General features: G+C 33.8%; 2 protein-coding genes across 3 annotated transcripts; both read right to left on the bottom strand.

Moving 5' to 3' along the window:
• Positions 1-9,042: 9,042 nt before the first annotated feature.
• Positions 9,043-18,387, bottom strand: LOC139898631 (uncharacterized). Of its 2 annotated transcripts, XR_011777082.1 has the most exons (7): positions 18,230-18,387; positions 17,308-17,591; positions 17,004-17,225; positions 13,699-16,452; positions 13,428-13,612; positions 13,215-13,350; positions 9,043-9,290 (listed from the first exon to the last, which is right to left on the bottom strand). XR_011777082.1 is itself a non-coding variant. In XM_071881384.1 (6 exons), the coding sequence occupies exons 2-6, from the start codon at positions 17,512-17,514 to the stop codon at positions 13,296-13,298; spliced, it is 3,423 nt and encodes a 1,140-aa protein (XP_071737485.1). In that variant the 5' UTR covers positions 17,515-17,591; positions 18,230-18,387; the 3' UTR covers positions 13,167-13,295. The 2 variants fall into 2 exon arrangements, 1 of the variants encoding a protein (XP_071737485.1); XM_071881384.1 differs by lacking the exon at positions 9,043-9,290 and having other exon boundaries at positions 13,167-13,350.
• Positions 18,388-47,633: 29,246 nt separating this feature from the next.
• On the bottom strand, positions 47,634-52,154 carry LOC139902096 (uncharacterized). The gene is made up of 6 exons (XM_071884751.1): positions 51,744-52,154; positions 51,569-51,650; positions 51,152-51,508; positions 48,202-48,312; positions 47,971-48,096; positions 47,634-47,893 (listed from the first exon to the last, which is right to left on the bottom strand). Exons 1-6 carry the CDS (start codon positions 52,152-52,154, stop codon positions 47,634-47,636), a joined length of 1,347 nt encoding a protein of 448 aa, XP_071740852.1.
• Positions 52,155-72,089: the final 19,935 nt, after the last annotated feature.

Here is a 72,089-nt window from a genome sequence, read left to right on the forward strand (position 1 = left end):
ATCCAGAATAGGTGATGGATGATTGGTTGATCCATTCCGGTTACACTGTCTTCGGAGTTCAGGTGAATATCCATATCGGAATAGATGTCGGAGTTTAAGGAATTTGAACTAGATACGGGATCCATCTTGTATAATTAGAGAGATGATTTTTGATATGAAATAGATTATAGAATTTAGATTGATATTCTTCAACACATAATTTACATATGTATATATAATACCAAAATCCTATAAATTACGGAGAAATTTTCGGAAGATGTCAGGAAAAGTTTACAGTAACAGATATGCTAAGATATGAATTTTTTCGATACACTATCTATGAAGTAAATGCAGTAAGACGTGTCTAGACTTAAGAATGATAAGCAAGTAACTCTTGACAAGAAATGATAAGCAAAACTCGGTAAAAACACATACGGTCATAGTCCAGACTCACTAATGCATCCTAACAATTTCTAGTTAAACACACTAATGCAAATTCTGGTTCCCTATGACCTCAAGCTCTGATGCCAACTGTGATGATCCGTCCAAATCCATCTGGACGAATACATCATTCATTGATTTCATAGTGAGGTTTTGACCTCTATATGATACGTTTTGTAAACATTGCATTCTTTTGAAAAGGCACACCATAAATGAATATATAAATCCAAGGTTTTTGACATCTGATGATTTCTACGTATAGACAATCACCGTATATAATAGTTTTTACCAATACATCCGTTGACAATACAGTCAAATAAGATACACGGTGATGATTTTGTGAATGCAAAGTTTTCTCGAATAAAGCATGTATGACTCCATGCACATAGCTTGTATAACGTATAAGCAAACAGCAGAAGACTTCTAGGAACCTGAGAATAAACATGCTTAAAAGTGTCAACACAAAGGTTGGTGAGTTCATAGTTTTAATGTTGCGCATAATCTGTATATAAAGGTGAATCACAAGTTTTCAGTTATTTCATCCAGAAACGTTTATCAAAATATTCTACGAAATTGAGCACCCTGGTAACTAAACTTAACGTATATATAATTTATACCCTTTGTATAATCATCTTAATAATACACGCAAACCAACGTGTACGCTTCTCAAATAGCATACGTCCGTTAAAAGGCTAGTGCTCTAGCTCAGACGGGGATATCAAGCCCTATGGATCCATATACTACTACTCGCGCCCACCAATTCTTATAACTGGCAGTTAATAGTTACCAAAGCTAAGGGATTTTCGGTTCAAACTCAGTGTAGAATTAAGTATGTACTTGTATCCATTGCGTTTAAAATAAATTGCATGTATTCTCAGCCCAAAATATTTAAAGCATTTAAAAAGGGATCTATAAACTCACCTTAGCAGCATATAAAGTCATTAATCGAAATGTGACCGAAACTTGGAATGCAAAATAACCGTAGATCTCAACGTATCAATATTGTGATTCAATATTGCAGGAAAGTACGTAGACGCAACAGAGATGATAAACACTAGGTTTGACTTGCGAATAATACCCATGAACATTGCCCATAACCTCCATAGCTATAACCCATAGTTTCCTTAGCTCTATCCCGCTCGAAAACCCATTTCGAAAGTGACCCGCTCATGACCTCGTCGTAGTATTTTATGTAATAATACTAATACTACTAATAATAATAAGATTAATAATAATATTAATCTTAATAATAATAATAATAATAATAATAATAATAATAATAATAATAATAATAATATATTTATATTTATACGGAGGAAATAATACAGAAGAAGAAGGTGTGCACAAACTGGATCAATTCGATTGTGTTTTATAGATCTGGCCAGCCCAGAGGTGCCATGCGATCGCATGGCTTTCCTAGCCATATCCCATGTGATCGCATGGGATGGTTTGAAAGCACACATTCGTTTAACTTATTCTCGTCGACATGTTATTATATTTATATATAATATATATAATTTATATAAATTAATTATATATTATATTATATTCTCGTGCGTAGTGGACTTGTAACTTTTGCTCCGATAAGTCGTACGTCGTCACTTGACTTATGTCCCGGTTTCGGTTTTTCGAACGTCCTTTCGTACACTGAGAAAACTTGTACTTTACGTTTCGCGAATCGTACCTTTGTCAAAATATAGATTTAAATTATCCATAAACTATACCACTCGAGATATAACTTATACATCTTCATTTTGAAATAGTGTTTTACTGTAGCAAAGTTAATGTAGCAAAGTTTTTTTACTGTAGCAAATAGTGATTTTCGAAAACACTGTAGCTTTTTGAGTACTGTAGCAATTCGAAAATACTGTAGCAAATTAGTGTTTTACTTGTTCATCTTAATAGTTTTAGTTCACTTATCTAAATATCAATCGAATCAACAAACGAATGTTACTATTTTTTACTAAATAACTTAAAATTATATATATGTATATATCTTTATTTAATATACATAAATCAGTTTTTTAAATACACATTGCAAGTTATTTATAATTAATTTTAATATTTAATATTCTAACTTATTGTGTGTATATATATATATATATATATATATATATATATATATATATATATATATATACAAATAGATGTTCGTGAATCGTCGGTTAATAGTCAAAGGTTAACTGAATATATAACATTAGTTCAAAAATTTTGAGAATCAATATTATAGACTTTGCTTATCGTGTCGGAAACATTAAATCATTTAAAGATAAAGTTTAAATTTGGTCAGAAATTTCCGGGTTGTCACATCGAAGCACATATATTTTTCGAATTTGTATTTTTTTTGAAGGTCTCACTAAAATAACATTTAAATATAATTAGTATTGAGAAAAAAAATTAGAACCTCATTGAAGTCTGATATTCGAATAGCCCCTGGTCCTGAGACGAGATAATCGTATATATCCGTAAAATTATTCGTGACAGTGAATGTGTAACTAGTTAACTAAATAAAGAAAGTTTAACCATTCTCTAAAAGTTGTCATTTACATCTATAATATATAATAAATCTCTATAATGCTGATTTCATAAATAAGGATTATCAAAGTTTAAAAAAGTTCAAAAATAAATAGAAAATTTTTAAGCCTCCATGATGATGTCATTAAAATAATTAATTATATATAATAAACATATTAACATGTTAATTGTATAATACATGAAGCATTATGTACAACTTTATGATAAAACACTCTCTACAACTTTATGATAAAACACTCTCATGACCATATGTACACTATTTGAAGCGTTATGTACACACTTATGGTAAAACTCTTCCATGACCATATGTACAATATTTGAAGCATTATGTACAAACTTATGATAAAATACCCCCATGATCATATGTACAAACTTAAAAGAAGAATTGTACAATTTTTTTTATAAAACACTCCATGAACACATGTACAACAATTGAAGCATATTGTACAACCTTCATATAATAATTATATTTTAATTTTAAAAAAAAAATCCAAAAGGTATTTATTATTATTAATAATTATTATTAAAAAATATATATTCTCAATTTTTATTATAATTAAAATAATTAAAATTATAAATAAAATTATATTATTATTATGGAGTATTATTCTATTATTATTATTATTATTATTATTATTATTATTATTATTATTCAAATATGAGTTCTTTTTACGAAATTAATTACGTTAAATATGTATGCAAAATACATGTTTCAATACAAGGTTGTAATGCAGGCTTTTATGGCAAGAAAAATAGTAATTGTTATGAAAATTAGAAGAGGGTGGTAGGAGAATAATTGTAGTTCATTTATTCTAATCAAGTTAAGTACATCAATATGTTTGTAAAAACAACGTGAAGTTTCTTAGTTGGATTCGTGGTTCCACGGGTCATTAAATTAAATGACTTTAGTATTTACATTCACTTAATACCTAAAATATATTATTAAATAGTTTCGTTTAAACAAACCCATAATTTTACGGGTCATTTCACATACTAAATTCTAATCGTTATATCATGTTATCAACTAAAGTACTTTGTAGTTTATGGTTATTTACCTACAATTACGCGGGATTCCACGTGAATTTTTTTTCTTAAAGAAGTCAAAGAAGTCATTCATATATTAACACTTAAAACTTTTATTTAAGTATAGGTATTTAATTGCTAATAATTACTCGTAAACATATAGATAGTTATGCGTAAATAATTGCTAATATATTACGAAATATGGAATATTAGTTATGGACAATAATTTATTTTTGAAATATGATTGTCAGTCTTTATGTGCAAGTGTGCAACAAGCCAACAAGTGACAATAAGTGTTGTAAAAAAAACCCGATTACTCGCCGATTAATCCCCGATTACTCATTTTTAAGAGCAATTCGTTCCGTTTTTCCAAAATCCGTTTAATTAATCGGTCAACGTTAATTGATGGGTTAAAATCGAATTTAGTAATCAAAGTCGGTCAAAGTCAAATTTGGACAACGTTTTAACATGAATTTAAACTACAACTTTAGATTTTTGAACAAAATGAACATTTTTAGACAATTATGTTAAAAATTTATGTTTATATTTATGATTTTATACTACATTTACACATATAAATTTTTGAAATTTAATATTTAAAAGTATAAAGTACAATCTGATTAATCCCCGAATTGCCGATTAATCCTTCCAAAGTCCCGACCGATTAATTCCCGAATAGCGAATTTTACAACCTTGATAATACTGTAATAATTAAAATTTGTGATTAATAAGTGGATAAAAATAATTATTAGCTCCAACAGTCTGGCTTTACAAATGTTCATGTCGAATTAAAATATTTGGTCATTTAATTTAAATCCAAATAATAATAAATAAATAAATAAATAAAAAAACACTCAAAAACTCATCTCAGTTGGTTTTTGATTATGAATCATGATCTTAAAGAGTACATCTAAAAATACAATATTTTTAAAAGACAAAATTACATGGGGGTCCCTGTGGTATGTTCGAAATAACAAGCGGAATCCAAAAAAAAAAAAATCACCTTGGGGGGTCACTGCGATTGCAATAGATTCACGGGGGGTCCAATTGCCTAATGTAACACCCTTAATTTTGTGCGTCAGGAAATGTTCCTGAAAGTGTCGAAAAATGTGTGCACCAGAAAGCGCCACAAAAGGTCTACCTAACACTTATGCATTTTCAGAATTTACATCAGAATCAGGATTAGTCAGAATCAGTCCCTGAACTTCAGAATCTGTTTAGACCCTTGTGCGCGCCGCGCACCTCACCTGGGACAGTTTTCTACCTTTTTCTATTTTGAGATAAATGAAGGGCTTTTTGGTCTTTTCACTTAAGAATGGATATGTGGCCATATTAGCAGTTTTAGATCCAATTTTGGATCACTTTCACATCCACAAACACTCTCATCAATCTTAGAGAGAGAGAGAGAGAGAGAGAGAGAGAGAGAGAGAGAGTTCTAGAGAGAGATTTGGGGTTTTGGAGAAGAAGATGCTTGAATCGATCAAAAGCTCGAGTGTTAAAGTTGTTCATCTCGTTCTTGGCTACGTTTTGATAGTGTTGGTAAGCTCTAACTCCGGATTTAAATTGTTAAGCTTCTTGTTCTTGTTAGGGTTTGAGCTTGTTAGGGTTCTAAACCCCATTTCTCATGAATTTGGGGGTTTTGCTATATGTATTGTGTAAGTAAACTCGATTATTGTGGGTTTAGGGTTTGAGGGCGAATTTGTTCATGGTTTGGGTGTTAAATCACTAGCTTGTAAGTGTGTTAGTGTTTAGATGTTCATAAGAACATGTTTGTATGACAAAATGGGTGTTAACCTTGATTTGGTGTCAAACTAAGTTTTGAGTCAAGATTTGAAGAATCAAGTATGTAAATGCTTGGTTCATGCGTTAAATGGTGTTTTGGAAAGTTAATCACTAGCCGTTAGTGATTAAGGATGTTTTCGGGACTTATGTCAAATGGGTGAATTGAATTGGGTCAAATTTGGTAATGACACTAATTTTGGATTAATTGAATGATAAGCACTTTTGTTAAGTGTTAAATGACGTTTGAAATGATTACTACCTAAGTAGTAACTTCGTGTTAAGACCTAGGTTGGTTTAAATGGTGCCAAGTATAATTTAGGTTAAATTGTACTCGTTTGATGGGTCGAGATTACCACCCGTAGTGGTAATTGGTGAAGTCCCCTTTAGGTGTCTAAATGGGCGGTTTGTGGAGGTAGGTATAAACCCTTGGTTAAGGGTGTTGAAGTCGAATTCTCTTATAGAGAATGTATGTTGATTGTTTGTATACCTTTATGCGTATTATAGGTAAAAGCTTGCTCGATTGCGTTTGGTAGAGATTTCACACATGGTTTGTATTGCTCGAGTTCGAGGTGAGTGGAATAATTATGCGTGTACGTATATAATGTATTTATTTGTGTAGCGTGGAATGTGGAATTGTCGCGGTGTTCAATACACCACATTCTACGTAACGAGTGGAATTATCGCGGTGTTTAAGACACCACTCATTGATTTGATTGACATGTGGAATAGTCGCGGTGTTTAAGACAACACATTGTCATGGGAGTGAAATTGTCGCGGTGTTCAAGACACCACTCATTGGTTTGATTGACATGTGGAATTGTCGCGGCGTTCAAGACACCACATTGTCATGGGGGTGAAATTGTCGCGGTGTTCAAGACATCACCCGGGGGATTAGTGATTACGCTTCGTATGTACACTAATGGATGTTATGAACTCCGATGGTCTCTAGCGAGTACCGTTCCCTTGTACGATTGGTTAACCATGGTTGTGTGAATTTTGTATTAGCATATTTAATTGTGAACTATATGCTATTGGTGTTGCTAGCTTATTGTGAATTGCGGATGATAGTTTATGCATAATGTTTGCATGGTTGTTGAATTGCTAGCTTGTATGCGGCATTGTGTAAGTGATTGCAAGTAGGTATATTATATATGTATATGTATAATTATTGCATTCACTAAGCCTAGGCTTACCCCTCTCGTTGTTTACCTTTTTTCAGGTATTGCGTTATGAGGCTAGCTAGTTGTTAGACTAGTTGTGTAGGAGCGCTTGGGCTCGATGGGGTAGCTTTTGAATATACGGATGCGGATTGGGGATTTGGTAGTCCCCGGGATTATGCTCTTGGTATCGGGTTGGGTTATTGAGTCCTAACTCGTCTAAATGTAAATTGGGATTGAAACTTGTATTTTGTACGAAAGTCGTAAAACAGCCGAAGTGGGCCCGGTGTTGTAAAACTCGTTTTATTATTGGAACGTGTTAGTTTTATCTATTATTATATATTGTGAAAAGCGTTTCGTCTAAAAGTGTCGGGAAGTGGGAGATCTTTAATTGAAAATTGGAAATTTCGGACAGAAGCTGACTAGGCCTTGTGCGCGCTGCGCACAGGCAGTGGAGCGCGCCGCGCACCCTTCTGTCATATTTAAAAAAAAAATAAAAAATGCCGCGTATTCGGTTGGATAACGGGTTGAGTCGTTACACCTAGCGTCCGTGTAAATCTAACGATTAAGTGGTGCACATGACTTGCACACGAGGGTATTTTCGTCAATTTTGTTCCTCTTGTCTTCTGACCCACCCTCTCTTTATTTATCCTCATCTTCTTCTATCATCAAATAATAAACCCTAATTTTATCAAGAAAAAGCATAGAATTGTGGTCTGGTTTGTTCAACATCTAAAACACACACAGAGATCAGATAACTCTACAAAACACTGTTTTGGGGAGACACACCACACAAAGTTACAATCTTGATTCAAGATTAAGAAACCCCAAACCAAATTGAACTTGGGAGAAAAGAACGTGATGCGATGATTTATTTACCTAAACAAACACATTCTTCGGAACATTACACAACTCACCGCCGCCGTTAACACCAACATCCGGCAGCTGCAACCGCCAAAGTCCGGCAGCAGAAGGAACACTTTCTTTTTTTAACACCACCGAATGCAAAATGAACAAAGCCACTGTCTTTTATACAAATCGCTTGTTGGACCTTTTTCATTCGGGTTGACCCGTTAAGTAATTGACTACAGTGGTGTTTTCATCCAATTCATATAATCCCAAATTCGGTTGACCCGATACAGCCACCATTTTATCTAAGTTGTCGTCTAGATCTGATTTATGAAAATCGATGGTGGTTCATGGTAGCTCTGGGGAATCAAATTAAGAACCAGTATACATATGAATCAAAATAGAAACCTGATTTCCTCCAAATTGATGAAAATACCCTCGTGTGTAAGTCATGTGCACCACTTAACCGTTAGATTTACACGGACGTTAGGCAATTGGACCCCCCGTGAAACTATAGTGACCCCCAAGGTGAAAAAATTCTTTTGAACTCCGCTTGTTATTTTGAACATACCACAGAGACCCCCATACAATATTGTCTATTTTTAAGATTAAAATCTCATTTGGTTTTAAATAGATAAAGGGAAGTCTTAGAATCAAATCAAATATATTTGAAAAGAAAAACACTGAATTCTAAGGGTGTTTATCTATTCGGTTTTCGATTTTGCATCGGTTTATTCGATTCCTCGGTTTTGAAAATTTTGGGATTAAAGTCAAAAACCAAAGCTTAAACAATTTTAAACTGAAACTAAAATCAAACCGAAAACTGAATTGTAATTCTATTTCAAATAAAACCGAAAAAATCATAATTTAATCAAAATAAACATAAAAATTGACTTTGGTTTCTAACTTTGAGTTTTTAAATTAATTTTTACTCTGTTTAAATTAATAATTTAATTTATTATTAGTTAAAATCAATTTTGAAGTCAATTTTCGGTTTAGCCAAATTCAAAAAACTAAAACTAAACCGAGTTCAGATTTGAAAACGGAACCACAAACCAAATTCAAATTTAGTTCGGGTTTTATCCGTTTGGATTAAGTAAGATTTTCAATTTAAAAGATTTCAAACCAATTATTGAACAGCCCTAAGAATTCTATTAATTTTCATATATTTGCTTTCATATGTAGCATCTTTTTTACAATACAAATTACAAAAGGTCAAATGAAAATACAATCCTAAAGATACTTTCATTTTTTATTATAATCATAGATCATCACGTCAAAGCTGGTTTACATATAAAATGTCATAATACAATACCAAAACAATTTTAATCCATCTTCATTAAACAAAGAACAAACCACTAAACATTATATAATCTCTTCGAACAAAAGTTTATATGCAAATTACAATTGTTGAATCGATGCCCAACCGTAAAATTGATTTTGCCTGAACAAAACAAGAATACTTTCGTTGATATTCCCACATTAAATTGAAGCCTTTTCGAGGGCTGTGCACCAGGAAGAATGCTTCACACATGCAAGCAGACACTCATTGTTGAATTAGATATTAGATATTAGATATTAGATATCATCATTAGAACAAAAAGAAAACAAAATCACAAAATCAAACAATGCTATTATAAATTTGCTAGTTGGAACTTTAACTAGCCATAAAAGAATGTTCCAATATTTGCACCTAATTAAACATTTCATTTATCATCTTTCTAATGTAAAGTCACCCTCAAACAACTTTCACACGCTTATGTCTACATCTTTATTTCAGTTTAAACGATTTCAGATTGTAATTTTGATTAAGCATTAAAGTCCAGTAGGCATACTTTTAGGTTATTCTTGGACATATGATGTCCAGTAAGCATACTATCTCAGGTTTTAATTGAATAGTCAGCATTACTGTCTATAAGCATTCCCCAACTAGGTAATGACTAGATCTCACTTTTAAAAAGAATCAACCTAAGAATATATTTATTTATAAAAAAGTTGGAGTTCTGCACTTGCATTATATGCCTTCCTATGACACCTAAAATACATGGAAACACTGGTCCAAAATATCTAGCAAAAAAATAGTCGCAATCGACATATGATGAATGGTCTTGTTCCTCGAAGTTACAGTAAATGATTACAAAGGCTAGCAAATCTAAAATTACGATAAGGAACCGGTTTACTAAAATGAAAGCAACCTTTTTATTAACAATGCACTCATTCTCATCAGCAACTTTGACTAAAACTAAATCCCAACTTAGATGTTGAAATGGTCGACTAGCAAAACGCCTGCATGACTTTATCTATGTGATCTCTAAAAGGTTGACAACTTCATGAGTACAATAATCTAAGACATGAGTGATAGCAACTATACGAGCGAATTAGCATATCTATATATCAACGATAAAAGAATTTAGAGGGGATACGGTAGCAAAATCAATACCCAAATCAGATCATAAAGTTTGCTTAATCAAATATGCATTAGGTGATAGTTTACCAACCTCTAAATTCTGAAAATACAACATTCAGGATATCTCTATTTACCCCCTTGCTCCTTTCATCTTCATCAATCAAAATCAATCTGCCAATGCATCTAACGTTGTGATTACGATTTCACTACTCAAACTAATATCTAATTTTGCAACCCTGAGACTATTTAACATACTGTATCTATTAAGATACACGGCAGTACAGTTGTCTAACTTATGAAGCTCAAGAAATCAAGAACTTTTCTAGAATTCATATTCATATTCCCTATTTCCTATTATAGATAAAAGAAAGGTACACTGCAGACCAGTTTGAGTACTAGGTTCTAGCATAGATCACTTGATATAATATATGTTGCATGACCTAAATGTGTTGTCTATAATATGTCTTAGCAGTGCATCTTCCCAATATTATCAAAGTTATTTGTAATCAAAATCAGACGTGTACTGCAAAATCGATACAGTAGAATCCACACTAAAATATGTCGATCACCTAAGTTAAGTGAGGAACTGTAAACTAGTCCAAACTAAGTAAAGAGATTCGTATATTTTGTGAACATATCATTCATCATCCGTAGTAAATCAAAACTACTGTCCTAAAAATTTTATTGTCTAGTAACCTACTTGTCCCAGGAAAATCATCAGCCAACAGTGTATGTGGCTGTATGCATTGGACACGCGTATTAAAGAATATATGATATGAATCATCGGGCATAATCATTACATGAAGGACCAAAAATTGGTGCATTTAGGCTATCAAATACAACGGAGAAACATAAGAGTAATAAACTGGTTTTCATCTAGAACAAATGTAAAAAGCATGTTTTGGAGTTCATCTCTTACTAGTTAATGAAAAATGATGTCAACCAGTTGACCTTCATAGATGAGTAAAAGTGATGCCAAAAGAGATTCAGATATAAAACTTTGTTTTGCTACCTTGTTCCTATATTGGTAAATAAATCGGGTGTTTTTCCAGTTTCCAGTCTTCCGTACTTGATATTGCATTTATTAAAGAATAACGTGTCCACATTTCTTTAATGAACATCTTGCTAACTTAAATTTCAAGTTTCAGCAACTTTTCGATCACTAACACATCAACGTATAATTAATCAAGTAATTAATACACCCTGATTCAAGATATCAGGGAGAAATCAATTAACAATCCTTCTATACAAACGATCATAAATAGGGGGTATGGCTGGTATGCATAATCTAAATGCAGCCAAGAACCAATCTTATGGTTTGCATCAGCATATTGGACTATAACTGAGCAAATGGCATACCAATATTATCTTTGATTTGTAGACTGCACAATGGCTAAATATCCACAATAAGATTCAAGCTCTAAATATAGATAACACAAATTTTCCTGCTATCTTCACTTTTAGGGTAATTGGTGCCATAAATCTATTATAGTTTCATACACACAATGCAAAACACTCTACATGAAAGACAATGTGAAACGATACCCAACTGTTTTACAGTTAGAAACCAAGAATGTTGAGATTGATAGAAGTAGATAGCAATCAACAAGCTAAGATAATAAGAATATCTAGAAAAAAAGTCAACATTTACAAAAAACAACACAGTTCTCACAATACCATATAGCAGTCAACAAATTCTTAACAAAGTTTGACAGTAAACCTATCTGCGGGACTTTCGGTCTTTGATAGCCTATTTGATGACCCCAAAAAAAAAAAAAAAAAAAAAAAAATTCACTAGGAAAGTCTATCACAAAACCCTAAATTTATACGTAAGAACTATATTCCGCTTTAAAAAGAAAACAGAATTAAAGATTAGTAGACGTTTCAGGCTGCAGTTGATACTTTATACAAGTGCTCACATCCACAAAATAGTTCTCAATTACTAGAATAGATCATGAGTTATACTCATATCTTTAAGCATTTCGAGAGTTATTAAATTAAAAATTAAATTAATAGAAGAATCCAATTTGAGACTAGCTACAGGTGGTCAACATTTATGACTTATCAAGAGTCGATATTGCTTTTGCGCTGCGTATGAGGCACCTATATTGGATTCTTTTGTCAAGAGATATGGGCCTTTAAAATTAGAAGTTTGAACTGAATATCTAGATGGATTTGAGCAATCTTAATGTTAAGCTAACAGGTTTCAGGTTTGTGTGAACTACCAAAAAATGCATATAAAATACGAGACCTAGGGGCTAGGGCGAACTTAAGCTTTCAACGAGTAATATGTGCCTATGTGGTCAAAATTCCAGAAGACGATAATTAATAGTAGAAGGCTGTTAATCTATACTGAACATCCAAAAGACTAAAATGCGATAGTAAGCTATCTATTATTTCGCTATTTCCACCATAACATATTTCTAGAAGCACCAAAGTAATCATGATAACGTACTGATAGTGCATTAGTAGAAACAATGTAGTAATGTTTCATTAACGTCAATCGCATATCATGCATCCAACAACGATCATGAAGCCAATGCTAGCGATAATCACGTTAGGATACATTGTACTTGGCCAAAATGAGATAATACACCTTACAAAAATTTTGTTTTATGTGATCGACATGCATTATTGCAGCCTTAACCTAACTCTACAAAGCACAGAGAACATCATCCATAGTTTCTTCAAATGTCTCACTAACAGTACGTTCATGATTGTAGATATAACAAATTGAGCTGCCCTAGTTTTTTTACTAAGCTTATGAAAGCCCATCTTGTACTAGATTAAATATATTATATATGGCATGATAAATAGAAACCATTTTCAGACATATCAGTACTTGATCATACATTCATAATTCATAATAAACGCTCATATAGAAGAAGCAACTTATCTAAAAGCAACAGATCATCGTAGAGCTTCAAACATCGTGATGGTGAAACAGTTACCTAACTTCCAACACAATTCCCAACTCCCAAAAACATCTCAAGTAACAAAATACCAACCTGAAAACAAAACAATCATAAAGCACGACTCACCAATTGCTACACGCAAAAACGCCTAAATGGTACTGCTTTGATCCAACCATTATCACTTAAGACAAACTGGCACACATAAGTTCATGACTTTCTGAATTTGCTTGCCTCCTCACGCGAAGAATGGTCGCTAGATGTTCTACAATATATTAACATATAGGTTTTAGGCCCAAATACAAAGTGTTATTGCATGAGAGAACCAAAAATAAGACTTACTTTAGTTTCTTAGCGTTCTTCTGCTTAATGTTAATAACCATATCCATAGTCATCCTCTGGTGCTCACGAGTCTGACCATGCATATCCAGACCTTCCACACTCTCACAGTCAACTTTGCAAATGCGACACCAGCCCATGCTCAATGTCTTTTTCTTCCTAAATGGGTCAAACGAATCGGGCCCACCCTGAAAACACACAATAAAAACACTAAACGTTTCCGTTTGCAGAAACAATGACATTATCTCTGCTTAATAGGGTGCCATATACTTACTGGATAAAATCCGCCATCATTTGGAAAGCCTTGACGGGAGTAATTACTTCTAAAACCAGGTTCGCCCAAATGGTCTCCAAAAGGCGGTTGATGAGAGAAGCGCCCAGACCCGTGTGGCTCCCTTGGACCATAATCTTGAAAGGAGCCAAAACCGGGCTCACCCCAACCCGACATATTCCTCGGACCAAAAGGTTCACCGCCTCTGGGCTTTACCGGGCCATCAAACTCCCCTCGATGCATGTGACCAGGAGGCCCCATTGCATATCTTTCACCAAACGGGCGTCTTTCCATTTCTCTGCCATCAAAATCGGGGTTGCGTGGGCCACCATATGGACGCGATGGATTTCCTGGACTATTAAGATGCAAACGATCCATATTATGCCGATCAAAACCATGCATTGGTCCAACAAAATCGGAATTATGGTGATTATTATCAAACCTCCCTCTGTTATCATTACGCATACTTGCAGATGGTGGTCTGCCACCAGACTCATTACGAAAGCCATATCCATCAGAATCACGATCAAAAAACCTTGATGGGCCTTCCATATTATGTCCACTCATTGGCCTTGATGAGTACCGCCCAAATTTAGGTGAACCCTCACCAACTAAATGAGGGGGGCCTTGCTCATGGTGTCGAGTTGGACCTGATTCATGGCCTTGTGGGGGTCCACTCATCCTCATAGAACTTGAATCAACACCAAAAGGCTGTCCGTAAGGTTCCCTATCTACTACATTCCCAGGAAAATGAGAATCTGGTCGTCTAGTATCAAAGTTAGGTGGCCCCTGATTTCGAAACATATCAGATTCCATTGGACCGGGATGACCCGCATTGGGTCCATGTGGTTGAGGTGGTCCAAATGGATCGCCTTGCCTAACAGGTCCAGTGGGTTGTTGTTCATAACCTCTGTTGTTGGGATAATTATTAGGTCCTGGACCAGGTGGCCCACCAAATGAGGGTTCAGGAAGGAAATGCTGGACCTGGCCAGGTTGATTTGGACCAGGTGGCTGGAAATGCTCACCTTGATGAGAGCCATAAGGGACATAAGCAGGCCCAGAAGGCCGTAAATTATTTGGACCAGGTTGGCCCGTTGCCTGTGCAGATGGTCTTTGTTGCTGACCAGGAAGCCCATAAGGCACAGTAGGGTGTGAAGATCTTCCCTGTTCCATAAGAGAAGCATCCAAATTTCCGTTATTGTTAACTTCAGATGAACCCTGAACGTTCTTACTCGCTTCCCCTTGTTTCACAGAGTCTATGGTTGCAACTCCCCCATCTTTGGTCAATGCTTCATCTTTCCTCTGGTCATCTTCACGCACATTTCCTGGCACACGTTCATCATTCACGCCTGCTTCATGTTTTACTTCATTAAAGCTAGTTACAGAATCACCACCCACGGGCTCAAGCTTCTTCATAGAGGGTGACTTATCTTCTTGTTGTTCCGCTCTTCTTTCAGGTAGTGCAAATTGGTTAAGTTTGTGATCTGCTTGATTGGTTACGTTTACATTACTCGGATTAACAGGCGGCTGCCTTGAATCGAATTGTTGTTGTGACTGACCTCCTTGATTCAACATAACCGGTCTTCCCACATAGCTTTGAGATGGATGAGGTGGCATGCCATGTGGCATTGCAGGCGGTTGAACATAGCCGACAGGAGGTTGAGGTGGGCCCGGTGGACCCAGTGGACGTACCTGCTGCTGTGCAAAGGGACCAGCATTGTAAGGCACACCTTGATGTTGACCAGAAGTTTGACCTGGAAACGGTTGAGGTTGCTGCATGTACTGTTGAGCCATTGGTTGTGGAACCGGCTGTATAATAGGACGCTGCTGAGGGACCAACATATGAGGAGGTTGTGGAGGACGCATTTGAGAAGGTGGCGGCGGAAAATGATTAACAGGCAGTGGCCCAGACGGCTGCACCTGCATAGGAAGCGGTTGAGGTGGTGCGTACTGGATTGGCTGGTTAGGCTGTGACTGATAAGTGGGTGGACCACCTACCGATTGAACCGGAAAATGCATGGGTTGTGATTGAGGCTGAGCCTGAAGAGGCGGTTGAAACGGTGGATGAGGTTGTGGGTTAGGTGGCGGCTGCACCTGAGAAGGTTGAGGGTGCATCTGGTATGGAGGCTGTTGCATATGTGGTTGGGCATTATTCTGAACCAGATATGGCTGAGGAGGCATATGACCATGTGCAACGGGCTGCTGTTGTGGATTAACTGGAACCTGGATTTGACCGGACCCAACCAACACAGGCGGAGGAAAAAGAGGTTGAGGCGGTCCATTAGATGAAATCTGTGGTTGACCCTGAACAGGAGCCTGTGGCAGCTGATTGTTTCGGGACAGGAGTGGTTGGACTTGTGGTTGGAGTTGCATAGGGGGTTGGACTTGCTGCTGAAGTTGTGGCTGAGATTGGGTCTGAGCTGGAGGCTGTTGATACGGGTAATATTGTTGATAACCCTGCTGGTATGGATCATAACCAGGATACGGTTGGTAATATTGCTGGTACTGTTGGTAATATTGTTGATCGGGTGTTGGTACAGCGGGTGGTGCAGACACGGGTTGGGGTAGTGGGTTCACATGTGCAGGCTGAGTCATGTTTTGGACAGTCATAGGTCCAGTAACAGTATGAGATGCTTGTGGCTGGGAATTTGAGGGTGCTGCTTGATTACCAGTCTTGGTTTGATCAGTCGATACACTAACTCCAGGTGCTGTAGCATCCTGCGCAGTACCACCTCCTTGTGATTGAGTATTTGTACCCTGCTTAAAGAAAACACATTAAGGGTCAGGTTGGCAGGAACAGAATGAGAAGTGTAATGAAATAAACAAAATGATGGACTGGATCATTAAATTCCACTATGATGTGTTGTTGGCTTGTAATAATAGAATGACTTTTTTGAAATCATTATATTAAATGTAGATAGAACACATAACTTGATTTATCTAACGAGAGTTTAACATCTTTCTCTGCATATATCAAACAAATTAAACATGATATATAAGCTCATTAAACCTTAAACAAGATCAGAACAAAGTAAATTGTTTATAGTACACACTTTTGCAAGTAAAGTAAAAGTATTTGAAAAAGATTTACACTATTGTGCACATAAATGTATTCACACCGCCTTCAGTAGAGTGAAAACTTATCACAAGTTCCTTCACAAATGACACATTCCATAGAACAAACAAAAAGATAAAACTATTCATTCCATTCCTTCTCTAATTTCATCATACCAAATGCTACCCAAGTCCAATGATAATAATACAAAAAAAGCTTTTGATCGAGGACTAAAAAGAGATTGTCACATTACATTGACATTACAGGTCTGCGCATGTTCCTGCACTTGACGATGAACAATTTGAATCCCACAACGGTTGCATACAACTGGAGAATTACCAAAGGTACATCCAGAACAATGGGATGTACACTCAGATAACGGACCTTGCCACACGCAGCCACTCCTATGATAAAGGCAATGTACTGTAGTTTTCCCAATGGTTTCTGCAAGAGCCTTGTTTGATTCCATGAGTGGCTGAAATAAAACTAACATTTAATACTTAATTGAAAAGAAATAACCAGATTAACAAAATACAACAATCAAATGAAAATTTCACCTTCGAACCAGCTTCTGTTACCAAGTATCCATCATAAGGACAAGCCTGGGTACTGCTTACAACGTATGACAGGCAAGGTTTACAGTATAGATGAGTGCATTGTGTCTGGACTGCTTCATGTGGATATACGAGAGTTCGACACACAGGACAAAAGTACTCGCCAGCTAAAGATTGAATATTCAGGATACACTCATTGTCAAAACCCATATTGTGTTAAACTAACCTCTTGCTCATTCAAAGTTTATCGAATTATCAACACACTCGAGAACTGGAACAAATTTAAACTGCATTTATAGAACCAAATAGTTAAAATATTGCAGAACAAGTCGTCAACCATCTATGATGACACATGCACCTTACAGAATCGGTTACAAATTAAGAAAATTAATCAGCTAGTTTGCTACAGAACACGCCATTAATCATCTATAACACGAGCACCTTACAAAATCAGTTCTAATATACATATACATATACATATACATATACATATACATATACATATACATATACATATACATATACATATACATATACATATACATATACATATACATATACATATACATATACATATACATATACATATACATATACATATAGATACGCTGCATGAAGACAATTGATTGATTAGATTGCAGCAAAACAATCCAACTACAAAATTAGTAATTCACCAATTAACTAGTTAAACTGCTGCAAATGAAGCTAGCATTCATCAATAAAACAGGCACCTTACAAAATCACAAATCAGTTGCAATATACGCACATAATGCATGTATATATATACATATATGTGTGTGTGCAACGGTAGCTCTAGAAATAACAAAAGAGGCGAAACGAGTATGAAAGTTAAAACGATGAAACAAAACCCTAAGGTTTTGGAAACCTAAAAATCAGTAAGGTTTTGGAAACCTAAAAATCAAACCTTGATGACAATGACGACGGAAGGTCAGGATCTGATCGGAGAATCGTTGATGAAATAGTGAGCAGAATTGGTGGTTGATCGACGGCCGGCGGTGGTGATGTAATCAACGGAGCGGTGGCAGTAATCTTAAGTATTGATGCCCTAGTAAGTGAGTTAGGGGGCAGGTTAAAGGGGCGTTTGGATGAGTTTATTTCACAACTAACGCGTATTTTTAAAGGGTTAAAGTTAAAAATAGGCTACAAACTTACATAAATGTACTGATGTCATTCACAAATTTATATTCGTCCTACTGTTGCCTACAAACTTTCAAAAAGTGTACCAATATAAACAAAAACTTTCAAAAAATGTACCAATGTAAACAAAAATGACTTGCTACAGACTAAACTGGTCAAAATTAATACGTGTCTTTCGTGGATTGGATCTTAATTCTTAAAAAAAAAAAAAAATTATCAGGTCAAAATTAGTATGTAACAGGTCAAAAAGCCAAAATTTTGATATTAGCACATTTTTTCAAAGTTTGTAGGCGACAGGTTGACGTAAATGAGTTTGTGGGCGACATCGGTACATTTGTATAAGTTTGTAGCCTATTTTTGGCTTTAACCCTATTTTAAAAGTAACACTTGGTTGAGGGGTTAAAATGATCTAGATGGTTAAAACAAGATAAATCGCTTGCCCGCTACGCTGAGCGAAAATTACCAAATCGTCCAATATTCATAATTAAAATGAAACATTTTTTAATGTATCAAATTAAATTTTCATAAATAATTAACATATAACTCGTTGTTAAAATGTTACCCATTAAAATTAAGATAAAAATTATTTACTTGCAAAATAAAAATGAAGTACCAAAATCCAAACATATTTGCTATGCATGTTTTCTAATGTTGTGATAACAAAAAAATTTAACCTCAAATAAGTAATATATACGTAGTATATACTCCGAAATCAATAATATAGTCGTAAACATTTTTTGGCCAAAAAATTCACCCTTATAGTTAGCGAAAACCAATAATAAAGTCTCCTACAATTTTGGTCCAAAAAATTCACCTTTAGAGCTAAAAAAAAGTCTATATTCCGAATCAATAATATAGTTGTGTACAATTGTTCACCAACAAATTCGTAGAAAATAATAATATAGTCGGTTACAATTTTTTTTAAAGAATTCATCTTTAGAGGTAGTAAAAAAAAAGGAAAAAGATGAACAGTAAAGCGGGCCAATGGGAGGGCTTGAATCCGGGCGCAAATAGTGATAGGGTAATGTTTCAAAGAAATTGACTTTTTTGCTCTGTTGGTCCTTCAATTATATATAAAATTGCAATTCGAGTCCCTAAAGTTATTTTTTTGATTTTCGAGTCCTTAAAATTGCAAAAATTTGCAATCCGAGTCCTTCCGTCAGTTTGCCGTCTAAATTAGCCGTTAGTGACATCACGTGACCAAAACGTGATGGGTATTTTCATCTTTTGCCATCGTAACCGGCTCTACTTATTTAAAGCCAAAGGTTAAGCATGCTAATTGATCATCTGTCCATCTTCATCTTTCCCCCTTTCATTTCAAACCCTAGAAAAATCCCCAAATCTTGAAATCAAAAATTGGAGCCCTAATTTATAGAGATGGAATGCTGGTGTGGTCGAGCATGTGTAATACGATTCTCAAACTCTGAGCTAACCCCGGACGTCGTTACTATACTTGTGAAAAAAAGGTAATTTGACTTGATCCAATTCGTTCATAAATCCATATCTGTTACGAATTGTTGTTTCTTATTTTTGCAGATGTCGTATTGCTCGTTCTTTGCTTGTACGATCCTCCAAATACACTGACTTGCATATCTACATTTATGAATGCCAAAATGGAAGTTGATGAAAAGCTTAGAAAATCAGAAAAAAGATAGTGGAATCTGAAGATAATGTTGATTCTTAGTTGGGTTGTGTTTGTAATGGTCTACTTCTCAAATTGAACTGGGTTAATTGCACTGTTTTAGTAGTATGCGAATTATGTAATGTATCAATGTAGACAAGTCTTGAATGTATCATATTTTCTTGAATCTAATTGTAATGCAGAATGGTAATTTGGTTGACACTTTTATGACATTTACTTGAATCTAATTGTAATGCGGAATTTTAATGTCCTTGAACTACATTTGGTACATTTTGCTTGACACTATATTGAACTGCATTTTGCTGCAACCTACTGATAATGCTAAAAACGAACATATATTTCATAGCATTATTCCTCAAGAAAGACAAGCTTTTAGTTGCAATTGTTCTATTTAAAAGTGATATTCGTTTAAATAATAAAAGGTGAAGACAAAAGACAGATTCAACGAATTGAAGACGCAAACGACCAAAAAGCTCAAAAGTACAAAATACAATCAAAGAGGTTCCAATTATTGATAAGAAACGTCTCGAAATTACAAGAGTACAAGATTCAAAACGCAAAGTACAAGATATTAAATTGTACGCAAGGACGTTCGAAAATCCGGAACCGGGACCAGAGTCAACTCTCAACGCTCGACGCAACGGACTAAAAATTACAAGTTAACTATGTATATAAATATAATATAATATATAATTAATTATATTAATTATATATATATATTATATTTATAAAATAAACCGTCGGTAAACAAAGAGCCAAAATGGAGTGAGCTGTAATTACAAACTCCGCGAGTCGCGGAGTTTGAAGGCAAAAATTGCCGCAAGTCGCGGAGCCCTAAAAACTGAAACTCCCTATAAAAGCAAATGAATTCTGATCGCAAAAAACACATAATATATATCCATCCATCTATCTATACGTAAATATATTTATATTTATATTTTAATTTTAATTTTAATTATAATTCTAATAATAAGGGTATGTTAGCGAATGTTGTAAGGGTGTAAGTCGAAATTCTGTCCGTGTAACGCTACGCTATTTTTAATCATTGTAAGTTATGTTCAACCTTTTTACATTAATATCTCGTAGCTAAGTTATTATTATGTTTATTTAATCCGAAGTAATCATGATGTTGGGCTAATTACTAAAATTGGGTAATTGGGCTTTGTACCATAATTGGGGTTTGGACAAAAGAACGACACTTGTGGAAATTAGACTGTGGGCTATTAATGGGCTTTATATTTGTTTAACTAAATGATAGTTTGTTAATGTTAATATAAAGATTTACAATTGGGCGTCCCTATAAATTACCATATACACTCGATCGGACACGATGGGCGGAGTATTTATATGTACAAATAATCGTTCATTTAACCGGACACGGGAATGGATTAATAGCCACTAGAATTATTAAAACAGGGGTGAAATTATGTACAATGACACTTGGCATAATTGATAACAAAGTATTAAAACCTTGGATTACACTCAGTCGACATTCTGGTGTAATTATTAAACAAAGTAATAAAACCTTATTACAGTTTAAGTCCCCAATTAGTTGGAATATTTAACTTCGGGTATAAGGATAATTTGACGAGGACACTCGCACTTTATATTTATGACTGATGGACTGTTATGGACAAAAACCAGACGGACATATTAAATAATCCAGGACTACGGACAATTAACCCATGGGCATAAAACTAAAATCAACACGTCAAACATCATGGTTACGGAAGTTTAAATAAGCATAATTATTTTATTTCATATTTAATTTCCTTTATTTTATATTTAATTGCACTTCTAATTATCGCATTTTTATTGTTATTGTATTTAATTGCACTTTTAATTATCGTACTTTTTAATTATCGCAAGTTTATTTTATCGCACTTTTATTATTCGCAATTTCATTATCGTTATTTACTTTACACTTTAAATTAAGTCTTGTATTTATTTATTATTTTACATTTGGTTTTAACTGTGACTAAAGTTTTAAAATCGACAAACCGGTCATTAAACGGTAAAAACCCCCCTTTATAATAATAATATTACTTATATATATATTTGTATTTTTATAAAAGTAAACTAATATAGCGTTAAGCTTTGTTTAAAGATTTTCCCTGTGGAACGAACCGGACTTACTAAAAACTACACTACTGTACGATTAGGTACACTGCCTATAAGTGTTGTAGCAAGGTTTAAGTATATCCATTCTCTAAATAAATAAATATCTTGTGTAAAATTGTATCGTATTTAATAGTATTTCCTGCTAAAATATAAAGGTATTTTATATACACCTCGCATAACATCAAGTTATTTTTGGCGCCGCTGCCGGGGAACAATCTAGCTTAAAAGCCGGAAGCACAACGCCACATAAAAAAAAAGATTTTTTTTAGTTTACTTTTATTAAAATTCACTTTTGTAAAAATACGTTTTTAATTATTCGAAAATATAAAAAGAAAAACAAAAATTTATATATTTTTAAGATTTTATTAAATATTTAAGTTTTATAAAGTTTCTTTATTTTTATTTTATAAAAATATAAGTTTTTATTATATAAATATTTTAGATTTTAAAACAGAAAGCAGAAAAAAATATAAAAAAAAAACGCGTCAAATTTTAAACTGTACCTGAGTTGAAAATTGGAACCCCGCGACTTGCGGAGTTTGCTGCTTGGAATACCGCAACTCGCGGAGCCACCCTGACACCGACAGAAACCCTAATCAGCATTTATTACGAGTAATTATTAATTATTATTATTAATAAACCCTAATTACTTAATTATTAATATAATTAGTTTAAGTTTTTAAATTAAATTGTATTTTAAATTTTAATTAGTTTTATTATATATATAAATTAATAGTTTTATAAAATAAATAATATAAAAATAATATTTTTATAAAAATTGTACTTTTTACAACTTTTAGTTTATTTTTATATTTTGTCCCTTTTTAATCGTTTTAGCGTAATATTTGTATTTTTAGCTCATATTTAGTTTTAAACTTAGTTTTTGCCATAGTTATTTTTACTTCTAGATTTTTAGGCTTTGCCATAGAATTCCTTAAGTGCTTTTTCTTTAGACTAAGATTTAGGTACTTTAGAATTTTGCGACGCCTTTTTAAGTTTTAGTTTCTTTTTAAGTTATTTCCATTTGGGATTTAGTTTTTCCTGTAAGCTTTAATATTTTTAGACGACTTTTACCTATGTATCAATTATCATTCCAATTAGTAATCTCAATTTGCGATTATAATTTTAAGTTAGTTGTAGTAATAAGGTTAGGTTAGTCAAGTGTTTTTAAGTGTTATAAGTTTCTTTTATTTTTCCGTCACCTTTTATTTTTCAACCATTTTTCTTTTTCGACCTTTTTCGACGAACTCTTTTTCTTTCTTATTTCTTGCTATTCTAGTTTTAGGACATAGATTTTTATTCTACTTCTTATCTAAATTTCTTAAAATTACGAAAATTTATTTTAAGTGGTTAAATTGATAGACATCAAAATTTTCTGGTTCGTAGTAATAGTTGGATTTGTATGTGGACCGGGTTATTGGAGCCAAACAGTCCTCAATTATATTGAGACCAAACGAATCCTGCCCCTCTGCTGCATCTTTTGGCTATTCGAAACGTGGGCAAAATCAGAAAAGTCTATTGATTGGATAACTTATTATAATTTTTCTTTCCTTTTAAAAACTAATAGGATATTCAGTGAATGCACCGAGCAAGACGTTCACCACCTTTTGTACATTCACCACCTGTAACTAGATCAAGACATTTAGCAAATATTACTGCCGTTGATTTTTCTTTAGAATCGTCATCCAGTCGACCAAGTACTCCAGTTCAAATTTCCGATAATCCATTTTTTGAACCCGACCTCACAATTGAGAATCCGGAGAATATTCAGGGACGATTCATAGATCCTGAACCATTAAATTTTCCTCCGGAACCACCAATCATTCAAACAGAGATTGTTGAGGAACGAACCATTAAATCAGAATCCTCTAGTGATTCCGATTCAAAAAATTCAATTATGGAGAATCTGGAACCTTTAAGTATGGAAGACCGAATGAGAGCTAAACGCACTGGCCAAGGTCACGCAATTACTCATCCAGACATTAATGCGCCAGATTATGAAATCAAAGGACAAATTCTACACATGGTGACTAATCAATGCCAATTTAGTGGTGCGCCAAAGGAAGATCCAAATGAACATTTACGTACCTTTAATAGGATCTGCACACTATTTAAAATCCGAGAAGTAGAGGATGAACAGATATATCTCATGTTATTTCCCTGGACTTTAAAGGGAGAAGCCAAAGATTGGTTGGAATCGTTACCTGAAGGGGCGATCGATACATGGGATGTTTTAGTTGAAAAATTTCTTAAACAATTATTTCCTGCATCTAAAGCCGTAAGACTTCAAGGAGAAATTGTTACATTCACACAGAAGCTAAATGAAACTCTATATGAGGCTTGGACAAGATTTGGAAAGTTATTGAGAGGATGTCCGCAACATGGTTTAGATACCTGTCAAATAGTACAAATATTCTACCAAGGATGCGACATCACTACAAGAAAAGACATAGATATAGCAGCTAGTGGTTCTATTATGAAGAAAACCGAAACTGATGCTTACAAAATTATTGATAACACTGCTTCCCATTCACATGAGTGGCACCAAGAAAAAGATATCGTTAGATCATCTAAAGCAGCTAGAGCCGATTCTAGTCATGACTTAGATTCCATTTCCGTAAAGATAGATGCTGTCGAGAGATGAATGGAAAAGATGACTAAAGATATTCACTCAATACGAATTAGTTGTGAGCAGTGTGGAGGACCACATTTGATAAAAGATTGTCTCAGTATTGAATTAACAATGGAACAAAGAGAGAATATTTCATACATAAACCAAAGGCCTGGAAATAATTATCAGAATAATTATCAACCGCCAAGACCGATTTACAATCAAAACCAGAATTATAACCGAAATATTCCATACAACAACCAACAAGGTCCTAGCAATCAACAAGTATCCAATAATACTTACAACCAGCAAAGACCTAATTTTCAAAACAAACCACCACAACAAACCGATGATAAAAAGCCGAATTTAGAAGATATGATGACGAAGCTAGTTGAAACTCAAACGCAGTTTTTCACATCTCAGAAATAAACTAATGAACAAAATGCTCAAGCATTTAGAAATCAACAAGCTTCTATTCAAAATCTGGAACAAGAAGTAAGTAACCTAGCAAGGTTAATAGGTGAAAGAAAACCGGAAAGTCTACCTAGTGATACAAATGCTAACCCCCGGAATGAAACAGCTAAAGCCATTACCACAAGAAGTGGTACAACACTTAAACCACCTGAAATACTTGTAACTTCTGATGAAGCTATTCCTACTCCACAAGAACCACAACCTGAACAAGATAAGGAAAAAGAACCGGTAGTTGAAAAGGTTAATGAAGATAACACAGTTAAGGCTAAACCTTATGTTAAACCATACCAACCACCACTTCCTTACCCGAGTAAAATGAAGAAAGAGAAACTTGAAGCCGAGCAATCCAAATTCTTGGATATGTTTAAACAGATAAATGTAAATCTTCCTTTCATTGATGTGATTTCAGGAATGCCTAGATATGCTAAATTCTTGAAAGATCTGATCATGAATAGAAAGAAAATGGAAGAACTCTCGGCCGTTACTATGAATGCTAATTGTTCAGCAGTACTGTTGAATAAGATACCAGAAAAATTATCAGATCCAGGAAGTTTCACAATTCCATGTTTTCTGGGTAGTCTTAGTTCAATAGAAGCATTGGCAGACTTAGGTGCTAGTATAAATTTAATGCCGTATTCACTATACGCTAAACTAGACCTTGGAGAATTGAAACCAACTAGAATAAGTATACCACTAGCTGATCGATCAATAAAATATCCTAGAGGGATAATGGAGAACATGCTAGTTAAAGTTGGTACTTTAGTATTTCCAGTAGATTTTGTTGTTCTGGACATGGAAGAAGATTCTCAAGTTCCTCTCATATTAGGAAGACCATTCTTAAACACGGCTAAAGCAATGATAAACGTATTCGGTAAGAAACTGACTCTAAGTATAGAGGACGAGAGTGTTACCTTTTCAGTTGATAAAGCAATGCAACAACCGCAATCTGTAGATGATACATGTTATTATATTCAAACTATAGATGCACATGCAGAATTATTAGAAGAATTTCCAGAATTACAAGCAACAGGAGAATGTTCTTTAGGAGAAGGTAATGAACCAATTGATGAAGTTGAAATGTTAGCTACACTTATAGCTAATGGATATGAACCAACAACAGAAGAAATTCAAATGCTAAAAGAAGAAGACAGATATCGATATAAATCATCAATAGAAGAACCTCCGAAATTAGAGTTAAAGCCACTTCCAAACCATTTGGAATACACTTATTTACATGGTGAATCTGAATTACCTGTAATAATATCGTCTTCTCTTACTGAAAATGAGAAATCACAACTCATTTCTGTGTTGAAAGCTTATAAACCAGCCATTGCATGGAAGATTCATGATATTAAAGGAATAAGTCCTTCGTATTGCACACATAAAATCCTTATGGAAGAAGGTCATAAAACGTATGTGCAACGCCAACGAAGACTAAATCCTAATATGCAAGATATAGTTAAAAAAGAAATTATTAAACTGCTAGACGCAGGTCTAATTTATCCAATTTCTGATAGTCCATGGGTAAGCCCAGTTCAATGCATGCCTAAGAAGGGTGGCATGACTGTCATTACAAATGAGAAAAATGAGCTTATTCCTACTAGGACTGTAACAGGATGGCGTGTGTGTATTGATTATAGAAAATTAAATGACGCCACCAGAAAAGATCACTTTCCCTTACCTTTCATTGATCAAATGTTGGAAAGATTAGCCGGAAATAGTTACTATTGTTTTCTAGATGGATTTTTCGGATATTTTCAAATTCCAATAGCACCCGAAGATCAAGAGAAAACCACATTCACGTGCCCTTATGGTACTTTTGCTTACAAACGCATGCCATTTGGACTTTGCAACGCCCCTGCAACCTTTCAAAGGTGTATGATGGCGATTTTTCACGACATGATAGAAGAATGCATGGAAGTTTTCATGGATGACTTTTCAGTCTTCGGTGATACATTTGAATCATGTCTAGCTAATCTTGAACGAATGCTTATTAGATGCGAACAATCAAATCTAGTACTTAATTGGGAGAAATGCCATTTCATGGTTAAAGAAGACATCGTTCTTGGACATAAAATTTCAAAAGAAGGAATTGAAGTGGATAGAGCTAAAGTAGATGTAATTGCTAAACTTCCACATTCCACCAATGTTAGAGGAGTTAGGAGTTTTCTAGGGCATGCCGGTTTTTACCGACGTTTCATAAAAGATTTTTCTAAAATTGCCACTCCTATGAATAAACTCCTAGAAAATGATGCTCCATTCATCTTTTCAGATGAATGTATCAAATCTTTTAATATTCTCAAAGAGAAACTCACTAATGCGCCGATCATGATAACACCAAATTGGAATCTACCGTTTGAATTAATGTGCGATGCAAGTGATTTTGCAATGGGAGCCGTTTTAGGACAAAGGATTGAAAAACGATTTCAACCTATATATTATGCTAGTAAGACGTTACAAGGAGCACAAACAAATTACACAACTACTGAAAAAGAACTCCTTGCTATTGTCTTTGCTTTTGACAAATTTCGTTCATATCTCGTTCTAGTAAAAACGGTGGTCTATACCGACCATTCTGCTCTTAGATACCTATTTTCGAAACAAGATGCTAAACCAAGATTAATCCGTTGGATCTTACTCTTACAAGAGTTTGATATTGAAATCCGAGATAAAAGAGGAGCAGAAAATCTCGCCGCTGATCATCTTTCTCGACTTGAAAATCCCGCATTAGAAGTTCTAAATGAATCGGCCATACAAGACAACTTTCCTGATGAATATCTATTGAAGATAGATTATAATGAAATTCCATGGTTTGCAGACTATGCAAACTACTTAGTTTGTGGATTCCTTGAAAAAGGATTATCCTACAAAAAACGAAAGAAATTCTTCAGTGATATAAAACACTATTTCTGGGAAGATCCACATTTGTTTAAAAGTTGTCCAGATGGAATAATACGCCGATGTGTATTCGGAGATGAAGTTAGTAAAATTTTAAACCATTGTCACACAGGACCAACAGGAGGGCATTATGGGCCTCAACTAACAGCAAGAAAAGTGTATGAAGCTGGATTCTATTGGCCTACAATTTATAAAGACGCACACCTTCTTTACAAATCCTGTGATGCTTGTCAAAGGGCCGAAAAAATAAGTCAACGTGATGAAATACCACAAAATGTCATTCAAGTATGTGAAGTATTTGACATTTGGGGTATTGACTTTATGGGTCCATTTCCAAAATCTCATAATAATCTCTATATTCTCGTAGCCATTGATTATGTATCTAAATGGGCGGAAGCACAAGCTCTCCCAACTAACGATGCACGAGTTGTAGTCAACTTTTTAAAACATCTTTTTGCAAGGTTTGGAACACCGAAAGCTTTAATAAGTGATCGGGGTAATCATTTCTGTAATAATCAACTTGAGAAAGTTCTTAAAAGATATGGAGTAACTCATAAAATCTCCACCTCATATCATCCACAAACAAGTGGACAAGTTGAAAATACCAACCGAGCTTTAAAACGTATTCTAGAGAAAACCGTAGGATCAAATCTGAAGGATTGGTCCATTAAATTGGAGGATGCACTCTGGGCTTTTAGAACAGCCTACAAAACTCCAATTGGAACCACACCTTTTAGACTTGTTTATGGAAAAGCATGTCATCTTCCAGTAGAAATTGAACACGAAGCATTTTGGGCTTTGAAGACATGTAATATTGATTTACATGAAGCTGGACGTCTACGATTAAGTCAACTAAACGAATTAGAAGAATTAAGACATGAACCATACGAAAATTCATTGATCTATAAGGAAAGAACGAAGAAATGGCATGATAAAAGAATCAGAACTTCAAAAGAATTTAAGGAAGGAGACAGAGTTCTTCTTTTCAATTCACGATTCAAGCTATTTCCTGGAAAATTGAAATCAAGATGGTCTGGACCATTCATAGTTAAAAGAGTTTTTCCATACGGAACAGTAGAATTGATAAATTCAAATGGGATTGAATTTAAAGTTAATGGTCACAGAGTTAAACACTACATAGATAGTCCGATGGAAGTCGACAACGAAGTTAATCACAATTTCGACACCACAGCTAACTAAGTGTGGGGAGAATCAAGTCTTTAAAGGATAATATGTATTTCTGTTAGAGTTAAATTGTCTGTTTTCGTGTAGTTCTCGAAAATAGAACCCGAATGGTCTTTCCCTAGCAGACCCTAAAGAACTAGTCTTCTCCCCCCATTCTGAATTTTTATTTTTTTAGGTTTTTACAAAATGAAGACTACCTGTGAACTAAACCATGGTCTAATGCTACACGCTTTGATCACTAAACGTAATAATGACACACTACCAAGTGAAATAGTATCAGTAATTAGAGAAAGATTGGACGGAGTAAGAAAAGAATCCAGATGCGAAGATAATAAGTTACAATTTAGTAAAGGAAAATCAAAATCCGCAGCGAAAAGAAGAGCACGACACCTAGAAAGATGTCACAAATGCGGAAAATGGTCACATGGAGGTAAATGTTCAAATAATCAAACCTATTCAAATACCGAATTTGTTACTTTATGCAGAGACGGACCGTTCATATGTTTAGAAGAAAAAACACTGAATGCTCGAGGTTACGCCTATGTAGCCATGGAAAACCAATTAAACCGACTATCTTATGAATGAGATAGATCGTATAACTAAGAATACTATCTCACAGGTAAGTCTGTACAGTTTTTATTTTTAATTTTTTTTTTTAACCTTTTGATAATAAACGCTAATTTGTTCGCTAAAAAGTATTAAATTGGTATTGAATAAAATTAGGTTTGGCGACCGAAATTATTGATATCATTCAAAAATTTATTACATCACTGCGAAATTTAACGTTTATTCTTAAGGTATAAATATCTTTAATCAATCAACCCAAAATATTTCAAAAATTCGTCATGAGTTAAATTAGGTCTTGGAACCGAAATTACTTTACCGAAAAGAGGGGCGCATATTTTTGATAATATTTGATTGATTAAAGTCGGATAAAAAGCCAAAAAGATTTTTAATTTTATTTTTACCATGTTTTTAAAATTAATATATAAATTTTAAATTAATATTGTACACTTTGTAAAATCAATATATTTAAAATTGTAAATATTCGAAAAATTAATATAAGTTTGGTGTGAATTTATAATATAAAAATTTAAATTAAGTTTGGTGTGAATTTTATTTTTATGAATTTTTAAATTTAAGTTTGGTATGAATTTTTAATATTAATTTTGAATTTTATGCATTTTAAATTTAAGTTGTGTGAATTTAAAAACAAAAATTTACTTTATTTCGCTAAGTTAAAAATATGATTTTTAAAATTCGTCGTAAGTTGAAGACTAGGTCTCTGAACCGAAATTGCTTTAACTCAAAAATCTAAGCTTTAAAAACAATCGCTTGAAAAAGACAAATTTTAAAATTTTGTCGAAGGACGGACTAGGACATCGATCCGAAACGACCTCGTCCTAAACAACAAAGGAAAACAAAATTTTAAATTTATTTTATATTTGTTTATTAAGTTAAGATTTAAAAAAAAAAAAAAAAAAAAAAACCAAACACCGCGACTCGCGGTGTTTGAGGCTACCAAACCCCGCGACTCGCGAGAAGACCAAAAATACCGAAAAAAATAAAAGGGGCAGAACTGATCAGTCCCCATGATGATGTAGCGTGAGGGTACGAAATAGTATTATTTTTACTAGGAAATACTACAAAATATGACACAAGTTTTATTAATTTACGGATGGGATATATACCTAAACCTTGCTACAACACTATAGGCAGTGTACCTAATCGTAGAGTAGTGTAGTTTTTAGTAAGTCCGGTTCGTTCCACAGGGAGCTAGTGATTACGTACTATATTTTTATAAAACTATATTTATATAAATATATATATATATAAGTAGTAATATTATTATAAAAGGGGGGTTTTACCGTTTAATGACCGGTTTGTCGATTCTATATTTTAAGCGCAAAGATAAATGACGATAATTAAAGTGCGTAAAATAATGACAATAAATAAAATGACAGTAAATAAAATTGCGAGTAATAAAATGACAGTAAATAAAGATACGATGAGAAATATAATAAAAGAATTATGCTTATTTAAACTTCCGTAATCATGATGTTTGACGTGTTGATTTTAATTTATTACCATGGGTTAATTGTCCTTTGTCCTGGTTTATTTGATACGTCTATCTGGTTTTTGTCCATAATAGTCCATCGGTCATAAATATAAAGTGCGAGTGTCCTCGTCAAATTACCCTTATACCCGAAGTCAAATATTCCAACTAATTAAGGATTTAAACTGTGACGCAGTTATCACTTCTGTCAACAATTACACCAGTTATCACTGTATGTAATCTACCCCTGTTTTGATTAGATATGAATATTAATTTACCCACTTGATCAGTTTGAATAATCAATTACCCAACCCGAATAATTAATTAAATGATTATAATAGATTCCATATGAACGTCACTAAATAGGACAACCATAATCATTATTAATTATTAGGATAATTAATTTGAAGATAGGTTCGACAGACTCCAATGAGTTGTCACTCAATTAGACAATACCCCCCATCTATTAATAGTCAATAGTCCAATTTCCACAAGTGTCGGTCTTTTGCCCAAATCTTAATTATGGTACAAAGCCCAATTACCCAATTTTAGTAATTAGCCCAACATCATGATTACTTCGTTTTAAATAAGCATAATAATAACTTAGCTACGAGACATTAAATTAAAAAGGAAAGACATAACTTACAGTGGGTATTAATATCGTAGTATTACACGGGCAGAGTCTTGACTTAAAACCCGTAAATCATTTGTTACAATACTAAACTAAATCATAATTATTAAAATTATAATTAAAATTATAATTATTTATTTATGTTATATGTTTACAGAGAAGGAAAAGAAAAAGATGTGTTTGAGTTCGTGCATAAACTACCTTTTTATAGGCATTTGGCCAGATTTTTACTGCCATGCGACTCGCATGGGTTTATGCCTATTTGCCATGCGACTCGCATGGCCACGCTGGACAGCTCACATATCTTTTGTCTTCTTGTTCGTCGACATATTTATTAAATATATATAAAATATAAATAATTTTAATAATTATTTATATATTATATTATATTTATGTGCATAGTAGACTAGATATTTTTGGTCCATTGCGTCGGGTGTTTCTTCTTGGCTCGGGTCCCGGTTCCGGATTTTCGGACGTCCTTGCGTACTATTTTATATCGTGTACTTTGCGTTTCGTAACTTGTACTCTTGTTATTTTTAGACGTTCCTCATCAATAATTTGAACCATTTTAATTGTATCTTGTATATTTGAGCATTTTGGACCTTTCCGTCTTCAAATCTTCATTTTCGCCTTTTGTCTTCGCACTTATTTAATATAAACGAATATTACTTGAATATGGAACAATTGCAACTAAAATCTTGTCTTTCTTGGGGGATAATGTTATGAAATATATGTTCCTTTTTAGCCTTATCAATATCCCCACACTTGAGCGTTGCTTGTCCTCAAGCAATACAGTCTTGAAATAATATAATACATCACACAAATCACTTCTTTATTCTTCACACTTTATACATTAGTGATTTTGATATGGCGGTATAAACAATGATAGTAACGATGTGGTTTAAAGGTGGGTGTGTCATCCACAGTTGCCTCGGGTTTAGGTCAACGACACTTGCAATCAAATAGCCGATTTACTTTCGGTTTCCAAAGCAAAGTGCACATTTGAAAGGTGGTTTACAGTCCCACATGACTATAAAAATTTAGATCCTTAAGGAAATTGGATCTTTATGAAAACATTTGATCTTTTAAAAATTCAAGCTAGATTTTACCCTAGACAAGTTTTCTGATTTGATCCATCATCGGTGTTGCAAAATATATTTGTGGATCAATATTTTGGCTTAAAACTTTTAGGTTCGTGTAATCCACTGCTATCCCGGTATCGGAAGCACACATCCAGTTTACTTGTTCCGTATATTACCTTTCGGTAAACTACCGTCCGGTTGTAAAGGAAAGCGATGAATAAGAAACTGTTAAGGCAATGTCTAATGACATGCATTTGTTCATGGTCTAATTAACGTGTCGGATGCTAGAACTATCCTTGGTAGGAGCAATAGTAAAGATCATCCTTTGATTTTTCGGTCTGGCACAAGGTCCTGTCTTCGACCATGCTATGCAACCACCGTTCTTATGGTTGACACCCGATTTGGTTCAGGTGACCTAATGAATTCCAGGTGAATTCCTAGGATTTTACGTTCAATGGTAATGAACGCATTGAAAATGGGTTTTCAGAAAACAAATCGGTTTGTAATTTTTATCAAAATATTTTCTCGTTCAAGCTCGAGTTTAGATATCATCGAATTCCATGAGTTTGAATTCTCAATCTTTAAGGTCAATCTCAAGGATTGAGTAATATCAGGCTTAAAAGCTGATTTTTGATCTTTAAAGGAGATTATCCTTTCTGGGGATCTGATTCATTAGTCTTATCAAGCTAATTTGCACGGTGCCCCCCCATTGTACGAGATAAATCCTTCTCATGGTTAGGATAAATCTGACCACTTGGCGACCCTGTTTGATGCTGAGGTCCGTGGATTTCCAGCTGATTTTAAAGATGACTTTTCTAGATTTTTCGTCAACCTACAGCTGGTCTGGACGACAACTTCATGACCTAAATCAAGAAGCGCGTGTCTTTTTCGGAAGACTTTACTTCCTTTTAATGATGGAATTGATTCATCGTGTAGATCCATCTTTTCTTTCAAATATATTACAATAAACTGGGTAAAACTGTTAATTAAGTCCAAAACAAAAGCACCTGCAATAACTTTACAGAAACATGTGATAGATAGTTTTTAATTGAATAACTTGGTACATTCTCCCCACACTTAGTTTCTTTCTTTGCCTTTTTATTCTTCTTTATTCCTTTTTAAATGAATTCAAGCGTTTTGGGTTGTTTCTCAATTTATGTCCTCGAGGTAACGATAATTTCGGTATTAACACCTAGTTTTCATCGTTCATAAATATGTATAAACATGATTTTGACTTCATTTAATTGAAAATTTTGAAAAATTTTACTAGAAGTGGGTAGTCAGTATATAAGACTAGGGCTGTTCCTTGTTATCAGAGAGCACTAGATTCTAATACAACTACTGCGTTACTAGTATTTTAGTTGAAATTTTTTCAAATTTTCATGAAATTTGGCAATTAAACTAAGTATAAACCCGAGAGAATTTATAACCCTTCCCCACACTTGAGATCATGCAATGCCCTCATTTGCATGAAATCAGACTATAATTATAAATTCATGAGGGTGATTAGTGTAGAAAAGTGATTAAAAATACCGAGTTTGTAATTACAAAGCTCGTCGAATGATTGATGGCGCCTCATCGTTCATTCCTCCATTTGTTATATAACATTTGTTATTTTGCGTCTTGTCGTCAAAATTGGTACCTTTTGCTGAACTTTAATGACAGTCTTTGAAAGTGCGTTGTTTTACCCTGTTGTGTTCATGATATAAACTACAAACATATATACATATTTTTGAAGTTGGGTATATTTCCCCACGTTCAAAAATTTATAAAATATAATATTTTTTTTTTGGCATACTTTAGATCAATAAAATTAAAAATAATGATAACAAAATTTTTTGCCCCGCTCTCGGGTAAAGCAATTTCGGCTCTATGACCTAGTCTTCAACTCACGACGAATTTTAGAAATCAAATTTTTTTTTTTAACTTAATGAAATAAAGTAAATTTTGTTTTTAAAATCACACAAAACTTAAATTTAAAAAGCATATTAATTTTTATATAAAACCTACAAAATAAAAAAAAATTCAGAATGGAGGGAGGAAACTAGTTCTTTAGTGTCTGCTAGCGGAAAAGACCAATCGGATTCCATTCTCGGAACTACACGAGAACAGAACAACTAACTCTAGATAGCATTTTTTTTAGAACACTTAAATCTCCCCACACTTAGGTAGCTGTGGTGTTGAAATTGTGATTAACTTCATCGTTAATTTCTTTTGGTCCATAATCAACTTGCGTATCTGTGAATTTTTCTTTAAGCCATTGGTCGGATTCCTGTGTAATATCCACAATTTCAACTAGCTTCGCCTTTTCTTTAGGCGACAAATTGGATACTAACCGGTTACATAACTTGAAGTTCCCCTTACTTCTAGCATCGCGAATCCGTTTAATAAGTTTCTTCATTGAACTATTAATAACGGGATCATTTAATTTCGTATCAACAACGGGGTTCTTTGTTATCAGGTCATCATTAGGTGTTACTTCATTTTCCCCACACTTAGGCGTTTCATTATTGCTAAGCACTACCGTTGGAGTTGGTAAAACCACATGGTTATTACCAATCGTTTTTACCGGTTCAACGGTTTTGGTTGGTGGAGATTTAGACTTTCGAATCATAAAGGTGATCGATTTGTCACCACTTTTAAGTGTCATTCTTCCATTTCCTACATCAAATAACGCCCCGGTGGACGCTAAGAATGGTCGACCTAAAATTAGAGGAATGTTTGGGTCCTCTTCTATGTCAATGACAATGAATTCGACTAGAAAGGTTAAATTGCCTACTTGAATGGGTAGGTTGTCAGCGATTCCAACTGGGTGCTTAATGGTTTGATCAAAGAGTCGAACACTCATATCTGTTGGAGTTAACTCACCTACACCTAATCTCTTATATAAGGAAAGAGGCATAACACTCACACTTGCACCTAAATCTGCTAGTGCATCATACATAACACAATCACTAAGTAGACAAGGAACAATAAATTCACCCGGATCACCTACCCTAGGTGGAGGTTTTGGTGGAAATGTATTCACCGGGTTTATTTCTACGGTTTTTGTTTCTTGTACTTTCTTCTTCTTTTTCTTCTTCTTCTTTCCAGGATTATCACAATCTTTATTTCCTATCACTTGCTCATACTCAACTCCTTTTCTTGGAAATGGGATGGGTGGTTTGTATGGTGACACCACTGGCTTTACATACTCGGGTGGTGGTGATGGTGTAACTTCTTCATTGTTATTCTCATCTAAAACCTCCCCATCTTCTGGAGCTGGTTTTTTAGAATTTGTTGATACCATGTTAACATTCTCATTCCTAAGATTTACTTCAGTATTACTCGGTAGCTTTCCTTGTTCCCTTTCACTTATTAATCTAACAACAGTACCTACTTGTTTTTCTAGATTCAAAATGGAAGCTTGTTGAGTTCTAAGTGACTGATCAACCCTCTCATTCATTTGGGTTTGAGATGTAATAAATTGTGTTTGAGATTCCACTAGCTTTACCATCATTTCTTCTAGATTTGGCTTTTTCTCTTCGGTTTGTTGTGGTGGTTTATACAAGCTAGGTCTTTGTTGATTGAAAGTGTTGTTTTGAGTCGGTTGGTTATTCGGACCTTGTTGGTTGTACGAGTTATTGTCGGGTCCTTTTGGATTGTAAAGAATGTATTGATTTCGATTAAAGTTTGGCCTTGGCGGTTGATAATTATTCTGGTAATCATTTCCCGGCCTTTGGTTCATATAGGAAACATTCTCTCGTTGTTCCATCGTTGGTTCAATGTAACAATCTTTCAATAAGTGTGATCCACCGCATTGCTCACAACTGATTCGTATTGCGTGAATATCTTTATTCATCTTTTCCATTCGTCTTTCGAAAGCATCTATTTTTGCGGAAACAGAATCAAAGTTATGGCTAGAATCGGCTCTAGCCGCTTTAGATGATCTAACGATATCTTTTTCTTGGTGCCACTCATGTGAGTGGGAGGCTGTGTTATCAATAATTTTGTAAGCTTCAGTTGCGGTTTTCTTCATAATGGAACCACCAGCTGTTATGTCGATGTCTTTTCTTGTAGCAACGTTGACACCTTTATAGAAGATTTGCACTATTTGAAAAGTATCTAGACCGTGTTGAGGACATCCTCTCAACATCCTTCCGAATCTTGTCCACGCCTCATATAATGTTTCATTTGGCTTTTGCGCGAACGTAACAATTTCTCCTTGAAGTCTCACGGCTTTGGATGCCGGAAAGAATCGTTTAAGAAATTTTTCAACTAAAACATCCCATGTGTCAATCGCCCCTTCAGGTAACGATTCTAACCAATATTTGGCTTCTCCCTTTAAAGTCCAGGGAAACAACATGAGATAGATCTGCTCATCTTCCACTTCTCGGATTTTGAATAGTGTACAAATTCTATTAAACGTACGAAGGTGTTCGTTAGGATCTTCATTCGGTGCACCACTGAATTGGCATTGGTTAGTTACCATATGTAGGATTTGTCCTTTGATTTCATAATCTGACGCATTAACTTCTGGCTTAATAATGGCGTGACCTTGGCCCGTGCGTGTGGCTCTCATTCGATCTTCCATACTTAGAGGTTCCGTTACTTCCATAATTGAATTTGTTGAATACGAATCACTAGAGGATTCTGATTTAATGGTTTGTGGCTCAGGAGGAATAATTAGTGGTTCAAGATCTTGGAATTGTCCTTGAATATGCTCCGGGTTCTTAATTGTGAAGTCGGGTTCAAAAGATGGATTATCGGAAATTTGAGTTGGAGTTCTTGTTCGACTAGATGACGATTCTAAAGAAAAATCAACGGCGACAATATTTGCTAGATGTCTTGATCGAGTTACAGGTGGTGAACGTATGACCGGCGGCGAACGTCTTGCTCGGTGCATTCATTGAATATCCTATTAGTTTTTAAAAAGGAAAGAAAAATTATAATAAGTTATCCAATTAATAGACTTTTCTGATTTTGCCCACGTTTCGAATAGCCAAAAGATGCAGCAGAGGGGCAGGATTCGTTTGGTCTCAATATAATTGAGTACTGTTTGGCTCCAATAACCCGGTCCACGTACAAATCCAACTATTACTACGAACCAGAAAATTTTGATGTCTATCAATTTAACCACTTAAAATAAATTTTCGTAATTTTAAGAAATTTAGAGAAGAAGTAGAAAAAATTCTAAGTCCTAAAAACTAGAATGGCGAAAAATAAGAAAGAAATAGATTGCGCGTCGAAAAATGTTGAAAAATAAAAAGGGTAGAAAAATAGGCGTCGAAAAACAAAAATAAGAAAGTAGCACGAAAAATGGCGTCGCAAAATTCTAAAGCACCTAAATCTTAGTCTAAGGAATAAGCACTTAAGGGATTTTACGGCAATCCTAAAAATTCTAGAAATAAAAATAAAATTACGGCAAAAAAACTAGACTTAAAACTAAGCACGAATGATAAAAATACAAAAATTACGCTTAAAATGACTAAAAGATACAAAATATAAAATAAATAAAAAGTAAAAAAGAAAAAATTATTAGTTTTTATAAAAATATTATTTTTATATTTTATATAATAAAAGTATTAATTTAAAACTAATAATAAGTAAATATAACTAATTAAATTAAAAACTAAATATAATAATTAATAATAAACTAGGGTTTAGATTAATAATAATATATATATTCCGTAATTAATGCAAATTTAGGTCAATTATGTGGCCTGTCTGTGACACTCATGCGAGTCGCATGGGGTCAAGCGAAAAGGTCATGCGAGTCGCATGACCTGCTGGTTCAGTTCAGATGACAGGTCAAATTGACAGGTTCACGTAATAATTTAATTATTTATTTTTTTATTTTCTGTTTTCTATAAATAAGATATTTATAAATATATAATTTAAATAAAAACTTAATTTAAAAAAAAACTAAAATAAAATAAAAACACTTTATAATTTTATAACTATATATAAAAAAAAAACTTAAAAATAGATTTTAATATAAATTTTTTTTTTTTCGGTTTTAATAGATTTTTAATTTTTTTTTTAATTTTAATATAAAAATATATATCTTTTACAAAAACTAATTAAAATTTAATAAATTTTTTTTTTTTTTTTTTAGTAGTGGCGTTTCGCTTCGGCGTTCCCCGGCAGCGACGCCAAAAACTTGATGTTGTAGCGTGAGGGTACGAAATAGTATTATTTTTACTACGAAATTCGACGAAATTTTACACAAGTTTTATTTATTTATCGAGTGGATATACTTTAAACCTTGCTACAATACTTATAGGCAGTGTACCTAATCGTATTGCAGTATAGTTTTTAGTAAGTCCGGTTCGTTCCACGGGGAAAACAAGTGAAGTTTAACACACACAGAAATATAAAAATATAAATATATATATATATATATATATATATATATATATATATATATATATATATATATATATATATATATATATATATAGTAGTAGTATTATAATTATATAAAGGGGGGTTTTAACCGTTTAATGACCGGTTTGTCGATTTTAACGAAAGCGAAAATATAAATAACGGAAATTAAAGTGCGTAAAATAAATTGCGATAAAGTAAATGACAGAAAATAAATGACAGAAAATAAAATAACAGTAAATAAAGGTACAGTGAAAAATACAATAAAACAATTATGCTTATTTAAACTTCCGTAATCATGATGTTTGACTTTTAGATTTTAGTTTAGTTCAATGGGTTAATTGTCCTTTGTCCTGGATTATTTAATATGTCCGTCTGGTTTTTGTCCATAACAGTCCATCAGTCATAAATATAAAGTGCGAGTGCCCTCGTCAAATTATTCTTATACCCGAAGTTAAATATTCCAACTAATTGGGGATTCGAATTGTAACAAGGTTTTAATACTTTGTTTAATAAATACACCAGGTTATCGACTGCGTGTAAACCAAGGTTTTACTACTTTGTTAACAATTACACCAATTACCCTTGAATGTAATTTCACCCCTGTTTTAATTATTCTAGTGGCTATTAATCCATTCCCGTGTCCGGTTAAATGAACGATTATTCGTACATATAAATACCCCGCCCATCGTGTCCGATCGAGTGTATATGGTAATTTATAGGGACGCCCAATTGTAAATCTTTATATTAACATTAACAAACTATCATTTAGTTAAACAAATATAAAGCACATTAATAGCCCATAGTCTAATTTTCACAAGTGTCGTTCTTTTGTCCAAACCCCAATTATGGTACAAAGCCCAATTATCCAATTTTTAGTAATTAGCCCAACATCATGATTACTTCGGATTAAATAAGCATAATAATAACTTAGCTACGAGACATTAATATAAAAAGGAAAGACATAACTTACAGTGGGTATTAATATCGTAGTATTACACGGGCAGAGTCTTGACTTAAAACCCGTAAATCATTTGTTACAATACTAAACTAAATCATAATTATTAAAATTATAATTAAAATTATAATTATTTATTTATGTTATATGTTTACAGAGAAGGAAAAGAAAAAGATGTGTTTGAGTTCGTGCATAAACTGCCTTTTTATAGGCATTTGGCCAGATTTTTACTGCCATGCGACTCGCATGGGTTTATGCCTATTTGCCATGCGACTCGCATGGCCACGCTGGACAGCTCACATATCTTTTGTCTTCTTGTTCGTCGACATATTTATTAAATTTATATAAAATATAAATAATTTTAATAATTATTTATATATTATATTATATTTATGTGCATAGTAGACTAGATATTTTTGGTCCATTGCGTCGGGCGTTTCTTCTTGGCTCGGGTCCCGGTTCCGGATTTTCGGACGTCCTTGCGTACTATTTTATATCGTGTACTTTGCGTTTCGTAACTTGTACTCTTGTTATTTTTAGACGTTCCTCATCAATAATTTGAACCATTTTAATTGTATCTTGTACATTTGAGCATTTTGGACCTTTCCGTCTTCAAATCTTCATTTTCGCCTTTTGTCTTCGCACTTATTTAATATAAACGAATATTACTTGAATATGGAACAATTGCAACTAAAATCTTGTCTTTCTTGAGGGATAATGTTATGAAATATATGTTCCTTTTTAGCCTTATCACCCCAACCCACACCACAAATACTGCGATATAAACCCGAAAAAGACCTCCCAAATTTACAATTTTTGACCGTTAATCATCAAATCTTTTACTAAAATCATGTTGAGAAGGATCCTATCAAGGAATTACTCAAGAAAAACGGTAAATTTCTACACCTAAACACCATTTAATCCAAAAATTAGTGTTCTTGAGCAATTTTATACCCAATTTGATTTTGATGCTTTTTAGTGTAATTATGCTTAAATTGTTTATGTATTATGCTTGTATAACCTAGATTGATGCTATTTAACATGATTAGAAGCCTTAAACTTCAAATTTTGAGTAATCTAGGGTTTGTGTTCTTGAGCAAATTTGGGGCTTTTTGATATAAACAGGTTATGGCCGATTTTTGTCATGAATTGTTGCTAAATTAAGTAGTGTAACATGTTTAGGTAGTTAAATGATCCAAACTTTGAGCCTAAACATGATTTTGAGAATTAAAGTGGACTTTTTCAAGTCTAAAATTCATGAACTTGATTTTTGAGAGATAATGCCATTTGAAACTTGTTTAATTGCTAGTAATGATTATTTTGACATGTTATTTGAGTTGAATGCTTATGAACTTGGCGAACATTTTCGTATATGCTTATTTGAAAAAGTGTAGATTTGATGAAAATATGAAAATGAGCTTAAGTTTGATATAAATTGATCATGTCATTGTAATTATTTTGATTGATGATTTTGCTGACACTAATGCATATTTGGATGCACAAAAATTGTGTTTGATGTATTTTGCAGACTGAAAGGGGTGAATCTTCATCCCAAACTCGCAATGCTCCTGCTGAGAATGCGGAACAACAGGAGGTGGATAACTACTACAAACAAGATATACCTCATCCAGTCATGACATTTTCTGATATGCACTTGGAAGATTTGCACCCAAACCTGAGATTTGACAGACTTTGGATAGATTATCCAAAATACCAAAGGGGTTTGCATACTCTTCATTCTAAAGTTGTTGAGGTACCTAGGGTCATAGAATGGGGACCATTAGAAGCTGTAGAATTGGCCGGGCCAATTAGGGAATTACTTGCACAGAGGTATGGTAATTCTACTTTTAACGACTGGGTACGTTTATTCACCATGCGTAGACCTGTATATAAAGTATGGTGTGAAGAATTGTTGTGTAGTATAGAATTAAATGATCGGGTAGCTAGTTTAACCGATCGATCTTTTATTAGATTTTTGTTAGGAGGTTCGATGCGCCACATGTCTTTACTAGACATGGCTCAGGCTTTACGTATATATACGCCTGAGGAGCTCGTATATGCTGATTGTAGAGGGTTGATACTAAATGGAAGAAAGATAGACGAAAATTTTGATACGCATAGTGTATGGAGTCAAATGACTAGCCATCACTGATTTAAAGGGGGAAATTACTCTTATTTGGATATAGATAGAGCTGAATTAAGAGTAATTCATAGGTTTTTAGCTAATTCGATTACACAAAGAGGTAAGAACAAGGAAAAGGTAAATGAACAGGATTTGTTTTACCATATGTGTATTCGAGACCCACAAAGCGCTGTAAGTATACCTTATTGTGTGGGTTATTATTTATCAGCTATGGTTAGGGGGATGAGACCACATAGCATAATAGGAAGTGGTATATTTATTACTTTGATTGCTGAATATCTCGGTGTGGATATAAGTCGGGGGGGATTATTAGTCGAAGAACCAGAACCTCGCGATACAATAGGTTTAAATGTATACCATGGTGCGAAGGTTTTGAAGAGGTGAAATAAAGCCGCAGTACAATACCATGGTAGACATCCACAGGTTGAGAGAAACCAACAGCAAGGTAATGTAGGAGGGGGGGGAAATGAAATGGCAGAAATGCAAAGGTTTATAGCTTCACAAGAGTACGAAAATGCTAGACATAGAGCATTTGAAGATTGGCAAGTTCATCAAAACCAAATCATAGCTTATTGCCAACATATAGGTAGAAACTATATTCCTACTCCATCGCCCATATTCCCTCCCTGGTCTATAGAGATTCAACCACCGTATCCTACGTATAACCCAGCCGAAGCATTTTATAGCACCTATGGTTATGCATGGAACCCCTACTGGTATCAGTATCATCCCTAGTCTACTTAGTTTTATTTATTTTGTAATTTGTAATGTTGATACGTTTAATACTTATGTTAATATTGTAATAGTTTTTATAATTTTCTAACTTTTATTCTTAGATTTTAATAATTTTTGAATGTGGGGTAATATACCAAACTTCAAAAATATGTATATATGTTTGCAGTTTATCTTATGTACACAACAGGGTAAAACAACACATTTTCAAAGACTGGCATTTAGTTCAGCAAAAGCAACTAATTTTGACGACAAGATGCAAAATATATGTGAAATAACAACAAGACGGAATGAAAAATGATATGCACCATTTATCATTCAGCAAGCAAACACAAATATGTTTGGAAACTTTGGTAAAATTTAATCATTTTCACACAAATCACCCTCAATAATTTAAATTGTTACTGATTTCTTGCAAATGAGGGCATTGCAAGATCTTAAGTGTGGGAAGGGGTTAAATTCTTTCGGATTTTAAAATTTTTACTTTATACACTTGGTTACCATTAGAAATACTAGTAAAGTAGTAGTTGTATTAGAATCTAGTGCTCTCTGATAATAAAGAACAGCCCTAGTCTTATATACTGACTACCCAATTCTAGTAAAATTTTTCAAAATTTTCAACTAAATGAACTCAAAATCATGTTTATACATATTTATGAACGATAAAACTAGGTGTTAACACCGAAATTATTGTTACCTCGAAAAGGACATAAATTGAGAAACAAACCAAAATATTAAAATTCATTTAAAATGGAATAGAGGACAATAAAAAGGAAAATAAAAGCCAAGTGTGGCAAAATTCTCCAAGTTATTCAAAACATATGGCACATATTTTTGTACAAATAACTGAAAATACTTTTTCTTTGGACTAAACTAAAAAATTTTACCTGATTTACTGTAAGAAAGATGGATCTACACGATGAATCAATTTCATCATTAAAAGGAAGTAAAGTCTTCCGAAAAAGAAACGCGCTTCTTGATTTAGGTCAGGAAGTTGTCGTCCAGACTAGCTGTAGGTTGACGAAAAATCTAGAAAAGTCATCTCTAAAATCAGCAGGAAATCCACGGACCTCAGTATTAAATAGGGTCGCCAAGTGGTCAGATTTATCCTAACCATGAGAAGGATTTATCTCGTACAATGGGGGGCACCGTGCAAATTAGCTGGATAAGATTAATGAATCAGATCCCCAGAAAGGATAATCTCCTTAAAAGATTAAAAATCAGCTTTTAAGCCTGATATTACTCAATCCTACAGATTGACCTTAAAGATTGAGAATTCAAACTCATGGAATTCGATGATATCTAAACTCGAGCTTGAACGAGAAAATATTTTGATCAAAATTACAAACCGATTTGTTTTCTGAAAACCCATTTTCAATGCGTTCATTACCATTGAACGTAAAATCCTAGGAATTCACCTGGAATTCATTAGGTCACCTGAACCAAATCGGGTGTCAATCGTAAGAACGGTGGTTGCATAGCATGGTCAAAGACAGGACCTTGTGCCAGACCGACAAATTAAAAGGGTGAGCTTTACTATTGCTCCTACAAAGGATAGTAATTGCGTCCGACATGTTATAGACCATAATTAAAAGTATGTCAGGGGACATTGCCTTAACAGTTGCTTGTTCAACGCTTTCCTTTACAACCGGACGGTAGTTTACCGAAAGGTAATATACGGAGCAAGTATACTGGACGTGTTGCTTTCCTAATACAAGGTTAGCAAGTGGGTGACACAAAACCGCAAGTTTTGAACTAAAATTTTCAAATCTGAAACCCACCAAACCCACAAAAATAATTTGCAAACACCGGTGAAGGGTTATTCCGGAAAACTTATCTAGGGTAAAAACTAGATTTAATTTTCAAAAGATTAAATGTTTTCATAAAGATCCAATTTCCTTAATGGATCTAAATTTTTATAGTCATGTGGGACTGTAAACCATATCGTTACTACCATTGTTTATACCGCCGTATAGAAATCACTGATGTACAAAGTGTGAAGAATAAATAAGTGATTCTAGTATTTCAAGACGATATTGCTTGAGGACAAGCAACGCTCAAGTGTGGGAATATTTGATAATGCTAAAAACGAACATATATTTCATAGCATTATTCCTCAAGAAAGACAAGCTTTTAGTTGCAATTGTTCTATTTAAAAGTGATATTCGTTTAAATAATAAAAGGTGAAGACAAAAGACAGATTCGACGAATTAAAGACGCAAACGACCAAAAAGCTCAAAAGTACAAAATACAATCAAAGAGGTTCCAATTATTGATAAGAAACGTCTCGAAATTACAAGAGTACAAGATTCAAAACGCAAAGTACAAGATATTAAATTGTACGCAAGGACGTTCGAAAATCCGGAACCGGGACCAGAGTCAACTCTCAACGCTCGACGCAACGGACTAAAAATTACAAGTTAACTATGTATATAAATATAATATAATATATAATTAATTATATTAATTATATATATATTATATTTATAAAATAAACCGTCGGTAAACAAAGAGCCAAAATGGAGTGAGCTGTAATTACAAACTCCGCGAGTCGCGGAGTTTGAAGGCAAAAATTACCGCAAGTCGCGGAGCCCCAAAAACTGAAACTCCCTATAAAAGCAAACGAATTCTGATCGCAAAAAACACATAATATATATCCATCCATCTATCTATACGTAAATATATTTATATTTATATTTTAATTTTAATTTTAATTATAATTCTAATAATAAGGGTATGTTAGCGAATGTTGTAAGGGTGTAAGTCGAAATTCCGTGTAACGCTACGCTATTTTTAATCATTGTAAGTTATGTTCAACCTTTTTACATTAATGTCTCGTAGCTAAGTTATTATTATGCTTATTTAATCCGAAGTAATCATGATGTTGGGCTAATTACTAAAATTGGGTAATTGGGCTTTGTACCATAATTGGGGTTTGGACAAAAGAACGACACTTGTGGAAATTAGACTATGGGCTATTAATGGGCTTTATATTTGTTTAACTAAATGATAGTTTGTTAATGTTAATATAAAGATTTACAATTGGGTGTCCCTATAAATTACCATATACACTCGATCGGACACGATGGGCGGGGTATTTATATGTACAAATAATCGTTCATTTAACCGGACACGGGAATGGATTAATAGCCACTAGAATTATTAAAACAGGGGTGAAATTATGTACAAGGACACTTGGCATAATTGATAAAAAAGTATTAAAACCTTGAATTACACTCAGTCGACATTCTGGTGTAATTATTAAACAAAGTAATAAAACCTTGTTACAGTTTAAGTTCCCAATTAGTTGGAATATTTAACTTCGGGTATAAGGATAATTTGACGAGGACACTCGCACTTTATATTTATGACTGATGGACTGTTATGGACAAAAACCAGACGGACATATTAAATAATCCAGGACAAAGGACAATTAACCCATGGGCATAAAACTAAAATCAACACGTCAAACATCATGGTTACGGAAGTTTAAATAAGCATAATTCTTTTATTTCATATTTAATTTCCTTTATTTTATATTTAATTGTACTTCTAATTATCGCATTTTTATTGTTATTGTATTTAATTGCACTTTTAATTATCGTACTTTTTAATTATCGCAAGTTTATTTTATCGCACTTTTATTATTCGCAATTTCATTATCGTTATTTACTTTACGCTTTAAATTAAGTCTTGTATTTATTTATTATTTTACATTTGATTTTAACTGTGACTAAAGTTTTAAAATCGACAAACCGGTCATTAAACGGTAAAAACCCCCCTTTATAATAATAATATTACTTATTACTTATATATATATTTGTATTTTTATAAAAGTAAACTAATATAGCGTTAAGCTTTGTTTAAAGATTTTCCCTGTGGAACGAACCGGACTTACTAAAAACTACACTACTCTACGATTAGGTACACTACCTATAAGTGTTGTAGCAAGGTTTAAGTATATCCATTCTCTAAATAAATAAATATCTTGTGTAAAATTGTATCGTATTTAATAGTATTTCCTGCTAAAATATAAAGCTATTTTATATACACCTCGCATAACATCACCTACCAAATACACTATATTGACACTACATCAGTCATTAAAGAGAAACATACATATTAGGAGTAGCAAAACAAGTTACCAAATACATAACATTATCATTCGATTACTACTTAAACAACATACCAAATACAGACCAAAATACACATAGTACCAAAAGACTAACATGATCCATAACAAGTTTAACCAAAATACATTGTTCATACAAACTAACACATACATTTAAGTCTTATTCTTCCCATTACCATCACTCCTTTTCTTCTTCTTGTCAGCATCAGATGCCTTTTTCTTCTTACTTCCACCACCCCACTTTTAGATACCCCATTAGTACCCTCATTAGCACCATCAATTGCCTTTTTCTTCTTACTTCCACCACCACCACTTGTAGATGCACCATTAGTACCCCCATTAGTACACCTTCTTTTACTATGACCATAAGTTCCACATGCACCACATCTCTTTAACTTACCTATTTTATAGAATTAACAAAATCAATCAGTAAAAGTAGTGAATAAGAAAGTTAACGTAAAAGAATTGTACTCATACCTTGTAATGACAGTTTACCATCTACACCAACCACATCCTTCTCATTGGCAGACATTCTTTTCTTTTTCTTTGGACGACCAGGGGTGGATATCTTCTTTGGTGCAACAAGAGTGTACAAATCTTCAGCTTTTCCCCACAAAGTTTTTCAATTCAATGGTTCAACTGTAAACTGGTATGCGTTAATCCAAGTAGATAACAAATAAACTGGATGAACCCATGTTTCTAGTTCACCAACTTCAAGACCATTGTCTACCATGTTATTGATAACTGCAACAACATGCTTGCAAGGTATTCCAGTTAGTTCCCACTTCCTACAAGCACATGATTTTGCCTCAATATCAACTACAAATTGCTCATTCCATTGTCCACTAACTTGATATCTTTGTGTGACGACCCGAAAATTTCTGACCAAATTTAAACTTAATCTTTATATAATTCCGACTTGATAAGCAATGAATTTTAATAAATCTTGAACCTCCGAAAAGAGTTTTACACAAGTTTTTGGTCACCCTTTTATTCCGACGATTCACGAACGTCATAACTTGATTTAATTGTTTAATTGTTTAATTATTGTGTATATATATGGATTTATATATATTTAACTTAAAAATATGATAATTAAATATCTCATTAAGTATATTAACAAAGTATTATATATATATTTTCATACTACTAATTTAAAGAGTTTTCAAATAATATATATATTACTATTTAAACGACGTAATTAACTTATGTTAAAATGTATTTACATATAACGTATTACGAGTGTAAATACATCCTTACAAGTATTTAATACACTTTATAATATACCAATACATATAAAGGATAGCTATACTCGTATTTCCGTTCAATTTTCTCAAAGAATTCTACTCGCATTCATACAGTATTTTTACCCGTATTATACACAGCTTCTAGAAGTATTTACTATTGGTATATACCAATAGAAATCTGCAATTATTTGTGTAATATGTCATCCATGACCTAATCAATTTAATATGTCATGCATGACTTAATACAATTTAACTTATCTTATATATTTTCACTAAAAGCCAAAATTATAAGCTTATAAATAAGGACCATTTTAACTCATTTTTACTCCACATTTTTTTAAACTAAAAACACACACTTGAATACTCTCATATCATACTTTAATCTCAGTAACTTTACTCTTCATAATCAAGGTAAAATACTTCTCAAAATCCTTGTTCAATTCCTTTTATAGTTGCTATCTTATTATACTTATAAAACTTGTAAAAACTGGAACTTGTTTTGGTGAACACCAAGCTTGTTTGAAAAACTAATCTAATCTTTATAACTTAACTCTAATAACATTTATTTATATGTATTATGATGTTATATTAAGTTAATATAAGAACTTATAACTTGTACATATGAAGAACACCTTGAAACTTAACATATATCCTTTAATCTCCATTTGATAAAAAAGCGGGCTGTTTTGGGTTGGGAATTAAAAACCTATCTTAGACTTTGAGTTCGAGGCTAAGACTTTGGAAATATGTTAATATATGTAAATAAGACTTCCAGTATTTTTTTCATGATTTTATACAAAGTGGAAGTATTTTTATCAAAAATCATATATTGGGTGGATGCCGGGATTTTTCCAAATCCGTCCACCGACACAAAAAGAGGGTAAAGCTCTACAAATTACTACTTGGGATGAACTTTTCGGATTGGTTTTGTAAAATTTACTTCTTAATGAATCCATAGAAATTTGATTCACTTTAAACGGAGTTGTAATGAATATTTGGCGAGCAAAACAAAATCTGCTAAAATTAACGTTGTATGGACAAAATTTATATTATAAAAACTATATTAACCATATCCTTGTTAATTTTTCCTATATCCTATATATATTTGGACATTTTATCAATAGTATAACAACATATTATAATCTTGGTTAATTCTGTGATTGTATATATGTATAATAATATTCTTGGTACGTCCTAACACAATAAGTATACAATACGTTTTGATAAATCCTAAGACAATACGTACACAATACGTCTTAGTTAATTCTAAGACAATATGTATACAATATGTCTCTAGGTTGATGCAAAGACAATACGTATACAATACGTCGTGGGGGTAATTTTAAGATTATATATATACCGATTATTGGACTGTTGGACATTTCGGACTATTTTGGACTACTAACAAAGGACTACTAACATAAAAATGTTAAAAATTAATATATAAGTATTCTATGAACTTGTTTTATTTTATTCACATGTATTATTATCTAAATCGTTATTATTGTTATAGGTTCGTGAATCCAAGGACGTCGGCTATATTTTAATAAGTTGAAAACTTGTTGAAACTATACTTTTATGACAGTGAGTATATAGTCCCATTTTTAAACCCTAAAAATATTTTGGGATGAGAATACATGCATTTTATGTTTTACGCTATGGACACAAGTACTTAAAATATATTCTACGTTGAGTTGTACCACCTTGCATATCTTCCCTAATAGCTTGGTAACTAATATTTACATGTTGTAAGAACATGTAAGCGCGAATCCTATTGATAGATCTATCGGGTTTGACAACCCCAACCAGGCTAGTCGCTCTAGTACCGTAAACGGTTGCATAGTACTTCGGTTTTACTACACTTGGTACAGTGTAGGGAGATTTCATAATAAAGGGGATATGCCACATTAATGGTTAAGTATGGTTACCGAAGCGCTCAACAACTTATAGAATACTTTTATACACTTGAGAGTGTACATATATTTATAACTATGAAATCTTATGGTCTATATTTATATCGATGATAAACCTATATATCTCACCAACCTTTGTGTTGACTGCTTACGCATGTTTATTCTCAGGTCCTTAAGAAAGTCTTCCGCTTTTGCATTATCTGAGCAAGCTGTGCATGGAGTCTCATACTTTTATTTAAATAAAGTGTTACATTCAATAAAACCTTTGTCATGTATTATATTCGACTGTTACGTCACGTGTGTAGTATTTGGAAACCGATGTATTATTTCTTAAATAATCGCCCACTTGTTTAAAACATGCATTATGTATAATAATGATGTGCTTTTTATGAAACGAATGCAATATTTTCTAAAACGTATCATATAGAGGTCAAATACCTCGCTATGGGACCAATGAGAACGTACTGCATTTATAGTAATATGGACGGGTCGTTTCACTTTGATTTCCTCCCCATAAAACATCACGTTTGTTAGCATCAGACTTGATCTTCTCAAACACTTTACTTGCCCCAGGAGTTAAAATTCCATTAGTTTTTAAAATCTTCTTTTTCACATTCCCAATTCTTTTCATACAATACTCTCTATTGTATTCTAAAGCTGTTACTATTGGTTTGTCCCTTGCATCAACTAACCATCTATTAAAAACTTCACACATGTTACTAAGCAATACATCAGATATAGCCCTCCCAGTAAAGTGACTTATGGCCCACTCTTGAAGAGGAATCTTAGCTAACCAAACATATGCTTCATTATCAAAATCTTTCAATTGTAGCATGGAATGTTCAAACTCAGGCACTGTTGTCACAGTTGCACACCTCCACTAATGGTTCTTATATGCTAAACCTCTAAAGCTACCTTTCATATTGCCATGAATGTGTCTTAGGCAATGTCTATGTTCAGCACTTGGATACAAGTTGCTTACAGCGTGTATCAAACCCTACCATAATAAATATTAAGTAAAGTAAATTAAATATTATTAAAACTCAAATAAATATTAATGAAACTAAATTAATATAGTCAAAGTGAATACCTTTTGTCTGTCTGATATGAATGTAAAGTTAGAATTGATAGACAAGTCAAGATCATCGCCCAAATTTTGTAAGAACCAAGTCCATGATGCACCACATCCTTGTTCAACTATGGCATATGCAACTGGATATATGTCATTATTGGAATCAACACCTACAACACTCAAGATGCAACCGGTGGCTGGTTCTTTCATAAAAGCACCATCCAAGCCCAACAGATCTCTACCAATTGCTTTAAACCCCTTCTGAAGTGGACCCAAACATATATAAATTCTTTTGAATACCCTTGTAGTTTGCTTAAGGGTTCCAGGCTCGACATCAATTTTAACAGTGGAATCAGGATTAGCCCTCTTCAACTCACAAATATAATCTCTAATCTCACTATATTGAGAATAATAATCACTTTGTATCATCTTTGTTACCCTTCTCAAAGCTCTGTATGTTTTATATTCTGAGATCACCAATTCCAGATCTGTTTCCAAATTAGATCTAGCAGCTTTAATTGAAATCTTAGGGCTGTTAACAAGTTGAGGCAATAACTTATTTGACAAGAATTGATAAGTGCATTATGGTATTTTTCTTGATTGGCCACATTGATGGTGGGGTTTATATGTTATCACTTCCCATTTGTGACTGCCGTTGGGTTTAGAAACCAACACCACCCATTCACAGACTATATTTAAATTCCTTTTAATCCATTTTTCATTTTTGGGACCACCACAAGATTCTTTCTTATCAACTTTTTTCCTTTTTGCCTTAAATCTGGCTTTACTCTTGCTAACTACACCACAATTTGTCTTTATGTTACTGGGACCCGCCTCATAATGTTGACTACCTTTGACCCCAACATTTGGCTTAGTAACCACCCCTTCACATCTTACACGGATCCCCTTCACATCTTACACGGATCCTTGTTTTATCATTCTTAACAAATACTAGTTTTCTTCTAGTTTCAATAGCATGACTGATAATGCTAAAAACGAACATATATTTCATAGCATTATCCTTCAAGAAAGACAAGCTTTTAGTTGCAATTGTTCTAATTTCAAGTAATTATCGTTTAAATATTAAAAGGTGAAGACAAAAGACAGATTCGACGATTTGAAGACGCAAATGACCAAAAAGCTAAAAAGTACAAAGTACAATTCAAGTGGTTCAATTTATTGATGAGAAACGTCTCAAAATTACAAAAGTACAAGCCACAAAACGTAAAGTACAAGATATTAAATTATACGAAAAGGCGTTCGAAAATCCGGAACCGATACATGAACCAACTTTCAACGCTCGACGCAACGGAGCTGAAAGTATAAGTCAACTATGCACAAGAATATAATATAATATTTAAATAATTCATAATAAGAATAATAATAAATAATAAAAGGTTGTTAATTGAGCATAGTTAAAGGGTCATAAGTGAAAATTTCAAATCAATAATTCGCAACGAGATATTATTGATTCAACTTTGAATGGTAGCCAGCTAACATTCCACCTACAACAGTATCAATCATTTGCCTATAAAAGCAAGGCACGGAGTAATGAAGAAACTACACCTTTTTCTTTTCCTTTCTCATATCATATACGATATATATATATATATATATATATATATATATATATATATATATATATATATATATATATATATATATATATATATATTTATATATATATATATTTATATTTTATAATTATAATTTTAATTTAAGTTTAATAATAATTGGGTTATTGTAAGAATGTTTTACGGGTTTTAAATCGAAACTTTGTCCGTGTAACGCTACGCTATAAATAATCATTGTAAGTTATGTTCTTCCTTTTTAAATTAATGTCTCGTAACTAAGTTATTATTATGCTTATTTAAGTCGAAGTAATCGTGATGTTTGACTAAATATTAAGACGGGGTTATTGAACTTTGGACCATAATTAAGGTTTGGGCAAAAGACCGACACTTGTGGAAATTGGACTATTGACTATTAATAGATGGGGGGTATTGTCTAATTGAGTGACAACTCATTGGAGTCTATCGAACCTATCTTCAAATTAATTAACCTAATAATTAATAATGATTATGGTTGTCCTATTTAGTGACGTTCATATGGAATCTATTATAATCATTTAATTAATTATTCGGGTTGGGTAATTGATTATTCAAACTGATCAAGTGGGTAAATTAATATCCATATCTAATCAAAACAGGGGTGGATTACATACAGTGATAACTGGTGTAATTGTTGACAGAAGTGATAACTGCGTCACAGTTTAAATCCTTAATTAGTGGGAATATTTGACTTCGGGTATAAGGGTAATTTGACGAGGACACTCGCACTTTATATTTATGACCGATGGACTATTATAGACAAAAACCAGATAGGTATCAAATAAACCAGGACAAAGGACAATTAATCCGGGTAACAATTAATTAAAATCAAACGTCAAACATCATGATTACGCAAGTTTAAATAAGCATAATCCTTTTATTTCATATTCTATCGCAATTTTATTTATTGTTATTTTATTTATCGTCATTTATTTATTTTACGCACTTTAATTATTGTCATTTATCTTTACGCTTAAAAATATAAAATCGACAAACCGGTCATTAAACGGTAAATCCCCCCAAAGTTACCTATAATTACTATATATTACTAAATCTAGTTTAACTTCTTAATTAACTAATTTGACCTAGTAAGACACCCAATAATAGTGTCCATGGATCGACCTCCCGAACTTTACCTTAGCTATATTATTACACGATAGGTATACTTGTCTTTTGTGTTTTAGTTTAATTTAGGTGATTTCCTGTAGTAAATATGTAACAACCCAACCAGTTATCCATCCAAAACGTGTTAATTTTTTTTTTCTGGGACAGTTCATCTGGACGGCGTCCAGCTCTGAAGGACTGGACGGCGTCCAAATACACTAAAAAGTTCTGATCAGATTAACAATTACACACGGGCGAAAAACCCGCTTCCTGACACTTTTAAACCAAAACACTTTCACAATGTGTTATAATAATTAAAACTAAGAGTTTTCCATAATAAAACCGAGTTTTACAACACCGGCCCACATCGACCCAAATTACCACAAGGTGACCATTTCGATCGAATTTAGTTTATACAAACATAGACCTAGCATGGGATTGGGGATACGCTACCCAATCCTAATCGAACCAAAAGCAAGTCTTCTAAAGCAAACTATGCAAGCTCACTAGTCCCCACGCTTACCCGAACCACCTCATCCATGCAATCTATAAAAATGTAAACAACGAGAGGGTAAGCTAACGCTTAGTGAATGAAAATATACTACATACATATATATATATGCATAAAATGGACACGCCACACAAATAATCAAATACCGCATACCGGAGCATCCAAGCATAAAGGCAAGCTAGTCTAAGCATACCGTACAATCACTAAGTAACGCTAAAGATACATCAACAAAATATAAGTTTACCAACGACGAGGTGAACAACGCCAATAAGCTACACCCGGAGGGTTAGCTACATCACAACAATGCATCAATATATATATATATATATATATATATATATATATATATATATATATATATATATAACAATATATATAAACGAATAAGGTTAACCCCTTAACCCATTACTGAATACCAAACACCACAATGAAGATTGGCCGAACTACACGAGCCTTAGTAATCCGAAACCACACGAGATTACTATCTTCAACAAGACAACATCGAGGTTGGCCGAACTACACGAGCCTTAGTAATCCGAACTACACGAGATCACTACCTCAATAAGATGACCGAACTACACGCGTCATCGTGAATCCGAACTACACGAGACTCACTTCCGATAAGATGACCGAACAACACGCGTCATCGTGAATCTGAACTATACGAGATCCACTTTCACAATTCAAAACCCACGGTCACGGGATTATAAAATCCACCACATCAGGGTTATCCACATCACAACAATATCAACCCTTCGCCATTGGGGTTATATACTCCACATCACAAACACGTGTGATAACGTACACACAAAACGTGTACCTCGCCAAAGGTGGTCAACCAAAATGCACAACTGTGCCAATTGGACCTAAACGCAAATCCATCAAATCCACCTATATGTGAAGTGAGCTCTATAACCGAGAACCACTTCACCCGACTCGCACCCATCCTACACATACGCATGTACATAGGATATTAACACTCACCTTATCGCCTTGATGAATGCCACCGAAATAATCCGCAACCCGTCAATGGAAAGTACCTATTCCATTATCACAAAACACACAACACAATTAGGGTTGACTTACAAACCAACCCATTTGACACTTAGTGCAAATTCGACCCAAATGCACTTTCAAGCACAAAATGTGCCCAAACTAACCAATAATCACTAACAATAGTGACAATGGTCCTAATACGCCAAATACACCCAAACACAAGTGTTAAACACTCGTCTTGCCCATTTTGACACCAAAACCCTAATTCGACCCATTTCAAAATTAGGTAACCAAACACACCCAAAAGTGTTCCAACACTTCCATAATCACTAACCCTAGTGATTAAACTCATTTTCAAAGCCTAATCAAGGCCAAATCGTCAACCAACCCAAAACCCGCCAAGTGACAAGACTAACTAGTCACCATGAACCCACTTCATCATCTAAAAAGGTTTTACAACAAACTAGCTCAAAACCCTAACTCGAATATTAAATCTAACAAATGAAATTAAGAGTTTGAGCTTACCAATACCACCACAACGTAGCTAGGAGCGAGATGAATAGCTTTAAAACCCGAGCTTTGGTGAGAACCCGACTCCTTCTTCTCCAAATCCACCTCTCTCTCTAAAACTCTCCTCTCTCTCTAGATGTGGATGAGAATGTTTGTGAGGATGAAATGTGATCCACAATGACCAAATGGATCAGCTTTGAGAGCTCCAAACCGACACCCAAGTGAATTTACCAAAATACCCCTTTTTAAAACCAATTAAAACAGCTGGCCCGTCAGGCATTTTGGACGGCGTCCCAAAATCTGGACGGCGTCCCACTCTTTAATACTGGACGGCGTCCCACTTCTTGGACGGCGTCCCACTTAGCTGAAACAGAAATCAGGGTGTTACAACTCTCCCCCACTTGAACTCGATCACGTCCTCGTGATCTTCGTCACTTAACCAAACGGACCACACTCCACGGTCCTCAAACATAAGTCCCAAACCGACTTTTCAAGGCAACTCTTTCCAATGAATCACCTTTAACAACTAAAATCGTCACACATTTATAAAAAAAAAAATCACCTTCAACAATGAATCACCTTTCCCAATTAAATAGTTTTTGCTTTTCTACTTTTTTTTAAGTTAAAAAAAATTAAAAAAATTAAATAAAATCAAAAAATCAAAAAAAAATTTTAAAAAATAATTAAAAAATCTCATTTTTTTAAAAAATAAAAATAAAATAAAAAAAAATTTAAAAAATAAAATATTTAAAAAATATTAAAAAAAATTAAAACGTAAAAAAAAAAATAATTTTAAAAAAATAAAAAAAATTATTCATTTCGTAAAAAAAAATTAAAATCGTTAAAAAAACATTTAAAAATATAAAAATAAAATTTTTATTAAAAAAATTAATTAAAAAAATATATATATTTTTAAGATTTTGTCTATAAATTTTTTTTTTTTTTTTAAGTTTTATTAACTTTAGATTTTTAGACTCTAGTCACAACTTTTAGTATTAAGTTTAGTTTTACCATAGTTATTTTTTACTTTTAGATTTTTAGGTTTTGCCGTAAAATCCCTTAGGTGCTTTTTCTTTAGCCTAAGATTTAGGTGCTTTAAAATTTTGCAGCGCCGTGTTAAAATTTTAGTATCCTTTTAAGTAATTCCCGTTTTTCGTTTAGAATCCCTTTTTAATTTTCGACGCGCTACAATTTTCTTATTTTTCGACCTTTTATTTTTCGACATTTTTCGACGCGCTCTTTTTCTTTCTTATTTCTCGACGCTCTAGTTTTTAGGACATAGATTTTTATTTCAAAATTTCGATGAAAAATTGTTTTAAGTGGTTAAATTGATAGACGTCCAAAATTTTCTGGTTCGTAGTAATAGTTGGATTTGTTAGTGGCGAGTTGTGGACTTCCGATTTAAAGGGTCCTGGCTACCTGCTGCATCTATTGGCTATTCGAAACGTGGGCAAAATCAGAAAAGTCTATTAATTTGATAACTTATATAATTTTTTTTATTTTTATAACTAATAGGATATTCAGTGAATGCACCGAGCAAAACGTTCACCACCTTTCATACGTTCACCACCACTAATAATTCCTCCTGAACCACAAACTGTTAAATCAGAATCTTCTAGTGATTCGGATTCAACAAATTCAAAAATGGAAATAACAGAACCTCAAAGCATGGAAGACCGAATGAGAGCCATACGCACGGGCCAAGGTCACGCCATTAATTAGCCAGATGTTAGAGCATCAGATTTTGAAATCAAAGGACAAATCCTACACATGATCACCAATCAGTGCCAATTTGGTGGTACAACAAAAGAAGATCCAAACGAACATCTTCGAAATTTTAATAGGATTTGTAATTTATTTAAAATCCGAGAAGTTGAGGATGAAACTATCTATCTCATGTTATTTCCCTGGACTTTAAAGGGAGAAGCCAAAAATTGGTTAGAATCGTTACCTAAAGGGGCGATTAACACATGGGATGTCTTAGTTGAAAAATTTCTTAAACAATTCTTTCCGGCATCTAAAGCCGTGAGACTTCGAGGAGAAATTTTTACGTTCACACAAAAGCCAAATGAAACTCTATATGAGGCGTGGACAAGATTTGGAAAGTTGTTGAGAGGATGTCCTCAACACGATTTAGATACTTATCAAATAGTACAAATATTCTACCAAGGATGCGACATTGCTACACGAAAAGACATCGACATAACAACTGGTGGTTCCATTATGAAAAAACCCACAACCTAAGCTCACAAAATCATTGATAACACAGCCTCCCACTCACATGAGTGTCACTAATAAAAAGATATCTTTCGATCATCTAAAGCGGCTAGAGCCGATTCTAGCCATGACTTTGATTCCGTTTCCGCAAAAATAGATGCTTTCGAGAGACGAATGGAAAAAATGAATAAAGATATTCATGCAATACGAATCAGTTGTGAGCAATGCGGTGGACCACACTTAACGAAAGATTGTAACATCGAGCAAATGATGGAACAACGTGAGAATGTTTCCTACATGAACCAAAGGCCGGGAAATAATTATCAAAATAATTATCAACCGCCAAGGACGAACTTTAATCGAAATCAAAACATTCTTTACAATCTAAATGGACCTAACAATAACTCGTACAACCAACAAGGTCCGAATAACCAACCATCTCAAAACAACACTTTCAATCAACAAAAACCTAGCTTATATAAACCACCACAACAAACCGAAGAGAAAAAGTCAAATCTGGAAGAAATGATGGCAAAGCTAATGGAATCTCAAACACAATTTATTACATCTCAAACCTAAACAAATGAGAGGTTTGATCAGTCATTAAGAACTCAACAAGCTTCCATTTTGAATCTAGAAAAACACGTAGGTACTCTTGCTAGCTTGATGAGTAAGAGGGAACAAGGAAAGCTACCGAGTGATACTGAAGTAAATTCTCGGAATGAGAATGTTAATATGGTATCAACGAATTCTAAAAACCCAACACCAGAAGATGGGAAGGTTTTAGATGTGAGTAACAATGAATAAGTTACGCCACCACCACCACCCGAGTATGTAAAACCAGTGGTGGTACCATACAGACCACCCATCCCGTTTCCAAGAAAAGGAGTTGAATATGAGCAAGTAATAGGTAATAAAGTTTGTGATACCTCTGGAAAGAAGAAGAAGAAGAATAAGAAAGTACAAGAAACAAAAACCGTAAAAGTAAACCCGGTGAAGATAGTTCCACCAAAACCTCCACCCAGGTTGGGTGATCCGGGTGAATTTATTGTTCCTTGTCTACTTAGTGATTGTGTCATGTATGATGCACTAGCAGATTTAGGTGCAAGTGTGAGTGTTATACCTCTTTCATTATATAAGAGATTAGGTGTAGGTGAGCTAACTCCAACGGATATGAGTGTTCGACTCCTTGATCAAACCATTAAGCACCCAGTTGGAATTGCTGACAATCTACCCATTCAAGTAGGTAATTTAACCTTTCTAGTTGAATTCATTGTCATTGACATAGAAGAGGACTCAAACGTTCCTCTAATTTTAGGTCGACCATTCTTAGCGTCCACCGGGGCGTTATTTGATGTAAGAAAGGGTAGAATGACACTTAGTAATGATGAGAAATCGATCACCTTTATGATTCGAAAGTCTAAATCTCCACCATCCAAAACTGTTGAACCAGCAAAAACGATTGGTAAGAACCATGTTGTTTTACCAACTCCAACGGTAGTGCTTATCAATAATAAAATTCCTAAGTGTGCGGAAAATAAAGTAACACCTAATGATGACCTGATAACAAAGAACCCCGTTGTTGATATGAAATTAAACGACCCCGTTATTAATAGTTCAATGAAGAAACTTATTAAATGGATTCGCGATGCTAGAACCAAGGGGAACTTTAAGTTATGTAACCGGTTAGTATCTAATCTATCGCCTAAAGAAAATGCGAAACTAGTTGAATTTGTGGATATTACACAGGAATCCGACCAATGGCTTAAAGCAAAAGTCACAGATATGCAAGTTGATTATGGTCCAAGAGAAATTGACGATGAAGTTAATCACAATTTCGACACCACAGCTACCTAAGTGTGGGAAGATTCAGATGTTCTAAAAAGAAAATGCTGTCTAGAGTTAGTTGTTCTGTTCTCGTGTAGTTCCGAGAATGGAATCCGATTGGTCTTTTTCACTAGCAGACACTAAAGAACTAGTTTTCTCCCCCCATTCTGAATTTATTTTTGTAGGTTTTGTATGAAATTAATATGCATTTTTAAATTTAAGTTTTGTGTGAATTTAAAAATAAAATTTACTTTATTTCATTAAGTTTGAAAAAATGATTTCTAAAATTCGTCGTGAGTTTAACACTAGGTCGTTGAACCAAAATTGCTTTACCCGAGGGCGGGACGACAAATTTTGTTATCATTATTTTTAATATTATTGATCTAAAGTATGCCAAAAAAAAATATTATATGAACGTGGGGTAATATACCCAACTTCAAAAATATGTATATATGTTTGTATTTTATCATGTACACAACAGGGTAAAACAGCATACTTTCAAAAACTGGCATTATGTTCAGCAAAAGCTACTAATTTTAACGACAAGACGTATAATATCAAATGTGATATAAAACAATAGGTTTGCAAACTCGGTATTTTTAATCATTTTTCTACACTAATCACCCTCATGAATTTAAATTTTTACTGATTTCTTGCAAATGAGGGCATTGCAAGATCTCAAGTGTGGGGAAGAGTTATAAATTCTCTCGGGTTTACACTTGGTTTAATTGCCAAATTTTTTGAAAATTTGAAAAATTTTCAACTAAATGAATTCAAAATCATGTTTATACATATTTATGAACGATGAAAACTAGGTGTTAATACCGAAATTATCGTTACCTCGGAAAGGACATAAATTGAGAAACACCCTAAAACGCTTGAATTCATTTAAAATAGAATAAAGGAGAATAAAAAGGCAAAGAAAAAAATTAAGTATGGGGAGAATGTACCAAGTTATTCAATAAAACTATCTATCACATGTTTCTGTAAAGTTTATTGCAGATGCTTTTGTTTTGGACTAAATTAACTGTTTTACCCGTAATATTATAATAAAGATAAAAGAAAAGATGGATCTACACGATGAATCAATTCCATCATTAAAAGGAAGTAAAGTCTTCCGAAAAAGAAATGCGCTTCTTGATTTAGGTCAGGAAGTTGTCGTCCAGACCAGCCGTAGGTTGACGAAAAATCTAGAAAAGTCATCTCTAAAATCAGCAGGAAATCCACGGACCTCAGCATTAAACAGGGTCGCCATGTGGTCAGACTTATCCTAACCATGAGAGGATCTGTCTCGTAAAATGGGGAGGGCGCCGTGCAAATTAGCTTGATAAGACTAATGAATCAGACCCCCAGTAAGGATAATCTCCTTAAAGATTAAAAATTAGTTTTTAAGCCTGATATCACTCAATCCTTGAGATTGATCTTAAAGATTGAGAATTACAAACTCATGAAATTCGATGATATCTAAACTCGGGCTTGAACGATAAAATATTTTGATCAAAATTACAAACCGATTTGTTTTCGGAAAACCCATTTTTAATGCGTTCATTACCATTGAACGTAAAATCCTAGAAATTCACCTGGAATTCATTAGGTCACCTGAACCAAATCAGGTGTCAACCGTAAGAACGGTGGTTGCATAACATGGTCGAAGACAGGACCTTGTGCAAAACCAAAAACTATAGGGTGATCTTTACTATTGCTCCTACAAAGGATAGTAATTGCATCTGACACGATATAGACCATAATCAAAAGCATGTCATGGGCATTGCCTTAATAGTTGCTTGTTCAACGCTTTCCTTTACAACCGGACGGTAGTTTACCGAAAGATAATATACGGAGCAAGTATACTGGACGCGTTGCTTTCCTAATACAAGGTTAGTAAGTGGGTGACTCAAAACCATAAGTTTTGAGCTAAAATTTTCAAATCTGAAACCCACAAAACCCACAAAAATAATTTGCAAACACCGGTGAAGGGTTATTTCGGAAAACTTATCTAGGGTAAAATCTAGATTGAATTTTCAAAAGATCAAATGTTTTCATAAAGATCCGATTTCCTTAAAGGATCTAAATTTTCATAGTCATGTGGGACTGTAAACCACATCGTTACTATCATTGTTCATACCGCCGTATTGAAATCACTGATGTACAGAGTGTGAAGAATAAAGAAGTGATTCTGGTAAAGTTATATTCAAGTTCTATATTGCTTGAGGATAAGCAACGCTCAAGTGTGGGAATATTTGATAATGCTAAAAACGAACATATATTTCATAGCATTATCCTTCAAGAAAGACAAGTTTTTAGTTGCAATTGTTCTAATTTCAAGTAATTATCGTTTAAATAATAAAAGGTGAAGACAAAAGACAGATTCGACGATTTAAAGACGCAAATGACCAAAAAGCTAAAAAGTACAAAGTACAATTCAAGTGGTTCAATTTATTGATGAGAAACGTCTCAAAATTGCAAAAGTACAAGTCGCAAAACGCAAAGTACAGGATATTAAATTATACGAAAAGGCGTTCGAAAATCCGGAACCGAGACATGAACCAACTTTCAACGCTCGACGCAACGGAGCTGAAAGTACAAGTCAACTATGCACAAGAATATAATATAATATTTAAATAATTCATAATAAGAATAATAATAAATAATAAAAAGTTGTTAATTGAGCATAGTTAAAGGGTCATAAGTTAAAATTTCAAATCAATAATTCGCAACGAGATATTATTGATTCAACTTTGAATGGTAGCCAGCTAACATTCCACCTACAACAGTATCAATCATTTGCCTATAAAAGCAAGGCACGGAGTAATGAAGAAACTACACCTTTTTCTTTTCCTTTCTCATATCATATACGATATATATATATTTATATTTTATAATTATAATTATAATTTTAATTTAAGTTTAATAATAATTGGGTTATTGTAAGAATGTTTTACGGGTTTTAAATCGAAACTCTGTCCGTGTAATGCTACGCTATAAGTAATCATTGTAAGTTATGTTCTTCCTTTTTAAATTAATGTCTCGTAACTAAGTTATTATTATGATTATTTAAGCCGAAGTAATCGTGATGTTTGACTAAATATTAAGACGGGGTTATTGAACTTTGGACCATAATTAAGGTTTGGGCAAAAGACCGACACTTGTGAAAATTGGACTATTGACTATTAATAGATGGGGGTATTGTCTAATTGAGTGACAACTCATTGGAGTCTGTCGAACCTATCTTCAAATTAATTAACCTAATAATTAATAATGATTATGGTTGTCCTATTTAGTGACGTTCATATGGAATCTATTATAATCATTTAATTAATTATTCGGGTTGGGTAATTGATTATTCAAACTGATCAAGTGGGTAAATTAATATTCATATCTAATCAAAACAGGGGTGGATTACATACAGTGATAACTGGTATAATTGTTGACAGAAGTGATAACTGCGTCACAGTTTAAATCCTTAATTAGTGGGAATATTTGACTTCGGGTATAAGGGTAATTTGACGAGGACACTCACACTTTATATTTATGACCGATGGACTATTATGGACAAAAACCAGAAAGGTATCTGATAATGCTAAAAATGAACACATATTTCATAGCATTATTCCTCAAGAAAAACAAGATTTTAGTTGCAATTGTTCTATTTACAAGTGATATTCGTTTAAATAATAAAAGGTGAAGACAAAAGGCAGATTCGACGAATTGAAGACGGAAAGGTCCAAAAAGCTAAAAAGTACAAGATACAATCAAAAAGGTTCAAATTATTGATGAGGAACGTCTAAAAATGACAAGAGTACAAGTTACAAAACGCAAAGTACACGATATAAAATAGTACGCAAGGACGTTCGAAAATCCGGAACCGAGACATGAACCAACTTTCAACGCTCGACGCAACGGAGCTGAAAGTACAAGTCAACTATGCACAAGAATATAATATAATATTTAAATAATTCATAATAAGAATAATATTAAATAATAAAAAGTTGTTAATTGAGCATAGTTCAGGGGTCATAAATGAAAATTCAAATTTATATTTTGCCTATAAAAGGCATGTAATTCGATGAATTGGAACTACACCTTTTACATCTTTTTGTTTTCTTATATCTTTCTCTATCGTAATATTAATATAAATATTATAATAATAATTTTAATTTTAATCTTAAATTATAATAATAATAAGATTATGATAGAGAATGTTTTGAGTGTATAAGTCGAAATTCTGTCCGTGTAACGCTACGCTATTTTTAATCATTGTAAGTTATGTTCAACCTTTTTACATTAATGTCTCGTAGCTAAGTTATTATTAAGCTTATTTAATCCGAAGTAATCATGATGTTGGGCTAATTACTAAAATTGGGTAAATGGGCTTTGTACCATAATTGGGGTTTGGACAAAAGAACGACACTTGTGGAAATTAGACTATAGGCTATTAATGGGCTTTATATTTGTTTAACTAAATGATAGTTTGTTAATGTTAATATAAAGATTTACAATTGGGCGTCCCTATAAATTACCATATACACTCGATCGGACACGATGGGCGGGGTATTTATATGTACGAATAATCGTTCATTTAACCGGACACGGGAATGGATTAATAGCCACTAGAATAATTAAAACAGGGGTGAAATTATGTACAAAAGGACACTTGGTATAATTGATAACAAAATATTAAAACCTTGGGTTACACTCAGTCGACATCCTGGTGTAATTATTAAACAAAGTATTAAAATCTTGTTACAGTTTAAATCCCCAATTAGTTGGAATATTTAACTTCGGGTATAATGTCATAACCCGTTCTTAACCATAAGAACGTGTTAGATAACGTATGATTTCATTGCGAGGTATTGACCTCTATATGAGACATTTTTGAAAGAAAACTGCATATATTATACATTACAAACCATAACCATTATTTTTGTTACAAGCTTAAGACAATAAAAAGAAGATTAACGTTTAGCGATAATCTTCGACTTACAAACTTTACAAATGATGACAACAACACGGTTTCTAGCATATTTTACAATACAACATCTCGGATATGCAGTTTTATTTTTGACACAAACATGCGTACGCAAGATCCTGGTTAGATCCAACATGATGCAGCAGAAGCTTTAGAAATCACCTGAGAATAGACATGTTTTAAAAGGTCAACATAAAGTTGGTGAGATATAGGTTTAATGCCGGCAGCAATATATATATAGACCACAAGATTTCGTATATAAACAGTTTAATAAAAGTATTCTAAGTGGTTGAGCACTTGATAACCATACTTAACATTTTCACGTCGCATATTCCCTTTAATATGAAATCTTACTACACCGTACCAAGTGTAGTCACAAAACGAAGTACTGTGCAACCGTTGAATACTGGTCGTCCAGTCCGGTTGGGGTTGTCAGGCCCGATAGATCTATCAACAGGATTCGCGTTTACAATACCGCTGTAAATATTAGTTACCAAGCTACAGGGAAGTATGCCAGTGGTACAACTCAACGTAGAATATATTTTTCAGTTACTTGTGTCCATATTGTAAAACATAAAATACATGTATTCTCATCCCGAAATATTTAGAGTTTAAAAATGGGACTATATACTCACTCTTGTCTTGATGATATATATATTTTGACTCGGTCTTCCGGTTGATATCACGAACCTATCCATATATAATATATCAATATGTTTTCATTTTTAAACAAACGTTATAAATATATACTTGTTATACTTTTAATACTTTGAATAATTCCTTAGTCCGTAGTTAGCAGTTCGAGGTTAGCAATTCAATTTTAATGGTTCATTTTTAGATGTTTAATATACCCGCAATGAATAAATACAACCCCCAATGAAATAAATAAAACTCCCGTAAAACCCCATCATAAATGTATTGGTCGAGATTAATCTTGACCCATGGTACCGGTGTTGTCAAATGACGTGTTGCGTACATAAAGTACCGGTGTTGTCAAATGACGTGTTGCGTACAATCATGGGATCTTATGATTAATCTTCTCGTGTTGCTTACGGGTGATCCTGAACCATATGAAATTGAATTATGAGTACATATATATAAAATATCATGTTATCTTATAAAGATGTGATTTTATGTAAATTTTTCCAATGAATCCCGAAGTCAATTAAGTCTTGAATAACCAATTTTGTTTCGGTCATAGTTTCTTCGTTACAAGTCCGTTTTCGTTGATTCAAATTGCCATCTTCTTGGATCGAGTTCTTCTTTAAGACTATGAACTGTAAATACCTTGGTTTGTATTCAAAATCATACGGCATAGGTGAAAGTTTAGTGAAACATATGAAGTTAAACATTTTTGTTACAACAAAATCATTTAATGACCATTTTTCCAAAAATACTTATACTTTGAAAAACCAAGTTTTACCTTGTTAAATTAGCATATACATAAGTTATATTACAGGTCTTGAAGTATTTTAAAAGTTAAGTTAGAAGGATCTATTTAGTTTGCAAACAAGTTTGAAAACATTCAAACTATGTTCTTGTTGTTAAACTTGTATACCACAAAATATGATAGCTATATATATATGAATCGAATAAGGTTATGAACATAGATTCTACCTCAAGTTCCTTGGATGAAGTTGCTGTAAAAGAGAAGTAAGAAGCTAGAATCAAAAGGGTACTAGAGGTGGATGAAAGATTGGAAGTAAGTTGGTGTTCTTGGAGGGTTTTCTTGAAGTGTTTTTGTATGGTTTTCTTATGGTGTTTTAGTATGGTTTTTGAAGCTAGATCTTCTTGGTAAGTTACTGAATTGTTATGGAGTTCAAAGATGAAGAAAGTGTGTGTGTTTTTAGCTAGAGAATTGAAGTGAAAATGAATCAAAGTGAGGATACATGATGATCCTTTAAAAACGTGGCCAAGGAGTATCAAGACAAAATTTCAAGTGATAATTTTATGTATCTAGTCCTAATTGCTTCCAAGTTCAATTACCTAGCCCTCATGGCATGAATAATGGCTGGTTAGGTGGTGATTTTGATGTGTATTTACTATTAGTAAATACGTATAGAAGCTTGGTATGATACGAGTACAAATACTCTAGGTATACGTATAGAAATTTTGTGAAAAATGGAATGAGGATTCAAATATAGCTATCTTTTGTGAATACACTTATATGATTTTATGTATTTAAGTTCTTAAAAGTGATTATATACATTACTTATACGATATATGTATAAACATTATAAGTCTTAAGTATTTATGTCAAATAACGTTACGTATAGTTATCGTCTTGAAAACTTAAGTTAGTAGTTTCAAAATATACTTGTAACTTATTGTTATTAATATAAAATGAGGTATTAAAACATTCATTAATCATGTTAAATATGTATATATACATATATATATACACAAACGTATAATTATCATATATTGTATAGTTCGTGATATCATCGGTCAAACTAGACGGTCAAACGTTGTGTAAAACTCTTTTCGGAAATATAAATCTCGATAATTTGGATTGCTTATCATGTTGGTAAGGTTTAATTTATGTAAATATTAATCTTATAAGTATAGAATGATCGAAAAAGTGCGGGTCGTTACATTACCTCCCCGTTAAATAAATTTCGTCCCGAAATTTTAGAATTGTACCTATATTGCGTTATCGAGAAACAAGTGTGGATACTTTTGCTTCATCTGATCCTCTCGTTCCCAAGTAAACTCAGGACCTCTTCGAGCGTTCCAACGAACCTTAACAATCGGTATATTGCTCTGTTTGAGCTGTTTAACTTCACGGTCCATGATTTCAATTGGTTCTTCGACGAATTGTAGTTTCTCGTCGACATGGATTTCTTCAAGAGGAATGGTGAGGTCTTCCTTTGCAAGACACTTCTTAAGGTTTGAGACGTGAAAGGTATTATGTACTCCGGCGAGTTGTTGCGGTAACTCGAGTCGATAAGCTACCGGTCCAATGCGTTCGATGATCTTGAACGGGCCTACGTACCTTGGGTTCAGTTTACCCCTTTTGCCGAAACGTATTACACCTTTCCAAGGTGACACCTTTAGCATAACCATGTCCCCGACCTGAAACTCTAATGGTTTCCTTCGAACATCGGCGTAGCTCTTTTGGCGACTACGGGCTGTTTTTAATCTCTCCTTGATTTGCACTATCTTCTCAGTCGTTTCATGTATGATCTCGGGACCAGTTAATTGTCGATCTCCTACTTCATTCCAACAGATAGGAGATCTACACTTCCTTCCATACAATGCTTCGAATGGCGCAGCTCCAATGCTCGCATGATAACTATTATTATACGAGAATTCTGCTAACGGTAGATATTTATCCCATCCGTTTCCAAAATCGATCACACATGCCCTGAGCATGTCTTCAAGAGTCTGAATTGTTCTTTCACTCTGCCCGTCGGTCTGCGGATGATATGCGGTACTCATATCCAAACGAGTTCCTAGTGCCTCCTGTAGTGATTGCCAAAACTTTGAGGTAAATCTACTATCACGATCGGATATAATGGAAATAGGTATTCCATGCCTTGAAACAACTTCCTTTATATACAATCGTAATAGTTTCTCCATTCCATCCGTTTCCTTTATAGGTAAGAAATGTGCAGACTTGGTGAGACGATCAACAATTACCCAAATGGTGTCGTATCCCCAGGCAGTCTTTGGTAACTTCGTGATGAAATCCATGGTAATACCGTCCCATTTCCATTCTGGAATTTCTGGTTGTTGAAGTAACCCTGACGGCTTCTGGTGTTCTGCTTTGACTTTGGAACAAGTTAAACATTCCCCAACATATGTTGCAACGTCTGTCTTCAAATTAGGCCACCAATAATGCGTCTTAAGATCTTGATACATCTTTCCAACTCCAGGATGTATCGAGTATCTTGTCTTATGTGCCTCGTTCAATATCAACTTCCTTAATCCACCCAACTTCGGTACCCAAATACGATTTGCAAAATATCGAATTCCATCTTCCCGCATAACGAGTTGCTTCTCATACTTCTTCATTATTTCATTTCCTTTATTTTCTTTAGTAAGTGCTTCTCGTTGAACTTCTTTGATTTGTGAGTTGAGATTCATGCGAATTTTTATATTCATTGCTCGAACTCGAATTGGTTCTCGTTCCTTTCTGCTTAAAGCATCAGCCACCACGTTCGCCTTCCCGGGATGATAACGAATTTCACAATCATAGTCGTTTATTAACTCGACCCACCTACGTTGCCTCATGTTCAATTGTTTCTGATCAAAAATATGTTGAAGGCTTTTATGATCAGTAAACACAGTGAATTTAACCCCATACAAGTAGTGTCTCCACATCTTCAATGCAAACACGACTGCTCCCAATTCTAGATCATGCGTCGTATAATTTCGCTCGTGAATCTTCAATTGTCGGGATGCGAATGCAATAACTTTCTTCCGTTGCATAAGAACACAACCAAAACCTTGTCGCGAAGCGTCACAATATATTTCAAAATCATCGTTCCCTTCTGGTAACGATAAAATAGGCGCTGTAGTTAACTTCTTCTTTAGTATTTGAAATGCGTTCTCCTGTTCCGAGGTCCATTCATATTTCTTCCCTTTTTGCGTTAACGCTGTCAACGGCTTAGCTATTCGGGAAAAATCTTGAATAAACCTTCTATAATAACCGGCTAAACCCAAAAATTGGCGTATCTGCGTTGGTGTCTTAGGAGTCTCCCATTTTTCAATAGCTTCAGTTTTTGCTGGATCAACCTGAATTCCTTCGCTATTAACAACGTGACCAAGAAATTGCACTTCTTTCAACCAGAAAGCACACTTAGAAAATTTAGCATAAAGTTGTTCTTTTCTTAACAACTCTAATATCAACCTTACATGCTGCTCATGCTCTTGCTCACTCTTGGAATAGATAAGAATATCATCAATGAAAACGATAACAAACTTATCTAAATATGGACTACAAACTCGATTCATGAGGTCCATGAATACAGCTGGCGCATTCGTCAATCCAAACGGCATAACCAAAAATTCGTAATGACCATAACGTGTCCGAAAAGCAGTTTTCGGAATGTCCTCTTCTTTGACGCGTAGTTGATGATAGCCCGATCTTAAGTCGATTTTCGAATACACACATGATCCTTGCAATTGATCAAATAAGTCATCAATTCTCGGTAGTGGATACCGATTCTTGATAGTTAACTTATTTAATTCACGATAGTCTATACACATCCTAAAAGATCCATCTTTCTTCTTAACAAACAAAATTGGAGCTCCCCACGGTGAAGTACTCGGTCGTATGAATCCACGGTCCAGTAATTCTTTTAACTGACTTTGAAGTTCTTTTAACTCGGACGGTGCAAGTCTATATGGAGCACGAGCCACTGGTGCAGCTCCTGGTACTAAATCTATTTGAAATTCTACCGATCTAAATGGAGGTAATCCCGGTAATTCTTCCGGAAAAACTTCAGGAAAATCTCTTGCCACAGGCACGTCGTTGATGCACTTTTCTTTCTTTTCGACTTTATTAACATGTGCTAAAATAGCGTAACATCCCTTTTCTAAACACTTCTTGGCTTTCAAACAGCTAATGAGTTTTAGCTTTGAATTACCCTTCTCTCCATAAATCATCACCGGTATTTTATCCTTACCAGGAATACGAATTGCCTTCTTGGCACAAACAACTTCCGCTCCTATTTTGGACATCCAGTCCATGCCGACTATTACATCAAAACCTCCTAATTCTACGGGTATTAAGTCGATTTTAAACGTTTCTCCGGCTAGATTTATTTCACAATCACGACAAATTTTATCGGCTTTAATTAGTTTACCATTAGCTAACTCAATCAAGTACTTAGCATCCAGAGGTAATGATGGACAATTCAATTTAGTGTAAAAATTTATACACACGTAACTTCTATCGGCGCCAGTATCAAATAAAATAGATGCTGATAAGTTATTAATGGTAAACGTACCCGTAACAAGCTCCGGGTCTTCTCGTGCCTCTCTAGCATTAATAACAAACGCTCTTCCACGTGCAGGTCCGATATTCTTCTCTGGATTCGGGCACTGGCTCTTATAGTGACCTTGTTTTCCACACCCAAAACAAGTAATGGTAGCCAAAGCAGTTCTATTTGCGTTGGTGGCAGGAGTCTTGTTACCATTTGCATTTGTAACGAGAGCCTTACAATCTTCAGCAAGATGTCCCTGTCGATTGCATTTGGTGCACAACACACTACAGTAACCAAAGTGATGTTTGTGACAACGGTTGCATAAAGGACTTTGTCCTTTGTAACCAAAGCCTGAACCGCTACCCGCACCTTTCGGGGTTTCTGGTTTCTTAAAAGATTGCTGTTGGTAACCTCGATCATAATTTCCGTTCCACTTCCTTTTGTTACTCGATACCTTCACCTCAGTAGTGAATGCTTTCTTATCCAGAATGACCTGATCCATTAACTCGTTCGCCATGGTTATAGCTTCATGAATTGTCTTAGGTTTTGACGCCGTAACGTTTGCCTTGACCTTCTTGGGCAAACCACCTTTGTACATTTCAATCTTCCGTGCTTCGGTTGGAACCAATTCAGGACATAGTAAAACCAATTCCATGAATCGCTGATTGTAGTTGGTGATTTCAGTAC

The sequence above is a fragment of the Rutidosis leptorrhynchoides genome, chromosome 3, assembly GCF_046630445.1.
Source record: "Rutidosis leptorrhynchoides isolate AG116_Rl617_1_P2 chromosome 3, CSIRO_AGI_Rlap_v1, whole genome shotgun sequence".
In the NCBI taxonomy this organism is placed as follows: domain Eukaryota; kingdom Viridiplantae; phylum Streptophyta; class Magnoliopsida; order Asterales; family Asteraceae; genus Rutidosis; species Rutidosis leptorrhynchoides.

Bases quoted from the DNA above. Each gene is read 5' to 3' on its own strand.
- LOC139902096 (XM_071884751.1), bottom strand. From the start codon at position 52,154: ATGATACAAAGTGATTATTATTCTCAATATAGTGAGATTAGAGATTAT. The intron at 51,651-51,743 runs GTATTCACTTTG...TTATTATGGTAG, and splicing joins TCATATCAGACAGACAAAAG to GGTTTGATACACGCTGTAAG. The intron at 48,097-48,201 runs GTGAACTAGAAA...TGTGGGGAAAAG, and splicing joins AGACAATGGTCTTGAAGTTG to CTGAAGATTTGTACACTCTT.
- LOC139898631 (XM_071881384.1), bottom strand. From the start codon at position 17,514: ATGGGTTTTGACAATGAGTGTATCCTGAATATTCAATCTTTAGCTGGC. The intron at 17,226-17,307 runs GTGAAATTTTCA...GTTTTATTTCAG, and splicing joins TAACAGAAGCTGGTTCGAAG to CCACTCATGGAATCAAACAA. The intron at 13,613-13,698 runs GTAAGTATATGG...GTGTGTTTTCAG, and splicing joins ATGATGGCGGATTTTATCCA to GGTGGGCCCGATTCGTTTGA.